This window comes from Theropithecus gelada, chromosome 13 (genome assembly GCF_003255815.1).
Source record: "Theropithecus gelada isolate Dixy chromosome 13, Tgel_1.0, whole genome shotgun sequence".
Classification (NCBI taxonomy): Eukaryota; Metazoa; Chordata; class Mammalia; order Primates; family Cercopithecidae; genus Theropithecus; species Theropithecus gelada.
The window spans coordinates 85,609,970-85,673,156 of NC_037681.1; the positions used below are offsets into that span (position 1 = coordinate 85,609,970).

The following is a 63,187-nucleotide window of genomic DNA, read 5'->3' on the forward strand; positions in this document are numbered from 1 at the left end:
GCCCAGTAACATGCCAAGAGTTGTCTCTCAAAGCAAAAGTAGTTATCTGCAGAAGATGGCAGGGCCTTGCTCCAAAATCCTAGAGGCCTCTATTATGATTCACCTACAGGGGCCTGCCCAAGGCTCCAAACAGCATTTTTATCTGCCACTGACACCTCAAGCACCATTGGATCTGCTGGGTCATACGGCCCAAGTGGCAGAGCAGTTTGTACAGCAGCCTGGACCTGTTGCAGAGCTTTCTCCTGTTCTGGACCCCACTCAGGAAGTATAATACACACCAAGAGAATTACATAATATTATTAATTCACATCAACAGAAACTTGGGATATATGGAAATGGATCTTAAAGGTGTGGGGATCAGGGTGGAAGGAGTATAAAATTGGATCAGATTAAATTTATTGATATGAGTTCAGTAAACAGAGATTCCAGAGTCAATGTTAGTTTGAGGGGCTTGGTAGGAACGGCTTTAACCATTCACTTGGTTGGCTGACCTGTGGATCAAAGTATGGCCTACATGATGTGAAATTGAAATGCCAGAACTTCCATGATATCATGTAAAGCAGGAGTAGGTAAACTTTTTTTTTATAAAGGACCAGATAGCAAATAATTTAGGCTTTAGGGTGAAGAGGCAAAATTGAGGATATTATATAGGTATTCATATGGCAGGTGTATTAGTCAGAGTTCTATAGAGGGACAGAACTAATAGGATAGATATATATAAAGGGGAGTTTATTCAGTGGAATATAGAAACCTATTAGCTAGGCCAGGCATGGTGGCTCACACCTACATGATCACAAGGTCCCCACAATAGGCCATCTGCAAGCTGAGGAGCAAGGAAGCCAGTCTGAGTCCCAAAGCTGAAGAACTTGGAATCCGATGTTTGAGGGCAGGAAGCATCCAGTGTGGGAGAAAGATATAGGCTGCGAGGCTAAGCCAGTCTAGCCTTTTCATGTTTATATCCTGGCCACACTGGCAGCTGTAGATGGCACCCACCAAGATTGAAGGTGGATCTGCCTTTCCCAGTCCACTGACTCAAATGCTAATCTCCTTTGGCAACACCCTCACAGACACACCCGGGAACAATACTTTGCATCCTTTAATCCAATCAAGTTGACATTCGGTATTAGCCATCACAACAGGACAGAAATTTCTTGCTTCACCACTCCTGGTTTGCTTGGGATGGGCAATTTTGTGTTCATTTGCCAGTTCAACATAGACATTCCTAGGAGGAAGAGTTGCTGACTCAAGGGGTAAGGGTCTGGCAGTAGGAAGGGCATGCATGCAGCTACCCCATCAGTTTTACTCTGCCCTAGTGACACCCAGGTTCCTGCCTCTCAGAAAGCCTGGTCTTGTGACCCAGGGGACTTTGCTGGAGGTAAGGCGACTTGCTGAGTCACCAGCTCCTGGACTGAGATGCTACAGCTCAGTTCCCGGCAATTATCAACAGTTGAGTCCCCAAGATGCAGGTGGTGATCAGCAGGCCCTAGGCAGCAGCCACTGGCCAGGGAAGCAGACGCAGAGCGGAAGAGGGAACAGAGGCAGAGGGAAACACAATTCTGTCGGGCTCTAGGAGCCTCCACTAGATGGTGGTAGAAATGGATTTGCCCCATCCACTTTAGTTTGCAGGTGTTCATAAGCTCCCAGATAAGTTTCTGCACATTAGCAGGAGTGGTTAAGAGTTTGTATCTGGAGTCAGATGGGCTAGATTTAAATCCTGGCTCTGACATCTACTAGCTTTGTGATTTTCACAAGCTGATGATTCTCTCCAAGACTCAGTTTCCTTCTCACATATAGAACGATCGTAAAGGTGTCTATCCCATAAAATTGCTGGGGAAATTAAGCCATATAAAACATGGTGCCTTGCACATGGTAGGCACCAGTGTAAGGTCCCAGTGTAAGGTAGTCATTATTATTATTAGCTTTGATATGTGGGACATATTTAAAAAGTGGTTAAGAGTTTGCTGTTTTAGGGAACTCTAGATGTTGACATGCAATAAGGAATGGGATAAGATAATTAAGTAACAAAAAATAGGTTAAGATGGACCTTTATCCAAATCATCTTATATTATTACTGATAATAAGGGGATAATAGTTGAAACAATTTAAAAGATGTTTCACAGAGATTCCTCAGAGGAGCTAAGAACCAAAACATCAACAATGGAATATAGAAACCTATTAGCTAGGCCGGGCATGGTGGCTCACACCTGTAATCCTAGCACTTTGGGAGGCTGAGGCAGGCGGATCACTTCAGGTCAGAAGTTTGAGACCAACCTGGCCAACATGGTGAAACCCCATCTCTACCAAAAAATACAAAAATTAACCAGGCATGATGGTGTGTGCCTGTAGTCTCAGCTACTCAGGGAGGCTGAGATGCGAGGATTGCTTGAACCTGGGAGCGGAGGTGGCAGTGAACCAAGGTCTCACCACTGCACTTCAGCCTGGGTGACAGAGTGAGATCCTGTCTCAAACAAACAAACAAACCTATCAGCTAAAAATCCCATTGACATTTACAACTGCTAAGTAAAGAAATATAAGGCCTGGTCAACATAACGCTCTGCTTGGAATTACATCCCATTACCAGAAAAGTCTAAATTACTAATGGTAACACATTAGATGACAGGAACAAAACCTGAGGCTTTCTCTCTCTTCCTGCACTAAGTCCCCCACCACTGGACAGACTCCATTGACCTGGGCCAGGCAGCCACACAAGTGTCTGGAAGGCCCACAGAGCACAGAACACAGGGACGGAAGCCAGAACTTGACTAAGCCTCAACCCCAAACTAGACTGAACCCACTGATGTGTGGGATCACAAACCCAACCCTAGCAAGCAAGCCTCCTTTGTCTCTTACTTGGAGGGGGGATATGATGTGAGATGTAATTTGGAAAACTGAGGTTTGCTTCTTTTAAAGCCCTAAGGCTTAAAAATAAACTTAAATCAAGGAATGTCTTGCCTATTCTCCTGCCATCTTAAGTATACCATAAGAAACCCAGCACTTTGGGAGGCTGAGGCGGGCAGATCACCTGAGATCAGAAGTTCGAGACCAGCCTGGCCAACATGGTGAAACTCTGTCACTACTAAAAATACCAAAAATTAGCCAGGCGTAGTAGCAAGCACCTGTAATCCCAGCTACTCAGGAGACTGAGACAGGAGAATCGCTTGAACCGGGGAGGCAGAGGTTGCAGTGAGCTGAGATCGCGCCACTGCACTCCAGCCTGGGCAACAAGAGCGAAATTCCATCTCAAATTAAAAAAAAAAAAAACCAAGAAGAAGAAAAGAGAAAAGAAAAGAAAAGAAAACAAACCTATTCAGCTCCTTTTTGATGTGGATGCATCATCACTTTGAATGTCCATGCCATAAATACAGCAGGCGAGAATGTAAGCCTATTTTCCCTGAAACTAAATGTCTCCAAAATACCATTTGTTCAGACATTCTTTCCTTTGTTTTTGCATACCATTTTACTGTTTCCTCCTTTGCTGATATGCACCAGTTAATATTTTCTGCTTCTTTTAAGCAAACTGGCCAATATCCGTGGCTTTTACCCCATCATGTGGCCATATTTCAATAAAATCATGACATCCTATTTATGCCTTTTCATTGTAGATGTATTTTCAGGACCACAACAGACCCTGCATCCTGATGCAGAAGGGAAGTTTGATTCCAGTCGCACCCCCATAATCACAGCAGTGTGACAAGTGTTTCAGCTGTTCAGTATTTGCCTTTTTGTTTGGCAAGGTTTGACACAAAAAGGTATTTGGGGTTCTTAAATGTCATTTTTGACTGAGTTGAAATTACATTGTTCCCTACATTCGTTTTCTATTGCTGCTGTAAAAAACTAACACTAAACTTACAGACTTAAAACAACACAAATTTATTATCTTACAGTTTTAGAGGTCAGAAGTCCAAAACAGGTCTCATTGAGCTAAAATCAAAGTGTGGGCAGGGCTGTGTTCCCTCTGGAGGCTCTAGGAAAGAATCCATCTGCTTATCTTTTGCAGCTTCTGGAGGCGCCCACATTTCTTGGCCTGTGGCCCCTTTCCAGCTTCAAAGTCAGCAATGACCAGTCAAGTCTTCCTCCCGTCACATCGCTCCGACACTCACTCTTCTGCCTCCTTCTTCCTCATTTAAGGCCCTTGTGATTGCACTGACCTCACCTGGATGACCCAGGCTATGCTCCCCCTTTTAAGGTGAGCTGTCTAGCAACCTAGTTTCATCTCCAGCCTTCATTCCCGTTTGTCATATGAGTTAACATATTCACAGGTTCTTGGGATTAGGACTCAAACATATTTGGGGGACTACTATGCAGCCTACCATAGTCCCCTTTTTATGATAAGCATCTTTTTTTTTTTTTTTTTGAGGCGGAGTCTCGCTCTGTCGCCCAGGCTGGAGTGCAGTGGCCGGATCTCGGCTCACTGCAAGCTCCGCCTCCCGGATTTACGCCATTCTCCTGCCTCAGCCTCCCGAGTAGCTGGGACTATAGGCGCCCGCCACCTCGCCCGGCTAGTTTTTTGTATTTTTTAGTAGAGACGGGGTTTCACCGTGTTAGCCAGGATGGTCTCGATCTCCTGACCTCGTGATCCGCCCGTCTTGGCCTCCCAAAGTGCTGGGATTACAGGCTTGAGCCACTGCGCCCAGCCTATGATAAGCATCTTAAAGTGTATTTAAAAAAAAAACAAAACTAGAAAATACTGTGAAGCAGGCCAGGCATGGTGGGTCATGCCTGTAATCCCAGGACTCGGGGAAGCCAAGGCAGGAAGATCACTTGAACCCAGGGGTTCAAGACCATCCTGGGCAACATAGGGAGGCCTTGTCTCTACAAATAATTTTCTTTTTAAAGGAAGTGAAGCAAAGTGGAAGGGAACAGTAATTTGACCTGTGTTAGAGCCCAGCTGCACTCATTCTGTGAAATAGTTTTGATTTCCATGAGGTGTATTTGCCAGCCATCTTTCAGAATGAACTTTATAACGAGATACCTGTAAACCATTATACAGTAATTTGCTATTTTTATCAGAATGGTGCAGGTTAGGAAACCAGATCGCTTATTTCGAAGTTGTATCAAAAATTCACATAACAGGCCGGGCACGGTGGCTCAAGCCTGTAATCCCAGCACTTTGGGAGGCCGAGACGGGCGGATCACGAGGTCGGGAGATCGAGACCATCCTGGCTAACACGGTGAAACCCCGTCTCTACTAAAAAAATACAAAAAACTAGCCGGGCGAGGTGGCGGGCGCCTGTAGTCCCAGCTACTCGGGAGGCTGAGGCAGGAGAATGGCGTGAACCTGGGAGGCGGAGCTTGCAGTGAGCTGAGATCCGGCCACTGCACTCCAGCCTGGGCGACAGAGCGAGACTCCGTCTCAAAAAAAAAAAAAATTCACATAACAAATATTTACATGATGCTCACCAAGTGTCAGGAACTGTCCTAAGAGTTTTGTGTATCATTCCAGTCCTCTCAGAACCTTCAGAGTAAAGGTTTGCTAAGCTCCTTTTATAGATAAGGAAACCAAGGCTTGGACGGCTGCTGCCGCTGCTAATTAGTGTGGTTTTCCTTTAAAGAATCAACAATCAAGGCAAAATAATTTTTTTTAAAAACCCTCCTAGTTATCCCATTTAAATGAAGACCATAAGTCATAATATAACTGAAACACGACTTGAGAGAGTTTGCAATTACATAACCCGGTAAAGTTCGGGGAGCTGTCCCATTGGCAAAAACTATTGGTTGCTTGTCCAACAGCCCATCCTCACTCTCACCTGGCACTTCCCTCCCGGCCACTGGTGGTGTTCTCCTCCTCCTCCCAGGCGCCATGTTCTGATGCTCCTCAAGGGAAGCAGAGGGTGGTTCTTGATTGACTTGAGCCTATCACAGCTATCTCATTCCTGGATTTCTGAGTGATTGTTTGGACAAAGACTTGAATGTGAGTGGAGCAAATAAGATATGAGGGAAGTCTGCAAGAGGGTTTTGGGGAAGAGTTTCCTCACTTTCAAAAGGGAACATGATAGGCACAATTCCTTTTTCTGTGTGGGGATGCCATTCTATGAGTATGTGATGCTGCAGCCATCTTACAACCAAGAGCCAATCACTGAACATGGCAGAGCAGAAAGATCGGGAGAACCAAGGTCCTTGATAGTATCACTGAACTGCTGAGCTAAGCCCAGGACTACCTTTACCCCCAGACTTCTTGTAATGAGAGACAGTAAAAATTCTTATCTTAAGCCAACCTGCAATGGGTTTTCTATTTCTCATGGTAAAAATGATCCTATCTGATACATTATTCAACTTGCCAAAACAAAGTTGTCTCTCAAGCATAATTCTGAAAATTTTCTGACACAGAACAAAATGTTCTAGAACCAATCATTACTCAGAAAATCGGTCTGTTCTGATACCTGATGCTTCAAAATTAGTTAATACCTAGATCCCAGCAAATTTATTTCAAGTTTAAAAGACTGAAAGCATTCATCATTTGGAGGGAGATGCAGGACTGGATACCCTGTATCCAATGTGGCATCGGCCAATTCTTCCTTCAAACCCAAAGTCCCTGAGGATAGGACAAATGAAAGAGAAAGTGATAGCCGGAACTAAGGTGGAGGGAAGGCACAGAACAGCTCTGCTAAGTGAGGCTGAGGAGGACACTGCATGTTAAAACACTAAACAGAGCCTCTGAGGGTTTTGTTCATTCTATGTATTCTTTTGCCTACTCAAAGATCACTTTATTATAAAATATTGAATACAAAGGGAAAAAAGAGTTGAGATCTGAGTGCTTATACTAACTCTTCTTTTAAAACCAACAGGGAACAATATTGCTGACAAAAAGAATAGGTTAGCTTAATTTAAAAGTGTATCAATGAGGTGGGGCACGGTGGCTCAGGCCTGTAATCCCAGCACTTTGGGAGGCTGAGGCAGGTGGATCACCTGAGGTCAGGAGTTAGAGACCAGCCTGACCAATATAATGAAACCCTGTCTCTACTGAAAATACAAAAATTAGCCAGATGTGGTGGTGGGCACCTGTAGTCCCAGCTACTCAGGAGGCTAAGACAGGAGAATTGCTTAAACCCGGGAGGTGGAGGTTGCAGTGAGCCGAGATCACACCACTGCACTCCAGGCTGGGCGACAGAGTAAGACTCCATCTCAAAATATATATATATATATATTAGTGAAATGATCCATCCAAAGGAATTCTATAAAGCCCCAAAGTAACAATGTGGGTCTTTACATATTAATATGGAAAAACATGCAAGATATATTAAGTGAAATAAAAGTTGCAGAAGTATCTATAATGTAGGGGCAATAAATGGTTCAGGTTTTCTAGGGACTAACAAGGTTCCTGGGATATGGGACTCTCAGTTTTGAGACCTGAAAAGCCCCATGCAAACAGGGACAAACTGCTAGACAATGACATTTCACTTCTATAATGGTGACAAATATAGTCTATCAATTAAGATTTTTTTCAGGTGCAAAACACAGAAAACCATGGCTTATTTAACTTAAACAATGAGGATGTTTGCCATCATGCCCTTATAGAAGTCCACATTCAACATGTCAGCTTGGTTCTCTGGCTCACTCCCTCATAGATACAGATGGCTGTCATGGTTCTAAGTGTCCAGTTCAAATAAGGTGACATCCAGCAGAGGAAGAAAGGTCAGAATTGCATTGTGGGCCCTCTGTTAAACCAGCCTTTGGCATAGGAATTAGCTTGGATTTCCTGAACAAGATGGGGTTGTTTCGAAAAGAACAAAGGTAGGTGTTATATAGACAGCCAACAGTGTCCTTTATGTATACATTTTTACATATCACATATATATGCATTGAAAAATTCTGCAAGAATATAAATAATGTTAGTAATTACTATGAGAAGGAACTTGTGCTAGTTGAGACATAAATGTTTGTGATTTTTTTTTTTACAATAAGCTTGTATTATCTTGGTAAGTAACAGGCATTATTTTTTACATTTAAAAATGAAGCCAACTGGGCATGGTGGCTCATGCCTATAATCCCAGCACTTTGGGAAGCTGAGGCAGGAGGATTGCGTGAGGCCAGGAGTTCAAGACCAGCCTGGGCAATATAGCAAGACCCCTGTCTTACAAAAAAAAATTTTTTTTTAATTAGCCAGGCATTGTGCTGGTTGCTTATAGCCCTAGCTACTTGGGAGGCTGAGGTTGGGGGAGAGATTGCTTGAGCCCAGGTTCAAGGCTGCAGTGAGCTATGATCTCACCACTGCACTCCAGCCTGGCCTGTGCACAGGAAGATACTTTCTCCTAAAAAAAAAAAAAAAAAAAAAATCATTTAGAATTGAGTGCAGGAAAGAGGATTAATTTCACTCCAGATGTGGATGAGCGTAGATAGATAGAATAAAAACTGACGGTGGCAGGAAGAGGCCTCCATCTGTAAACCTAAGTCAGTACTGAGGTAAACAAAAACACTCCAAGATGTCATTTTTGTTCTCAGGTCAAATCACACACTGTTGAAACCATATGAGAATGCCAAAACAGTGAAGCGGATACTAAAAAGATTCAGGTGAACAAATTATCATTTTTGTTTTCAGAAGAGTTATCCAGAAAATGTACAATTTTTTACTACTTATCCATTTGGAATTTGGAAATGAAAATTAGTAGCCCTAAGTAGGATACAACAGGTTTGGTACCGAGATATATAAATAGGTTTTTCTTTTCTTTTCTTTTCTTTTTTTTTTTTTTTTGAGATGGAGACTCGCTCTGACACCCAGGCTGGAGTGCAGTGACGCAATCTCGGCTCACTGCGACCTCTGTCTCCTGGGATCAAGTGATTCTCCTGCCTCAGACTCCTGAGTAGCTGGGTCTATAGGCGTGCACCACCACGCCTGGCTAATTTTTGTATTTTTAGTAGAGACGGGGTTTCACCATGTTGGCCAGGCATCTCAAACTCCTCACCTCAAGTGATCCACCTGCCTTGGCCTCCCAAAGTTCTGGGATTACAGGCATTGAGCCACTGCATACAGCCTATAAATAGATTTTAAAATTTAAAGTTAAATTAGATTTTTAAATTTAAGAGACTTATTTAAAGAAATCTTTAAGTAAGTTTTGGGTTTTTTTTTTTTGTTTTTTTTTTTTTTTTCTGAGACGGAGTCTTGCTCTGTCGCCCAGGCTGGAGTGCAGTGGTGCAATCTCGGCTCACTGCAAGCTGCGCCTCCTGGGTTCACGCCATTCTCCTGCCTCAGCCTGCCAAGTAGGTGGGACTACAGACGCCCGCTCACCAAGCCCAGCTAATTTTTTTTTAGTTTTTAGTAGAGACGGGGTTTCACCGTGTTAGCCAGGATGGTCTCAACCTCCTGAGCTCGTGATCCACCCGCCTCAGCCTCCCAAAGTGCTGGGATTACAGGCTTGAGCCACCGCGCCCGGCCAGTTTTGGGTTTTCTTAATATAAAATACAGCTGTCATTTGGAATAAGTTATTTCTGTGACTTAGGCTGGAGTTTCCTAATCTGTACTCTGAAGAAATTTAATACATGTTCCATGAAAATAACAGATGCCAATGCTAGTTTTTCCTACCAAAATTTATTCTAGAAAAGCACATATATGAAAAATATTGTTATTTTAATTACGTAGTAGTCTGCCTTTACCAGAAAGAGCTGGAACAATCCCTGCAGGACGTTTGCTCTGTACTCCAAGGAAGGAGCAGTGTTTACCAAATGCCTTGTAAGCTGACGGCGGCCGGCCCTGAGAGACACCTACACAGCATTCACTCTCTCTGCCTTCCTTTACAATAGAACCACGATTTTGTTCAAGGCGCCCATGGGACCAGCTACAGGACTTGTTTTTTCTCAGCTCCTTTGCAGCTAGTAGTGGTCACGTAACAGCATTTAGGTCAGTGAGATGTAGGGGGACATCTACCAAGTTGGCTTTCAGAGAAATGTTGTTTTTCTGGTGGATAAGAAGGCACGTTTCGCCTCTTACCCTTGTCCTCCTTCCTCCTGCCTGAGATGCAGACTTGACACTTGGATGTGCAGTAGACAACTAGTGACCATGAGGACAAAAGCCACATGTTAAGGATAGTCACCCAGGGATCCAGATGAAGCTGGGGTCATTGATGACATCATAGAGTTACTGCATCTGCCCTGGATTGCTCACCTCCAAATTTTTTATCATAGGAAAACAAACACCCCTATTTAGGTAAACCATTGGTGTCAGATCCTTGTTACATGCAGCCAAATGCAATTCTAATGTATATGTACCGTGTCACATAATTTTAGCATCTGTTTTAATATCTGTGATACTGAGCAATGCATGTTGAACACTAAACAAATATATGGCACTAACTTGCTCTCCTTAGATCTATGGCTAAAATAAGAAAGCTTTAAATGAAAAGAAGGGTCTTCAGGTGCTAGATGACATTTGAACCAAATGCAAATACAGAATACTTTAAAGTGGAGATGAGCAGTTGAGCTTGAACTTTCTAAAAGGAAAAAAAAAAAATCTAGTTGTAAATTGCCCAAAATGAAACAATGAACAGCATTCGAAGTAGCCTAATTTAAGAGGGCACAAATATCACACAGCATACAGCTCGCATCCTTGGTCCCTTGGCTGCAGTGTATCTGGGCAAAGTGGACTTTTCCCAACACACTGCACTGAAAGCATAGATCCAAAGCTGTGCCTCATACACCTCTTGGTCACAATGATGCTGTTTCCAACATGGAGATAAGTGATTTCTAAAAGAAAATATTCAAGAAATATATAAAAGACACAAAGTAGATTAAAAACTCATTTTAAAAGTTTTATAAGAACATGTGAAATAGCAGATGTTCTGATTGAACTTTTTTCCTTAAGGAAATTTATCTAGGTGGCCCTTTTCCTGGCCTTCTTTAATACAAGTTTGCATTATAGCATATGCATATCTGCTGTTCTGTCAATATTGTATTATTTTTAATGTATTCTATGGTCAAGATTAAGTAAGTTTGGGAAACATCATTCTAAACTGATAGAACTCTAGTCTAGACCTAAAAAGAAATTTAAAAACCATAGTCGAAGAATAGGTAGCAGCGTGTCCAAGGAAATCTGATAATTTTTTTTTAATTTTAATTTTTTGGGGCCCTGTGCTTCCCTCCCCTCCCCTCCCTTTCCTTTACCTTTCCTTTCCTTCCGTTTCCTTCTAATAGTCTCACTCTGTCACCCAGGCTGTAGTACAGTGGCTTGATCGTGGCTCACTGCAGCCTCAAACTTCTGGGCTCAAGCCATCTTCCCACCTCGACCTACTGAGTAGCTGGGACTACAGGCATGTGCCACCATGCCTGGCTAATTTTTTATTTGTGTAGAGATGAGGTCTCCCTAAGTTGCCCAGGCTGGTCTCAAACTCCTGGGGTGAAACAATCCTCCCACCTCAGCCTCCTAAAGTGCTGGGATTACAGGTGTAAGCCACCACATCCAATCCATGTTAACATTTATAAGGAGACTCTGCTCTTTCTCACTTTTATTTGGCTTTATGTTGTACTTTTTTTTTCATAAAAAAAATCAGATTTTGAAAGTAGGTCATGTCCATGGGAGAAAAATTCAAATAATATAGAAGTATCAAAAGCCCTTCCTTGCTGGACTCTAAATACTGTGAGAGCAAGCGTGTGCCTTTCATTCTCCTCAATCTCTCCAGCCCCTAACCCTGCACACAGTAGGGGCTCAAAGTGGCAGCTCCCCACCCGCAGCCCTTTCCGCTTCCTGGAGACAACCTGGGTTAACAGGCTAAGGTGTATTGCAGACCTGTGTTATGCAAAGTTTTAAAAATAAACATTTTAATTTTAGATTCGTCTTAGACTTACATAAAATTTATGGCAATAATACAAAGAGCTCTCACATTCCCACACCCACTTTTCCCTATTATTAACATCTTATGTTAGTATGGTACATTTGTCACAATTAATGAACCAATACATTATTATTATTAACTAAAGTCCACACTTTATTCAGACTCCCTTAGTTTTTGCCTAATGTCCTTTTCTGTTCTAGGATCCCCTCCAGGAAGCCGCGCTACATTCGCCATCGTGTCTTCTTAGGCTCCTCTTGGCTGTGACAGTTTCTCAGACTTCCCTTGCTTTTGATGGCCCTGAGAGTTTTGAGGAGTGCTGGTCGTATATTTTGTAGGACGTCCCTCTATGGGGATTTGTCTGCTGTTTTTCTCATGAATAGACAGGGTGATGGGTTTTGAGGAGAAAAACCGCAGAAGGAAAGTGCCATTCTCATCACATCATTATCATGGTACATATTATCAACATGGTGTCACTGTTGATGCTGATCTTGCCTCCTATGCAGATTTCGCCATTCCTCATTCCTCCTGAATGAAGTCCTTTGCCTTTCATATCAAGGTGGGGATCTTGTTCCAGTTCTGACAGTCAGTCTCCCTAGTTAGCTTGGACACAGGCAGCCTAAACACGGGGATGACTCAAAAGAAAGACATGTGACCTTCACACTGGCCCTGGGCATGGGAGGAGGGTGTGGGGTGGAGAAGAGTCAGGATGACCCGCCCACTTCTGCCACTTGCCAAACTCACAATGGATGCTTGCCAAGGGCCAAGATTGGCTGCCAAGCAGGGACGAATGCCCATTCCTTTTCCTGTTAACTAGCAATGACCTTTCATAGTGCCACTTGGATTTTTATTCCATCTCATCTACACGTGCCTTCTTGCAGATGGTGACTTACTCCCCTGCACTCAGCAACAGCAGCAAGAATCCAGGAAAGCTGCACCAGAGTACAAGAGAAAGGAAAAAAGAAAACAAGAATTTGATCTGAAAAATTCACCAGAAAATGCCTAACCTTCCCCCGTGACACAGCAAGGTTTTGCTTGGATTCTTCTTTGTATTATTCAAACATATAGTAAACAAGAATTCAAATTCTTTTTCCTTAGATGGAAGTAGAGCTTGGAGTGTGTTTTTCTTTATTCTGACACATTAACTAGTTAAAGTAACAAACTAAACCATGCACAACAATAACAAATTTTGTTATATAATTGTTGTTTCAGTTAATGTTCATGAAGCATTTTATAATGTATCAGGAACTGTGCTAATTATTTTGTGCACAACATTCATTTGGTTCTCAGCAACACTATGATGTCGTTACCTCCATTTTACAGAATATAAAGTGAGGCACAGAAAGGTTAAGTAACTTGCCCAAGATCACAAGGCTCCTAAGTGGCAAAAAAGAGATATACACACGTCAGACTTCCCACTTCACACTGCAGAGCCATTCGAAAAACTGCCATGCCATACTGCTACACCATTCAATAAACCTGTACATCAGACTGATGTATCATTCAACAAACCACAACACCATTCTGCTGCACCATTCAACAAACTTGGCCATACCGCTAAGCCATTCAAAAAACCCCTATATCATACTGCTGTACCATTCGGCAAACCTCTGCACCATACTGTTACATCGTTCAACAAAACACTAAACCATACTGCTATGCCAATCACACTACTCCATACTGCTGTCTCATTCAGCAAACCACTACTCTATACTGCCACACCATTCAAAAAACAACTTCACCACTGCTCCACTGTTCAACAGACTTCTATATCATACAGCAGTGTCTACAATGCCCCAGCAAATTGCAAGGTGCTGAGGATAGGAGGGTAAGTGAAACAGCGTCCGGGCAAAAAGGATCTCATTGTTGGTTCAGTTATCCCCAGAAGGGCCAGGGATCCAGAAGTTCTGGCACAACCATGAGCAGACTCAGGGGTGTGGGAGAGTTGGCTGTCTAGAGGAGTCTTCAAGTCAGGATAAAGAACTTCAGCATGTGTTGACTTTGAGACCAAAGGAAATGGCACAGAACATGACCACAATCCGAAATAACCAGTGATATTTAAAGTGTCTAGTAATGAGTTTGGTTCCAACCAATCAGAAAAGACATCCATCCACCAGGATGAAGGACCAGACAATCTTTCAGTGACAGCTATGGACAACGGGGAGGGGCTGAACATTAGTCCTGAGGCAGCCCCCAGAGATGAAGCAGTCAGAGCCCAAGAGGCCTGCATCACCACAGGATTACCTAGGTGCCTTCCCCAGCCCATCATGAGGAGGATGGTTGGGTGGGTTTTCAGCACCCATGGAGTGCTATTGTGTATGGAGAATGCTAGATGTTACTAATGTTTTCATTAATATCAAATTATTGTAAATCTATAAACCTAATTCCTCCCTTCCTCCCTCCCTTCCTTCCTTTCTTTCCCGTTCCCCTCTCCTCCCCTCCCCTTCCCTCCCCTCCCCTCCCCTTCCCTGCCCTCCCCTTCCCTCTCCTCCCCTCCCCTTCCCTCCCCTTCTGACATGGTCTCACTCTGCCACCCAGATTGTAGTGCAGTGGCTTGATCGTGACTCACTGCAGCCTCAAACTCCTGGGCTCAAGCCATCTTCCCCCTGCACTCTAGCCTGGGTGACAGAGCAAGACTGTCTCAAATAAACAAAGAAACAAACAAACAAAACAACCCAAAAGCAAAGAGCTCTTGCTCCTTTTAGTAGAAAATAGAGCCTGAAATCTAATTGCTATTGGGATCCATACCAGATTCTGCCCTATGAGTACAGGTAGAGGCAACATCACTACCGCACCACTTTGCTGACAAAGAAATGTGTATTTTTAAGAGGTTTCTTTGGTCAGTGTCCAGTCAGGAAAACAGAAATCACACTAGGAATTTCCAACAGAAGAGATATAATATAGGTAATTGATTACAATGGTGTTAGGGTATTGGGGAAAAAAAGCAAAAAGAGAATGCTGAGGCAAACCAGAGATTAATTACCGAAGGGAGAAGCTACCACCTCTAGGACTGGGGAGCAAAAGGGAAGTGGTGGTGTTACTAGAAACCAGGACTTCAGAGGACAGGCTCTGCAGGGCTGATGTTCGGACACCTCTCCATACATCTGGTGCTCAGTTTTCCAACGAAGGGTGAAGCTTAGTGTGATCTTGGGCTGCTGAGGAAGGAGTGTGTATAGATTGTTTTGTTTATCCATTCATCTGTCAGCAGACACCTGGATTGCCTCCACTTTTTGGCTATTGTGACTAATGCTGCTATGAACATGTGTGTACATTTCTCTTCTCTTTTATAATCTTTATATAGCTTTTTAACCCCCATTCTACAAGAGTAGTTCTGTGCTATGGGAGACCTAGCATCTTCTTTCATCCTAAAATGAAGTACTTAAGTAAAACAGCCTACCAACCACATAATTTCAAGAAAATCAATATAATAAAATTTGTTTCATCATCAGTGCCCAGGAATGATCATAGAGGGCAATTTAACAAAAGAGCCAGGCCAGGCGTGGTGGCTCATGCTTGTAATCCCATCACTTTGGGAGGCTGAGGCAGGTGGATCACCTGAGGTCAGGAGTTCAAGACCAGCCTGACCAACATGACGAAGCTCCGTCTCTACTAAAAAAATATAAAAATTAGCCGGGTATGGTGGTGAGTGCCTGTAATCCCAGCTACTTGGGAGGCTGAAGCAGGAGAATTGCTTGAACCAGGGAGGCAGAGGTTGCAGTGAGCCAAGATCATGCCACTGCACTCCAGCCTGAGCGAGACTCTGTCTCAAAAAACAAACAAATAAACAAAAACAGAGCCAGATGCTCCACATTGCACATGGCGGCCACTGTCACAAATGCAGACTGTCCCGGAAGCACTGCATTGGTGACTCATACACCACAAGTAGTGATGCTTTCTGGCATGATTTCCTAAAATAGGTAACTAACACTTAATAAAGTTTCAAACAAAGCATTTTTCAATATGCACAGCAATTGCAATCTTAGAAATTCAGTGCATATTCATATTAAGCAAGAAATATTTGATGTTTCTATATAAAACAGAATCAGATTATTGTCTCGGATAATTTTCAACAGATTATTTCCCTTGTGGATTTCATACAGGACATTGGAAACCCGCGAAGGACACAGAAAGATTTGCTGTGCAGGATGGTCCACTGCATTGCAGGACATCTAACATCCCTGGCCTTCAAACGTTATGACAGCTAAGAGACTCCCCCAGACACTTCCAAAATGTCCTTTAGGAGGCAGTACTGTTCATATTAAGAATCTTCTACAGTAAGTAGTCTCTGCCTATATCAGTTGTCTTCCCATAATAATGCAGTGCAACTGTGGCAGCCATGAGAAAGACCCTGCAGACTAATTAGCCTAATTCACCAATTAGTGTGCTCTGAAATCCACTGCAATCTTTGTGTCAAGGCCATGCCTCCCACAAGCAGCTCCCAGCCAATGGCTGAATGCAGTGGGGATTCAGCTGTTCCTAGGAGGCTCAAAACTCCTCTGACAGCTGGCTTTCACTTGAGGTTCCCCAATAGCTTTGCTACACCTTCCTGCTATTGCAGGACAGTCTAGGACATTTCCATTCAACCTTCCTTCCCTGTTTCCTTCACCCAGGGTCAGACTTGCATTGCCTTCTGACAGCATTCCTAGCCCACAGCTCCCTCTCTATTTTCTTACATAAGAAAGTCCCTAATAAAATCCCTTGTACATTTTATTCTATCTTTTTTTTTTTTTTTTTTTTTGGGAGAGACAAGGTCTCCCTGTGTTGCCCAGGCTGGTCTCGAACTCCTGAGCTCAAGTGATCCTCCAGCCTCAGCCCATCAAAGTGCTGAAATTATAGGCAGGCATGAACCACTGCACCCAGCTGGCATCTGCTTCTTGGAGAACTTGGACCAATACAATTAAAAAAAACAACAAAAAACCATGAAACCTCTGTGGCATATAATAAGTGTCTCTTGCTCATGTTTCAGGAGGTGGGGTGGGGGGCAGGAACTAGACAGCTCTCCTGATCCTGGCTGGGCTTGCTCCCATATCCACGGGCTAACTGGTTGGTCATTGGTCTGGAATGACCTCTACTATGATAGCTGGAGGACTCAGTCATGCTCCAGGTGACTCTCATCCTCTATCAGGCTAGTCCAGGCATGGTCTTATGGCAGTGGCACAGGCACAAGAGAAAAGCTCAATGTGTAAGCCCATTTCAAATCTCTGCTTGTCTCAGTCAGCCATATCCACTGGCCAAAGGGAAGCATATAACTGAGCCCAGATTCAGAATTGGAGGGCCCTGAAAAGCAACATGACAAAGGGTCAGGACACAGGGAGAGGTGAAAAATGGGACTATTTTCATAATCTATCACAATATCCACGCATTTGTCTTACAAGTGAAGCACTCTTCTTTCTCAATTTTTAAAAAATTGTAACTGTCCTTACAACTTTCTATAATCACATCATTGTAGAGTCACTTGATAGAGAGGAAGTCTAAACCACTGTGTATTTACCAAAAGACTCAGAATTATTCACATGAGGCTCTCTAAGCAGGAAAAGACTTCCTCTTAGCATTGCACTTAGTTGGAAGGACTTGATTGGCAGGCTTTAAAGACCTAGCTCTAGATCTTATTTTGTTCTTTTCTAAAGCTGAACTCTGTTAATTCAATGCCCTTAAAAATTCTTCTTGATTGAATAATACAGTGGGGAAGGGATTGGCTTGTTGAAATGCAGGTTCCAAGGCCCTGCTCCAGGCTCAGGAATATGCATTTTATCAGCTGCTCTAGTAATTCTTACTCCCCAGTTTTGTATTCATTCTATGAGCCTTGCAGAGTGATTTATTCTTAGTAGGAAACTACATAAACATCTGGTTGTGTTGTTGAATTAAATCCCTAGCCTTAGAACTGCCACCCACAAAACCCAGACACCAACCTAACTGGTGTTCCCATCTTCTAACTTGTCTTCTTTGGTGCTCTTATTTCACCAGACCCTTCCACAAAGAAAGTGTCAGTTATTATATCTTTAGCTAGTCTCTAAAACCATAGAGACAGACACCTTACTTCAGTTTCATTCTGACTTTTACTCCCATTCTGACCAAATTCCTTTTTTAGTATTGACTCAAATTGTTTATCTGAGTCTGCGCCTGACCTTTTGGTTCTAGGGTCATTTCTATGGCCCCTTTTTTCTCTCTCTCTCTCTCTTTTTTTTTTTTTTTCTTTTTGGTTGGTAGGGATTATACTGAGGGGAGCCTAGAAAAAGGATTACTGATTACAAAGTCATCAGTACTTTGATGCCAGTATGCCACTGTATACTAAGTTGTTCACCACAGGAGAAAAAGAATTTATTTATTACTTTGGATTTTTTCTTTGCTTGCTCTGTTTGCTAAGTACTCAGATCTATTTGGAGAGCAAATATTCTTTTAAAAAAATCACATTGTACTTCCTACAAAGTTGTGTTTTGCTGATATGGAAAGAACCAAACTGGCATTTAACCTTTTTAATATAATTGTTACTTAAACTCTCTGGTATCTCTTAGGAAAAGTAAAAAGCACTCCAGAATCCAAATTTGCCTGTGATGAAGGATACAATTTTCTTTTTTCAGTCCATTCATGGCAGAAAAATAACTCCTGCTTTATGATTTTAATGATGTTCCTGATGACTCTAGTGAAATAGTGTGAAAAATATGTAATGGTCATCAGATGTGAGGATAGAGCTGAGACAACCTTTTTGCTAGCAGAAGCCGGTGTGTGAGTACAATACACTATTTGTGGATACATAAGTATATTGGGAGTGGCAGTCACTTTGACAAGAAAGGAATAAAACTATTGTTATCACTCTGTAAGTAAAAAATCTATAGCCATTCTTTAATGAGGGAAATTGAGTCTCCTTCATGATGGATGATGCAGTCATGGTTTTAAGAACATGACTAAACCATGCCAAAAGAACTTTCTTTTCTTTTATAAATTGTATGTATTTATGGTGTAAGACATGATGTTTTGATATATGTATACATTGTGGAATGGCTAAACTATTTAACACATACATTGCTGCAAAGACTTATTTTTTGCGGTGAGAACTCTTTAAAACTACTCTCTTAGCAACTTTCAAGTATACAATATATTGTTACTATCTACAGTCACCATCATGTACAATAGATCTCATGAACTTATTCCTCCTATCTAATTGAAATTTTATTTCCTTTGACCAACATATCTCCAATCCCCCCAATCACCAGCCTCTAGTAACTACCTTTCTACTTTCTGTTTCAATGAGTTCTACTTTGTACAATAAATTCCACGTACGAATTAGATTATATGGTTTGTCTTTCTGTGCCTGCCTTAACAAAATATCCTTCAGATTGATCCATGTGGTTGTAAATGACAGGATTTCCTTCTTTTAAAGGCTGAATAGTATTCCATTGTGTTTATGTACCACATTTTCTTTATCCATTCATCCTGTGATAGACAGTTAGGTTGTTTCCATATCTCAGCTATTGTGAATAGTGCAGCAACGAACATGGGAGTGCAGATATCTCTTCAACATACTGATTTCATATTCTTTGGATATACATCCAGGGATTGCTGTTTTCATTTCTAAGTTTTTGAGGAACTTCCACACTGTTGTCCATAATGGCTATACTAATTTACATTTCCACCAACAGTGTGCAAGTGTTCTCCTTTCTCCACATCCTCTCCAACATTTGTTATCTTTCTTCTTTTTGTTAATGGCCACTCTGATAGGTGTCAGGTGATATCTCATTGTGGTTTTAATTTGCATTTCCCTGATAATTAGTGATGCTGAACATTTTTTATATACTTATTGGCCATTTGTATGCTTTCTTTGGAGATATGTCTATTCAAGTCCTTTGCCCATTTTTTAACCGGGTTATTTGTTTTCTTTCTGTTGAATTGTTTGAGTTCCTCGTATATTTTGGATATTAACCCCTTCCTTATCAGATGTCTGGTTTGCAAATATACTCTCCCACTCTGTTGGTTGTCTCTTCTGTTGATTGTTTGCTCTGCAGAGCTTTTTAGTGTGACATAATCCCATTTGTCTGTTTTTCCTTTTGTTGCCTGTGCTTCGGGGTCGTATTTTTAAAAAATCATTTCCCATACCAATGCCATGATGCTTTTCTCATATTTCTCATATTTTCTTCTAGTAGTTTAACAGTTTCAGGTCTTAAATTTAAGTTTTTCATCCATTTTGAGTTGATTTTTGTATATGGTGTGAGATGAGGGTTTTATCCAGTTTTCCCAGCACCATTTATTGAGAGACTGTACAAAGCAAATTTCTAATAGAGTTGTCTAAAGAGACACCAGAGCTAGGGCAAGTAGTGACTTATGTGTGCTGCTCTGGCCCACAAAACATGAGTATTTAAGCAGGAATGTTACTGTGGATTGAAGATGGCTGCAAATTCTTGGTTATTCCCACCATTAAGTGGTGGGGTCTAATTCTCCTCCTTTGAATTTGGGCTGGCCTTAATGATTTGCTTGACTGACAGAATGAGAAAGAAGTAATGTTCTGGGACTTCTGAGGCTAGGTCAGAAGAAGTCTTGCAGCTTCTACCTACGTTTCTTAGACACTCACTTTGGGGGAAGTCAATCACTACATAAGAGATTTGACTTCACCAAGATTGCCATACTGTGAGGAAACCCAAGCTACCCACACTGAGAGAACAAGAGATGGCCAGCTAGCCTCAGCAGATCCAAACCCACTAGCCAAGGTGCCAGTCGCGTGAATGAATGAGACATCTTGGACATTCCAGACTCAATAGTTGCAATGTGGGAAAGAACTGATGATCCTAATAGATAGCCACAACCTAGGCCACAAGCAGACGACCCCAAGTGAGCTGTCCCAGCCATCTCTAGCCATTAAGCCACCCCAGCTTGGGATTTCAGTCATTGTGAAACAGAAATGAGACCTCCTGTTATGCCCCATCTGAATTTCTGGCCTATAAAATCATGAGCATAAAAAATTGGTGGTTGTTTTATGCCACTTCTTTTTGAGTGGTTGTTGTTTTATGCCAGCATGGTTTAGGCTGGTTTGTTATGCAGCAATAGATAACTGGAACAGATGCTGAAGTTATCATTTATACTCAGTTATTGCTAAAATAATGCAGTATAACACATGACTCCGGAACTCAGTGGGTTTCAATAAGCTTTTATTTTTCTCACACATGGGTCTGTGGGTTGACTGGGGTGTTCTTCTTTAGGCTGTGAGGCAGTTGGGTTTGGTCAGGGCTGCTGGCTAAATTCAGGCACACTCCTGTCTTTGTTCTGGTGCCAGGCTGAAGGGGCAGCATCTACCCAAGGCATGCTGGGTCACATGTATGCAGGAGTCCACATGCATTTGTGTGAAAACATTTTGATGCCTCTGCTTGCAGCAGATCCACTTAGTCCACTAGCCAAGGAGCTAAATGGCAAAGCTCAAAGGCAATGGGGAATGCAAACTCTTATCTAAGTGGGAGAGACAAGGGAAGAAATTTTGGCTGAACAATACGTTAGCCTATCACGGGATCAGATGATGGTAGTAGTAATGCTGTCAGGCTGGATCACTTGTAAGGCGTTGCTATAATTCAGTACTTATGCATCTAGAAACCAGGGAAAACACATATAAGTACTGTGGGGGAAAGGGTCTAACACAGGAATCAACTTTGTTTTTTTTGTTTTTTGCACAAAATACCTACAAACATGAGGCATGTAACATTATCAAAAGACCAAAAAATGCAAAAGGAGAGGAAGAAAGAGGGAAAAAGGTGGCACAAAGTGAAACCCTTTCATAGAGAGATATAATAATACCACCAAATGTTGCTGAGGCCAGAAGAGGACACCTATTTCTTGGTTTGCCTCACAAGTAGGCAGAGTGGCTACAGGGCAGCCCTCTGGAGATAAAATGCCCCAAGAGACCAACTCTTTCCTAAGGAGAGTTTTTGCTAATTCAATGACAGATATATGTGGCATAGTATAAGGCACCCCCAAACAGTGCTCTCACACTCAGCACCACACGATAGTTCAGGGAGTTCCCCACTCCTAGTTGAGGGTTAACTGACTATTATTGCAGCTTTGGAGTGCACAGGTACAGCACAAAAAGCTGCAGGCAGCAAGCAGAGTTGGTGCAAAGGGGATTCAGAAAGGCTATGGGAGGAATGTGGTATCTGAACTGGGACTGGATGGAGAGGCAAAACAATGTGGAAGCAGCACACAGTGCCACTTTTGCAGGAGGCATAGAGGGCACAAGGCTAGAGAGCAGGCTGAGGCGAGATCATGGCAGGCCTCGAATGCCAGGATGAGGAACACATTCTTAATTCAGTGGGAGCCACTGAAAGCTTTTGAACAAGAAGTGATATGAAGGAGTTGTCCTCCAATATCATTTTTCTGTGTTTCTTTAGTAACAGAAACTCCAATTTTTTAACTGGTTGCATGCCTGTGTAAAACAAAAATTACATTCCCTAACTTTTCTTGCAACAGGTATGGTCATTTGACTCAATTCTTATCGATGAAATACAAGAGAAATAATGTGTGTGACTTTCAGGAAGTGTTTTTAAAGGGAGAAGGCATGCACTCATTTCTCCTTTTTTTCTGCTGGGTGAAAGCTGAACTTTATCCTAACATGTATGTTACTCATTAGGAAGATTAGCCTGGGGCAAGGCAAAATAAGGATGGTTGGAACAAGAGGAGCATTGGAGGTGGGAAGACTAATTAGGAGAACATTTCAATAGCCCTGATAAGAAGTGAGGAAATAAGGGCCTGGGGCTGGAGAGCCTGAGGCAGGAGAATGGCGTGAACCCGGGTGGTGGAGCTTGCAGTGAGCCCAGATCGCACCACTGCATTCCAGCTTGGGCGGCAGAGCGAGACTCCGTCTCAAAAAATAAAAAATAAAAAAAATAAAAAGAAGTGAGGAAATAAGAACTGAGCCAGGGTGGTAGCAGTGGGAATAGATGGGATGGGCAGATGTGATAAATATTGTGAAAGGAGTCTCTGTGGGACTTGGCAATTGATTAGATGAGAGAAGGCGCCACAGAGGGAAGAATCAAAGTTCACTTTGAAGTTTCACACAGAGGTGACTGGGTCGTCAATTATGTTTTAACAGAAAGGATGAGCAGACTTGAGAAAGGCAACCATGAGTCTAGTTTTCAACATTTCGAGTTGGGATGACTGCTGGATATTCAGGTGGAGATGTAAAACAGGCAGCTGGAGACTCATTTCTGATGCATTATTTGAGAGTCTTTTGCATAAACGTGGTAGTCAAAACAAAGGGAAGGGCTGATTGGCAAAACACAGTGTGTGTCTGCAGGAATTACTCTTTCTTCAGTGCACATAGAGAAATGAACTGCATTCTGGAAAGCCAGATACAAATATATGCAGCTCTTCATCTGACATTCCCTCCTCCCCGCCACCACACACACACACACACACACACAAAATCCCTACAAGTTCTAGCCAATAGCTGGCTGGCTCCAAGCAATAAAATACTCACTGTCTCAAAATTTGGACAGCTCCTTAAAGTTCCTTATGAAGGCATTTTGATTTGCACAAATATGTCACGACATGTTTTAAGATGACTCCTTTTTAGCAAGAAATCTATAGTAAATTGCCTTCCTCCTTAATTGAGGTTAGCCACAATTAAGTCTTCCCTTGCCTGGCACAGTGGGTGGTGCCAGCTACCAAGGAGGATCCCATAAGCCCAGGAATTGGAAAACCAGCCTAGGCAACACAGCGAGACCTTGTCCCAGAAAGAGGAAAGAAAGGAAAGAAAGGAAAGAAAGGGAAGAAAGGGAAGGAAGGAAGGACGGAAGGAAGGAAGGAAGGAAGAAAAATAAAAAGACTTCACTCACGGAAGTCTTTAAAGAACAATTCACAAGCAGAATAAGAAAATATAAAAATACAATAACTGTGACACAGTAAAAAGACTCAGCAGAAGTTTCCCTTGTAACTCGCGTGGCCAAAGCAGATATCAAATAAAAGACGAAATAAACAGGAAATCCATAGAACATGAACAATGAGGAACCACTCAGGATGGCCAAACCGCCGTCTGGCTGTTTTCGCGCCAGGACTCAGGCCTGGTAATGGAAGAGGTTAAAATCCAGTGGCTTGTGTTTCAGCTTGGGTTACGTGGCAGAAACCAACTGGAAGAGGTGGCGTGAGAGCTCTGTTTCTTCTAGAAGAGTTTTGCGTCTTAAACGCCCATACTGCAGACAGCTGCCAGGCGGGCAACCCAGCCCCAGGCCACACGCCCAGGAGCGCCCCAGTGCGCGGGGTGGCGCGGCCCAGGCGCGCTGGGTTTGGTGGCACCTCGAGCCCCCTTTCTGTCGCGGTACGGCTGCGTTACAGCCCTAATGAACGCGTGCGAAGGCTCCCCTCATTCATCCATCCTCCGGTCAATCCTTTGTCTCAGAGCCGGGCCTTGCTGGACACCATGGCGTACTTTACCGCACGAGCCCCTGAGGACCCCTGGAAGAAGGGATTTCCGCAGGAGGGGACGCGGCGGCAGGACTGCCCTGGGCCCCCCCACCGCGCGCGGCCCCCTGGCGGGAGAGGCCGCGAGCTCTGGAGAGGAGCGCGGGCGGCGCGGAGGCGAAAGCACCACCTGGGAGGGAGAAACCCTCCCCTCCCCTCCCACAGTCCTCAGGAGGAGGAACGCCGCTGCGTTCCAAGTTCTCCCGGGCCCTCTAGGCCCCGAGGACTCAGATCCCGGCCGCGGGAGAGGGCCCGGCAGGTGCCAACGAGCCCGGGCGGGCCTTCAGCCCGCACTTCCCCGCGGTCGCCCGGAGCCGACCTCCGTTAGCCGGGTGAGGAGGCGGCTTTTGGCGCCAGGATTGCCCGGCGCCGCCCGCGCCCCCGGGTGGAGCCTCCTGCCCGGCCGCCCCCCCGCGGCACCCCGGACCCGGGTGGGGACCAGAGGCTCCCGGCGGCGGCTCCCGGGCTGTGATTGGCCAGCGCCGCAGGGGGCGGGACGGCGGGCGTGAAGTGGGCGGGCTGGGGCCGCTCACGCTCCCGCTCCCGCTCACGCTCCCTCCTCCTTCCCTGTCTGCGTCCTCGCTTGCGGCTTCCGCTTGCATCATCTCCAGCCGGCCGCTGCACCGGGGAGGCTGGGCGCGGCGCGATCCTCTCCGTCCGCGGCTCCAACCCACACTCCGAGCTTCTCCTCGCCTTTCTCGCACCTGTTCCTGCGCCAGGCCGGGAGACCCCCAGGGCGGCTTCCCAGAACCTGCGAAGCACAGCTGGCCGACCTCACCATCGCTCACTCACCATTCATTGGGAGCCCCGTCTTTTGCCAGAGCCCACGTCCCCTGCCACCTCTAGCTCGGAGCGGCGTGCAGCGCCATGGAGAAGAGCAACGAGACCAACGGCTACCTTGACAGCGCCCAGGCGGGGCCTGCGGCCGGGCCCGGAGCTCCGGGGACCGCGGCGGGACGCGCGCGGCGTTGCGCGGGCTTCCTGCGGCGCCAAGCGCTGGTGCTGCTCACCGTGTCCGGGGTGCTGGCGGGCGCGGGCCTGGGCGCGGCGTTGCGCGGGCTCAGCCTGAGCCGCACGCAGGTCACCTACCTGGCCTTCCCCGGCGAGATGCTGCTCCGCATGCTGCGCATGATCATCCTGCCGCTGGTGGTCTGCAGCCTGGTGTCGGGCGCCGCCTCCCTCGATGCCAGCTCCCTCGGGCGTCTGGGCGGCATCGCTGTCGCCTACTTTGGCCTCACCACGCTCAGTGCCTCGGCGCTCGCCGTGGCCTTGGCGTTCATCATCAAACCGGGATCCGGTGCGCAGACCCTTCAGTCCAGCGACTTGGGGCTGGAGGACTCGGGGCCTCCTCCTGTCCCCAAAGAGACGGTGGACTCTTTCCTCGACCTGGCCAGGTAACACTCTCCACCTCGCCCAGGGCCCAGTGGGAGACGCCAGCTCTCGGATGCCCTCCGGTTCATACACACATATGCACATACACTCCTAAGAGTTAATTCTTAGTTGGCTGCTGGTGGCGTTTAACGTTTTAAAAATATCAAAATGACGTCTGGAGTCTTTGCGTGCTGACCACACCTTTGCAAACAGCTGGGGCGCGCCGCACAATCGAAAGAGCAGGGCCGCATCTTTGAGCAAGAACCAGTCCCCACCGTTAAGTGGGCGTGTGTTAGGGAAGAGCCCCACCTGTTCTTTACTCATACTCTCGCGCTGCTCTCCCCGGTAAAAATGTTCCGACCACGCCCCAGTGGCTTCCCCTCATTTTCTCCCACATGGTGCCTAAAAGCTTCTGGGAGCATTGGTTTAAGTTTTGCCTGTTGGGTCATCCGGCTTGCAATCTTTGGCCTTCTCTGTTACAGTCCTTGGCTGCGAAGGAAGCTGACAATTTTCTGCAGTTATCAGTGGACCCACAGATAGTAGGACTGAGGTTAGTTGAGTGAGGCGTATTGCCCAGAAATATGCCTCTCCTGAGGGCTTGGGGCTTGGGACAGGTTGCTGTCCACCGCAGTAAAGACCACTGCAGAGTGTTGTGTTTCAAAGGCCTTTCTTTGTGCCAAAGTGTGAGTTCTAGAGGGGAGGGAGAGAAGCATCTTCACTTAGCTTTGTCTACTTTTTGTAATTCTTAGAAGTTGCATTTTGTCCTTTGAGATGATGTAGTATCCTTTCTGTGACTTATCCAAAACCTTGGTCTCTCCTGGTTTCTCCATTAGCCCGAAGTTCACAAATGGGAAAACTGCAGCCTGGAGGCATTTACTGATCTAACCAGGTTCAGTTGAGTGAGGAGTCCAGCTGGCTCCCTCTCCAGGTTTCTGATGATTTTGGATTCTGAGCCTTGGAGTTATTAATATATTTTGTCTTGAGTTATTGAGGCAAAGCTCCTCATTGCTGAGGTTGTGAAAAACAGCAAACCCTGGGCAAAGTGACTTGCCTTTCCACTGTTTCCATTTCTCCTTCTGGAAAATGTGATGGCTGTCTGCACTTAAGAGAGAGATTGTTCATTTAAATCAACAACAAAAATTTAGGACATCTGTATTAAAAAAAGAAAGAAAGAAAAAGAAAAAAGAAAGAAAGAAAGAAGACAAAAAAACACTCTCATGAGGGAAACCAAAAGTTCTTGACAAAAGGGCAGATAGTGGTGGCCTCTTAGGACTTTAAGTGGATCACAGCTTTTTTTTCTTTTTAGAGTCTGGATCTTGCTCTGTTGCCCAGACTGGAGTGCAGTGTTGGGATCCTAGCTCACTGCATCCCCGAACTCCTAGGCTTCAGCGATCCTCCTGCCGCAGTCTCCAGAGTAGCTGAGATTACAGGTGCATACCACCACACCCAGCTAGTTTAGAGATGGGGTTTCACTATGCTGCCCAGGCTGGTCTAGATCACAGCCTTTGTTCTGTGACTGGCGGCTTGATATTGCAGTCCAGACACTTTAAGTTTGGGAACTAACTTTTAGGTGAGTGCTGAAAGGAAGTCTCCTGAGGTTGAGAGCACCTTTAGCTTATTACCTGCAGGATGTCGGTCAGCTCTCTCAGGGAGGGAAGGCAATTCTGGGGTTAAAGGATTATTCTTTGCAGGGATCTGTGACCCAGGGAGGGAGAATGGATGTTCAGCCCTGCCCTGCTAGTGGTCCCGCACTGGGAGCCTCAATAGGATCTTTTATCTCCAGAAGAGGGGGCAGTGGTGGTAGGGGGGTACCTCATTACCTCCAGCTCCAGAAGGGACTTCTTGTTTCCTGATCATCGTTTTCTAGTTTTAGACCCAAGCCCCTTCAGCTCCTGCTTCTGACATGAATGGTGTACCCAGCATCATAGCTTAGTAGTGTGGGTGCAACTTTTCAATGACTTGGGCCGCACCTGCTTGGAGGGCTAAGAGAGGCTTTGTTGTGGCTTGTTGGGGATAGGTAGTGTTTCACAATTCTTCCAACAGCCAACTGCATCTAATCCAGCAGCTCACGCATAAAGGTAGGACAGGTGGTATATCCTATTTTGTGACTGAGGAAACTGAGACAGAGATTAAGCGATTTGCTCAAGGTCATGGAGTGGCTTACAAAGAAGAGATTAGAAGGACTGTGGGTCTCCTACCCCACAGTGCAGGATTCTCTCTATTTCTCCTAATCCCTCTTCCTCCAAGTCAACATGCCTTAGTAATGTCACCTGCGTAGTCTAGTGCGGCTATCTCGGAAATGCTTTCTCTGGGTCCAGAGAGGAACCTGGTAGGCATATGACTGGGTCAAGACAAATGCCCCTTTCCTCCAGCCAGCATGGAGGCTGAGCTCCTCGGGCGAAGGAAAGTATGTGTGCACCTGCTGAGGTTTGGTCTTAGGCTGAGCAGCTTGTGAAAGGAAACTAAGTCCCAAGCCACCCGGAAATGCTTCCTGAGTCTGGAGAGTCTCTGATGTCAAATCTTAAAAATTGCTTCCTTCAAGGAAACCTCATGGATGTGGATTTCATGTGACTCTGGGCATCTTCTTTGGAAATGCAGTGCCCATTCCTTTCTTCCTAGGGGCACATGAATGAAATGAGACTCTGCCAGTAAAACACCTGGAAGAGTGGGAAAGGCCTCTGATGAGTCAGCATAGCTGCTGCCAAGGCTTTGTGCTAAAGTCCATACCCTTTCCTGATGGTAAAGTGCCCCAAAATTCCCCAGGGTCTCTCTGTCATGATTTCTAATTTGGTTTTTAAAGCTGGAACTACAAGTCAGAAAGAGATGAAGCTAGTAGGTGTTCATTACATGTGTATACATATTTTTTAATTCAGAATGTCATTGCTGAGTGGTTTGATCTCCCAGCACACAATGGATTATAAAGAACAATGTAGAATAGAGAATTGGGATGAGAAGGCTGGCGCTAGAAGCACTGAGAAGGGATGGCCAACAGTAGCTGGCAGGTGGAAGAATCATAGTCTCTTCCTGAGCAGCCCGGAGTTCTGTGCCTGGGAATCCAGAACAGTATAGGACTTTCAGAACCATGTGTGACCTAAGTGGTTGACTTGTGGCTTTTCATCCAAAATGAAATAGTTGGGCACCAAAGAGACAGAAACAGGAAACTAGCCATTGTGGAACTTCTTGGTCCCTAACAATGCTTACTGGTTGTGGGATATGTCCATAACTTTTCCATTCCTTGGTTTCCTCATCTTTATCATGGGAATCATGATGGTACCTACCTCGCAGGATTGTTCTGAGGGTTAGCTGGGTTGTGTCTAAGAGCTCTAAAGCTCCTCTGGGTTCTGAAGCTGTTAGAATAGTGCTGGCCCAATACACCTGTGCTCTTGTTATAACTAGAGTGATTGGGTTTTCCAGTTCACCTGAGCTAATGGGGATGGCCCTCTTTCTATAACCTGAAATAAAGGAGGCTAGATGGGAAGAAAAGGAATGTTTAGGGGAACTCAAGATGACTTGAAGCTAATGTAGTCTTTTTTTTTTTTTTTTTTGAGGTGGAGTCTCGCTCTGTCGCCCAGGTTGGAGTGCAGTGGCCGGATCTCAGCTCACTGCAAGCTCCACCTCCCGGGTTCATGCCATTCTCCTGCCTCAGCCTCCCGAGTAGCTGGGAATACAGGTGCCCGCCACCTCGCCCGGCTAGTTTTTTTGTATTTTTTAGTAGAGACGGGGTTTCACCGTGTTAGCCAGGATGGTTTCGATCTCCTGACCTCGTGATCCTCCCGTCTCGGCCTCCCAAAGAGCTGGGATTACAGGCTTGAGCCACCGCGCCCGGCCGCTAATGTAGTCTTTAGGTATATTGGGAACCACATGGCATCTGGAGGAGAAGTGAACAGTAACTGACTATGTTTTAGACTACTAATTAATAGATTCACACTATGGAAAATTTGGAAAGTGGAGAAAAGTCAAAACTAAACATGGAAGAGCATTCCGTTCTGAAATGGGACAGAAGTCCCCACAGATCCTCACTGACATTCCGGTTTCTTTTTCCCCTGCCTTACATCCTTATGATCTCCAGTTCACCTCTGCTGTAAATTGAAGGGATTGAGGCAACTGGTTTCTAACATTCCTTTGGGCTCTAAAGTTTGTAGTTTTCGAATGGAGAACCAGGGCGTAACTGCCAAGGAGGCAGGTAGGGACAGAGCCTAGGCCCAGGGCTCTGGTCTGTGCTGGCAGCCAGAAGAATGGCCGAGGGCCACCATCTTGCAGTAGCATAGTAGGCTGTGGTCGTGTATATAGTAAATACGATTAGGATTTTATCTGTTGCCCAGTTTTCTAGGGTTTTTTTTTCTCCGCTCGTGCTAATTTTCTTAATAGCAAACCATGCTCTGAGCCTTTCCCTTCACAGAGGGAGGTGTGCTGGACTTACATCCTTCTCAAGGATGGGTGTGAATAGGTATGGTGCTTCTCAAGCTGCAAAGAACACATTTCTTGAATAGGTGCAAAAAAAAAAAAAAAAAACTATCAGAGACTGAGATTTAATATTAGCCCCCTGTGCTTGCCTTGGCAGCACATATACTAAAACTGGAACAATACAGAGAAGACAAGCATGGCCTCTGTGCAAGGATGACACACAACGAGATGTTCCAACGTGAAGCATTCCATATTTTTTTAATTAAAAAAATGGTAATATTAGCCAGCAAAGTTGAGGAGTGAGTTGTGAACAATTTCTTTTCATTATTGACTGTGGTGGGTTGTTGTAACTATGCCCATGTCTCTCTCTTCTATAGGCAAGATGAAGACTTAGCACATCTAACAAGGATCCAAATTAATTGAGTATGTGAGAGTCGGGGGGCGGGTATAGTGTGGATGCCATAATGTAAAATGTATTTCTTATGGTAGGTCAAAATTAAAAACATGTGTGAAACCTCTAAGATCTACTACTTAAATCTAGAGGCCCAAGTCAGTCCAAACTAGGAGATAATGAATGAACAAGCTTTTCCAGCGCTATCTAGTGACGAAAGGAAAATAATAGCAGCTTGTAATTTTTTTAAAAGAAAGATTTTAACTCTTGACCATTTCTTTTACCACCCAGGAGGACACCTGAATAGTTTAGAGACAGAAAAAAGCATCAGTCTAGGGAGGTGGGTAGTGCTGAAGAGCAGACACTAAAGCCAAACACCTGGATTTGAAGCCCAGCTCGATGACGTACTTGCTGTACATGCACAAGTTGTTTGTCCTCTCTGTGCCTGAGTGTCCTTATCTGTAAAATGAGGCTAATGAGATCTACTATCTAGAATGGTTGTGAGGATTAAATGAGTTAATATATGAGTGCTTTGCTAATATTCTAGTGTGTCCCAGCTTCTCAGGAACAGCTGAGGGCTATTTGATACTGAGCATGAGTGCTGCTCTTAATCTAATTTCCCCCAAAAGTTCCCCACTCCAGGGGTTCAGCCCTACCCTTTCCAGCTGGAATCTAAAACTGGATGGAGGCCTTAAAGAGAGGATAGATTCACACCCCCATCATCAGAGTGCAAGTCCACCAGTCCCAGCCCTTCCTCAGCTCAGCCTTGTAGGGGGTACCAAGATCTGAAGGGGCACATCCCTGTTAACTGGCTCTGTAACAATAAATACTAGGGATAATAAATATTCATCAGGTGTACATACTGTGCCATATCCTGTTCTGAAGAGTCTTTGAAATTTTAATAGATTTGGTAAAGAATTTTTGAACTTAAATAAAAGGAAATAATTCTGGAACAAAATATGCCCAAGCAAAAGTAAATTGTTTTGCATTCTTTTCATATAGAACAGAGAAATGTATACCACCCTTGACAATAGGATCAGAAGAACAAACAGTATCAGATGTTACAGAAAGAATGTCTTTGAAGTTTTTCACTGTGTGAATTGCATGGGTCTACATAGCACCTCCCACCGTGGTTCTACACTGGCCAGTTCAACCTCATTTCATACTAGTTTTTCTGTTTGTTTTAAGTAATGTATTCAAAGATAGCACTGGAAAAGCTTGTTCATTCATTATCTCCTAGTTTGGACTGACTTGGGCCTCTAGATTTTAGATTTAAGTAGTGTATCTTAGAGGTTTCACACATGTTTTTAATTTTGACCTACCATAAGAAATACATTTTATATTATGGCATCCACACTATATCCTCCCCCCAACTCTCACATACTCAAACCAAAACACAGGCTCCACTAAACAATATTTTAAGTGTGATACATGCTGATATTTTTGTCTAATGTATTTCATCTTTTATAAAATACTGGTTAAAGCCAATACATTGTTTTAATGGTCTACTGATATTTGAGAAACTTTGGCCTAATACATATGTAATTCAAGTAGATCTCTCAGGATCAAACAATGGAAAAAGGAAATATTTGCAAACTTGAATAAGATGAGGAGCTCAGTGCTTAGAAGCATCCTAAACCCAGTGAAAGTGGGTGATGTGCGGAGGTGAACACAGGATGACCATTTGGTCCTCCTGACTTCTGGACTCTGGATTTCAGTACTGTACATCTGGGCTATCTAATACAATAGACACTAGCCACATGTGGCTACTTAAAATTACGTCAAGTGTAAATAAAACTTAAAAATCAGTGCCTTGGTAGCACTGGCCACATTTCAAGTGCTCTATAGCCGCAAGGCTGCCATATTGGACTGCACAAATGCAGACATTTCAGTTGGATGGTGCTGGCCTAGATGGAGCAGAAATGGGAGATGCTCAGTGACTGGGCATTGGTGTCTCTATGTGCTAAATGAGGGGATAGAACTGGATCACCTCTAAAATCCCTTCCAGCTCCATGTCTCTGATTTCAAAAGCCCATGAAGCTACTGTGTGAATGTGAGGAGTTGGGAAAGTGCCTGAAGACAGAGCTCTGGGAAGAAAAATTGTTTGCAGGAGAGGCAACTGATCCTGGATTAGAAGAGAGCTCAAGAGTAAGAACCAGAGTTTACTGCAGCATCCATGTCTGAAAGCCAAAGGAGAGAGGGAAAGCAGAGGACAGAGAAACATGTTGCTTTACTCTGGCAGCCTCGTCTCCTTGCCCTTGGTGACAGCAGGAGGGCACTGCTCCTGCTCCTGGTCTGTGGCAAGCAGATGATGAAAGTGAAGGAAGATGCTTTCTATCGTGCTTCAGCTCACTGCCACCAGAAGAGTCCTTCCCAGAGACTGTTATCTGAGAAATGAGCTGTATAATCTAAAAAAAAAGTTCAGCCCACCCATTGAATGTATGTATTTTTTAGTTGGAAAATCTCTATCAGTTATTACCATATTTTTATGTTAAGTTTTTAAACAGTTTCAAGGTATGATTTATATACAATAAATGCACTCACTTTAAATGTACAGTTCCATGAGTTTTAACAAATGGATAACTCATGTGACCACCACCACTATCAAGATACTGAACTTTTCCATCACCTATAACTCTTCTCAGCAATCCCCATTCTCCACCCCTGGCCTCGGGCAACTGACCTGCTTTTTATCACTATAAATTAGTTTGGCTTTTTCTAGAGTTTTATATCAACAGAATTATTCAGTATGTACTCTTCTTTATCAGTCTTGTTTTGCTCAGCACAGAGTTGCTGAGATTATCCATGTTGTTGCATATATCACTTGGATTCCTTTTATTGCCAAGTGGTATTTCGTTGTATGGATATTTCATAATCTGTGTATCCCTTCATCTGTTGATGGACATTTGGGTTTTTGACTATTATGAATAATGCTGTTATGCATACAGGTCCTTTTTGCAGGCATATGTTTTTATATTTCTTGGGTAAATATCTAGCAGTGGGCCAGGCATGGTGGCTCGCGCCTGTAATCCTAGCACTTTGGGAGGCCAAGGCGGGCAGATCACTTCAGGTCAGGAGTTTGAGACCAGCCTGGTCAACATGGTGAAACCCTGTCTGCATTAAAAATACAAAAATTCACTGGGCGCAGTGGCTCATGCCTGTAATCCCAGCACTTTGGGAGGCCAAGGAGGGCAGATCACGAGATTAGGAGATCGAGACCATCCTGGCTAACACAGTGAAACCCTATCTCTACTAAAAATACAAAAACAAAATTAGCCAGGCATGGTGGCGGGCGCCTTTAGTCCCAGCTACTCAGGAGGCTGAGGCACGAGAATGGTGTGAACCCGGGAGGCAGAGCTTGCAGTGAGCCAAGATCACGCCACTGCACTCTAGCCTGGGAAACAGAGCGAGACTCCATCTCAGAAAAAAAAAAAAAAAGATTAGCCAGGCGTGGTGGTGCACACCTGTAGTCCCAACTACTCGGGAGGCTGAGGCCAGAGAATCATTTGAACCCGGGAGGCAGAGGCTGCAGTGAGCTGAGATCTGCCACTGCACTCCAGCCTGGGCAACAGAGTGAGACTCTGTTTCCAAAAAATAAAAAGCAAAAAAAAAAAACTAGGAATGGAATTGGTGAGTCCTATGATAAGTGTCTGTTTAACTTTATCAGAAACTGTCAAAACACATCACATTCTTCTGAGGAACTTGATTTTTGGGGGATAGAAGTTGCTCTTTTGCTTCTGGACCCCTCTGTTCCCATTGGATTTTGTAGACTAGATACTGTAGACAGTCTGAAAACAGGTGGGTGTGCTAGTGGCTGTTAAGTGTAGATGTTCTGGGTTAAGGACAGGGCCCGTTCTGGGTAAGACGGTACTGGGTTATTGCTTGTAAGAAGAGATTGGGCAGGACAGATAGACGGAATTAAACAAACAGTGTTGTGCTCTTTAGAAGAGAATGCATTTCAAGGCTGTGGGAAAGGCTGTGCTTGCACCAATTGAGGAAACAGCTAATCCCTGAATGATGTGAGGTATTTGCCGGGGAAATTGTTTCCCATGAGGAAAGTGGAGGGCTTCTAACCCAACTCTTTTCTGAACTTCCTGGTCCTCATGGAGAGAGAACCTTAGAGCAGCTCAGTCTGTCAACAACTGAGGATTGTTGTGTGGTGGATACAGAACAGAGAGACGTTGGCACAGGGCCCCTTGCTGCTTCTGACTAGGGCAGAAAATGGAAATGAGATGCCAAACGTAGCCCCCAAGACTGAAATATGTAAGAAAGTTGCTTTGTAATGGAAATAATAACAAATGTAAGTTGTTATTCATCTATACTCTGAAAACTAGCCAATATAAGTTGCCAGTCTGTTTCTACTTTTTAAAAAGTAAATCTAGCTGTGATAAGAATCAAACTTCTGGTCACAGTTTTGCAACAACTTAATTCAGCTAAAGATTAATTTTTTCTGCTTAAATGCAAGCATGTACTCTGGTATTCTCTAAATATACTAAAAGCAATTCAGGTTCTGTGGACAAGTTTGGGAAATGCTGTGTTGCAGGCTATATATGCTGGCCGTCCTGCGAGAGCACCCTAAGCGTTCTAATGCAGTGATTTTTGCATCTTATTAACTTTATTGGCTGCTTTATTGCTGCATAACAAACTACTACACATTTAACAGCTTAAACAGCTTAAAATCTCACATATTTACTATCCTACAGTCTCTCTGGGGTCAGGAATCTTGGCACAGTTTAGTTGGGTCCTCTGCTTCAGAGTCTCTTACAAGGCTGCAATTAAGGTGTTGGTCAGGGCTAGGTTCTTATCCACAGGTCCACCTGGGGAGAGATTCACCTCTGTGGTCATGTTGTTGTTGGCAGAATTCAGTTCCTTGAAGTTTGGACTGGGAGCCTCATTTGGCTCTTGGCTGCAGACCACCTGCAGTTTCTAGTCTCATGGGCCTTTCCAACATAGCAGCTTGTTTCATCAAAGCATGCAAGCAGAAGACAATAAGAAGAGTCAGCTAGCACAATGGAAGCTACAACCTTATGTAACCAAATCATGGATGGGACATCCCATCACCTTTGCTGCATTTGTTCATTAGAAGCAAGTCATAGGTCCACCCACACTAAAGGGATTACCCAAAGGTGTGAATACCAGGAGGCCATCTTAGACTCTGCCTGCCACAGCTGGGTTGCAGCCAGACCTGCCTACCTCTGAAACCCAATGCACTGCAAATAGTTACCTGGAGATCCGGGTGAGCAACCCAGCTTCTTATAGAAGTAAGAATTAGTGGATAAGTTTGACACAAATTGTTAAGAATGATCCAGAGTCTTTTGCTCTTCTAGACTTACTCTTCTTGCAGGAAGTGAGAACAAATGGACTGTCAGCTGGAATAGAATTTCTTGTATATCAAGACCAGCATCCTACACAGAGCCCTCAGTAAAACTATTTGCATGAACAGATTTTGGGCTCCATCAGGTCGATTGCCCTCCTTTTATAACAAATGTTTATAATATCCTTAATTCTAAAATGAAATCCATAAATAAAATGTCCCTGCCCACATAATTTCAAAATATCAATATGATGTAATTGTAATATACAAAACAAAAGGAAAATAATTATAATAAAACAATGTGTTTCAATATATGCATGCTCTAAGATAAAGTGGTTGAATGCTTGCTCCTGAACGCAGAATCATTGCTAATGAGATAATTCTAAATGCAGACTGTTACTTGACACTGGGTGTGAAATTAAGGACTCAGATTCTACAATTTGCCCTGGTGGTGTGATTTTCCAGGAAGACGAATAACATTTGGAAACATTCTGAACAAAACAAAACAAAAATCATCCCATAATTTGCAAGTCATTACATTTCTGGAAAATTCAGTGTATGTTCAAATTGTGAAAAAAGGAACCTTGTTTTGGAATTAGTTTAGTCTTCAGTAATTATAGATAAGGTTCTTATCTACAGGTATGTCATGAAGGACATGGGAAGGCCTTGAGACAATTCATTATACAGGACTCTACTGCACTGAACAGGACAAATGTGTGGGACCTGGCATTTGTCCCCACACACTCCCCCCAATTCAGGAATGCCTCAATTTTGTAACAACAAAAACGCCCTTGGATTTCACTAGTGGGCAGCACCACTCGACACTGCACACCACTGCAATGGTACCTAACCTCTAGGTGAGAGGAAAGCAATGCAGTTATAGACTTGGTTGGACACAGTTAAGCTCAGATATCAAGGAGTACCATGAGAGAGACGAAAACGAAAATCAGTGGCTTCAAAGTATCTACTGTGGCCCAGCACCTCAGGCACAGTTAGGGTGCTTAAATCAAGCAAAAGATGCAGTGTCAGCTGGGGGTGGAGAGAGAACACCGTGTTAGGGTTTTAGAAGTGGACATCTCAAAGCAGATACTTTGTACACTGAATTTTAAGAATACTGATGAAGCCAGGTACCATGGCTCATGCCTGTAGTCCCAACACTTTGGGGAGGATCACTTGAGCCCAAAAGTTCAAGTCTGCAGTGAGCTGCAATCACACCACTGCACTCCAGCCTGGGCAACAGGGACCTCATCTCTAAAAAGTTGTTTTAAAAGAATACTGACAGAATGCTTTCTTTTCCAACAGAAACCTGTTTCCCTCAAATCTTGTGGTTGCAGCTTTCCGTACGGTAAGGCTTGATACTTTGCTAAAAATATGAAACCTTGTTGGAAGAAATATATAAATTACTGCTATGGAGTTAGGTAAGGTAGAACAGGGAGAGACGGTGGTGTTAACAAAACTTGGTAAGATTGGCCTAAACTTTAATAAATGGGTACCTAGAGTTAAAAAACAACAACAACAAAATAAATAAAGACTGAACAAAAAAACTTTCCAAAATGTCCCACTGGTTCCAAAATTTTTTTACATCACCTAAGAAATACCCTCAAATCACATTTTGGGGATGTCTTAAATATTATAGACTTAAAAAAAATACACTTTTATCTTTTTTTCTGATTATAAAGGTAATATGTGCTCATTGCAAAAAAAAATTAAAATACCAAGAAGTGTAAGAAAACAAAAATTGGCCGGGTGCGGTGGCTCAAGCCTGTAATCCCAGCACTTTGGGAGGCCGAGATGGGCGGATCACGAGGTCAGGAGATCGAGACCATCCTGGCTAACACGGTGAAAGCCCGTCTCTACTAAAAAATACAAAAAAAAACTAGCCGGGCGAGGTGGCAGGCGCCTGTAGTCCCAGCTACTCGGGAGGCTGAGGCAGGAGAATGGCGTGAACCCGGGAGGCGGAGCTTGCAGTGAGCTGAGATCCGGCCACTGCACTCCAGCCTGGGCTACAGAGCGAGACTCCGTCTCAAAAAAAGAAAAAAAAGAAAACAAAAATTATCCACAGACACTGTCTAGAGCTACCCATTCTTTTGGTATACCTCTTTCAGATGTGTATTTTCTATGACTGTATACACATACATTTTAAAAATAAGCATATCGTCTGGGTGTGGTGGCTCATGCCTGTAATCCCAGCACTTTGGGAGGCCAAGGCGGGCAGATCACTTGAGGTCAGCAGTTCGAGACCAGCCTGGCCAACATGGTGAAACACCATCTCCATGAAAGACACAAAACTCAGCCAGGTGTGGTGGCATGCGCCTGTAATCTCAGCCACCCAGGAAGCTGAGACAGGAGAATTGCTTGAACCTGGGAGGTGGAGGTTGCAGTGAGCTGAGATCACACCACTGTACTCCAGCCTGGGCAACAGCTAAACGATGCCATCTTGCCTCACGTCCCTGGCTTTCAAGAGTGGAGGCTCAAACCAGATTAGAAACAGAGTGAGACTCTATCTCTAAATTAATTAATTAATTAATTAATTAATTAAAAGCATACATAGTATATACACACACTACACGTGTCACTTCATAGCCTGCTGTTTTTTTAAGGCAGTATATTGTGAATATTTTCTCATGTCGGTAGCTACCCTTCTGCATGACGCCATGGCTGTAGAGTATTCCGCTATAAGAGCATAACATAATTCTCCTCTACTAGTCCCCCACTGATGGATGTTCAGGTTGTTTCTGGTTTTCCCCTATTTTTTGGCAATGCTGCAAGTAACATCCCTTTGACAATTCTTTATACAGACAAGGAATATAAAGGCCTAGATTATATGGTCTAATCTTACAAGCAAACACTTTTCTGTTTCGACTTAAACTTCTCATTTTTGTTTTGTTTTGTTTTTTGATCTGCATATAAGCACAGGAGTGACTTGTATATATAATGTGAGGTAGGAAAAAAATATAGGTGTATGGGACTTTTTTTTAGTACCTGTCACAGAGGAGGTGGGTGGGTTTGTTTGAACACCTCTGCCTTTCTGTAACACTGATAAAGCTGAGAGAAACCAGAGCCCAGCAAAAGCAGGCAGAAAGCAGGCCTTTGAGTCTATACTTCCTAATTGCCTCCTCCTGACAGTTCAGGGACCAGGTGCCCTTCAAAGGGGCCAGGAAGGACTGTCCTAACAGATTCCACTTGTTAGTACATACTGCCACAGGGAGACACCTATGTGCACCATGCAGAAGCATGTGAAATCAACCAGGGGACCAAAGCTAGAGAGACACCTCACTTCTGTTAACTGAGTCCCCCTGAAGACTCAGCTAAACGATGCCATCTTGCCTCACGTCCCTGACTTTCAAGAGTGGAGGCTCAAACCAGATTAGAAACAGACAGTAGAAGCAGTCATGCTCAAATACATTCTAGAACAAAGTGGGGTGTAAATAAATGAATGAAAATAAAATGATACAATGAAAAATGAACTTTGGCATTATGGAGTTAATGCCAAGGTTATTCAAATAATATGACATATAAGGCTAAGGAAATATCAAACTATCAGCATAAAATTGTGCAGCCTTTCTTCTCCAAACCATTGCCCAAAGAACATAAGCAAATTCTCCCTGTTTCCGTGGGACACTAAGCAACCCAGAGATGTTTTGAAGTATCTGCTGGCTTGGTCCTAATGTAGCTTTTGTACAGTTCTCAGAGGCTCTTGTCAGGCCAGCCAAGTGAGGAATGCCCAGGACACTCAGTGTGATTAGTGACAGAAGTAGCGAGAGCACAGCAGTGCCCTTGGTTCCTCTAGGTCAGTCTTCACCTGTGCACTAACAGTGGATTTTTTTTTTTCCTCTTGATCACAGTATGCAACCGATTATAAAGTCGTGACCCACAACAGCAGCTCTGGAAATGTAACCCATGAAAAGGTAAAGCTTTTTATAAGGTCACTTGTAAAAATATGTCTAAAGCAAATCTTATTTCTTAATTGAAGGAGCATACAGGATGTGTCTTTTTCCCAGCTGGGCCGAAAACTTTGGGGTTTGAATGGGCTATTTGGAGCGAACAGGTTAGGTTTGCTCCTTTGGTTATTTACCAACACGGCCAAACACTGTGTTGCTCTCAAAGCACTGCAATCCTCAGAGGATCCGTAAAACATTTTGTTTGTTGATTTATTCATTGTTTGTTTGTTTGAAACAGGGTCTCACTCTGTTGCCCAGGCTGGAGTGCAGTGGTGTGATCATGGCTCACTGCACTGAACTCCTGGCCTCAACTCATTCTTCTGCCTCAGCCTCCCGAGTAGCTGGGACTACAGGCGTGTGCCACCATGCTCAGCTAATTTTTTTTTTTTTTAATGTTTTGTAGAGATGGAGTTTCACCATGCTGTCAAGTCTGGCCTTGAACTCTCCTGGCTTCACATAATCCTCCCACCTTTGCCTCCCAAAGTGCTGGGATTATAAGTGTGAGCCTGTGCCTGGCCCCAGAAAACATTTTATAAAACCTTTTCTACCATTTGGAAATGTAATTAATGAGTGATTTAAACTACCCCTACACCTATTACATTTTTAAAAAATCAACATAATATAAGGCAGAAATAAAAATAATTTCTAATAAAATGATCCATATTTTACCATGTAAATATACAACTATACTAGAAGACATAATGAAGTTTTCAGATGCTTGCATTACTTAGAATAAATAAATTGAGATTTAAAAGCAGTGAGATAGAAGTCAACTCAATATTGTTGGCACATTTTTTGCTATTTTTCCACATATTTTGAAATACATGCTAAATAAATATTTTTGTATATGTATACAGAATTACCCCAAAAGCAACAGCTACAAGTGCAGACCAACATTATGTCTCACACTAGTGACTTGGATATTATTCTAAAATGGCAAATAACACTTGTTGAAGTTCAGAACAAAATGAAGTCTTCCTTCAGTTTACATCCACTTGATATTCTTGGAAAATCCAGTGAATACTAAAACTATGCAGAAAAAATATTTATGGGTAAAATGGAGTTAATTCTAGCTCAGTGTATTTTTTTTTTTTTTTTTTTTGAGACGGAGTCTCGCTCTGTTGGCTGGAGTGCAGTGGCGCTATCTCAGCTCACTGTAGGCTCCGCCTCCCGGGTTTACGCCATTCTCCTGCCTCAGCCTCCCGAGCAGCTGGGACTACAGGCGCCTGCCACCTCGCCCGGCTAGTTTTTTGTATTTTTTAGTAGAGACGGGCTTTCACCGTGTTAGCCAGGATGGTCTCGATCTCCTGACCTCGTGATCAGCCTCCCAAAGTGGCTCAGTGCATTTTAAACAGCTTTTTCTCCCTATATGACTGTCTGATAGGATGCTCTGAGGCCTGGGGGATGTAGGAAAGTCTGCATTTTGTTGCCTGAACATTTCAGAACAGTTGGCATTCTTAGTACCCTGCCTACTATTTCCCACTAAGACACCACAATCATTATGACAACCAAAGTGCCCACACACATTCCAAAAGTCCCCTAGTGAATGATATCCCCCTGTTCATAAATGTGCATCCAATCAGTGGTTCTTGATTTTAAAAAATGGAGGTCACTTCCCTCTGTCTGGCCAGAGGACGTGGCTGGAAGTCCAGCTGGGCCCGTTCTGACAGGCCCTGGATTCCACAGGTGGGCTCATTGGGATGTGGGTATCAGCTAGGCCTGCTTTCCAGATAAGTGGCTCACTTCTGCATGCCACCTTCTTGGCACAGACACTTTCCGACGTTATTTCATTTGAGCCTTAGGACAACCTGATCAGGTAGGATTTCATATCCCCACTACAAATTACTTGAAATTATGGTCTTCCAAGGTTGATCAAGGCCATTTTGGCCAGTTTTTTAAAAAAAAAAAACTAATTATTGGCCGAGTGCAGTGGCTTATGCCTATAATCCCAGCACTTTGGGAGGCCAAGAAAGGAGGACTGCTTGAGCCCAGGAGTTCATGACCAGTCTGGGCAACATAGTGAGACCCCATCTCTACAAAAACTAAAAAATAAATAAAAATTAGCCAGGCATGGTGGCACATGTCCATAGTCTCAGCTACTTGGGAGGCCAAGGTAGGAGGATCACTTGACCCTGGGAGGTCGATGCTGCAGTCAGTCACGATTGTGCCACTGCACTCCAGCCTGGGCAACAGAGCAAAACCATGTCTAAATAAATAAATAGAAAGAAACCAAGAGTGATGAGTAAATGCTAGAACACTAATTGTCTCTGCAATAACTTTAAGTTTTGGCAAATATGGCTGCTGTGACTTCTCCAGTGGAAATGCTGGTTACCTGTGAGCATCCACCTCAGCTGACATACACTTGCCTCCACTGTAAATTTCACCCAGGCATTTAAGGAGTCAGGCTTTAAGAAAGAGGCTGGGTGCACTTCGGGAGGCCAAGGCAGGCAGATCACCTGAAGTCAGGAGTTCCAGACCAGCCTGGCCAACATGGTGAAACCCCATCTCTACTAAGAATATAAAAATTAGCCAGGCATGGTGGTGGGCACCTGTAATCTCAGCTACTTGGGAGGCTGAGGCAGGAGAATCATTTGAACCCAGGAGGCAGAGTTTGCAGTGAGCTGAGATCGTGCCACTGCACTCCAGCCTGGACGACAGAGCAAGACTCCGTCTCAAAAAAATAAATAAAAGAAAAAAAGAACGAAAGAAGGAGGAGCAGTGTGTCCTCGCTGGTTCCAGGCTTTCCTAAACCCTGTGGCAAGAACACTGTATAAAGGCATAGCAGGTGTGGGCCTTGTCCCCAAGGATGGGATGTTGGTGACAGAATGAAAAGTCAAGGACCTAGCCAGGCATGATGACTCACGCTTGTAATGTCAATGACTCAGAAGGCTGAGATGGGAGGATTGCATGAAGCCAGAAATTTGAGACCAGCTTGGGCAACATAGTGGGACCCCGTATCTAAAAATATATATTTTCTATACTAGCCAGATATGGTGGTGTGTGCCTGTAGTACCAGCTACTTGGGAGGCTGAAGTAGGAGGATCCCTTGAGCCAAGGAGTTTAAGATTACTGTACTCTAGACAGCAACAGAGGGAGACTTTGTCTCTAAAAAGAACTAAATCAATCAAGGACCCAGAGGCTCAAGGACACTTGGAAGGGTGCCTCTGACCCGTGGCTCTATCTTCCCTGCCCACTTTGATCCCATGTAATAACTTGCCACAGACACACTCCTCCTAGGCTTTAGTTGAATCATTAATTCATTAAACAGTGATTTACTGGCAACAGCCAGGTGCCCTTCCCAGGTGCTGGACTCCGGTAGTGCTCAATACAATCAAAACCCTGCTCTTACAAAGCTCATGTTCTAGTGGAGGGAATCATGTAATAAATAAGTATATGTCAGCCAGTGATAGGCACCAAGAAGAACATTAAAGCAGGGCAAATAGACAGGAAATGTGTATGTGTGTGTGTGGTGATGGGTACTATTTTAGCAGAGTGGTCAGGGAGGTCTTCTGATCGGGTGAGGGAGGAGCTATGGGGTAGATGTGGGGGAAGAGTGATGTAGGCAGCAGGAACAGAATCTGCAAAGGTGCACCAGCGAGACTGCCCGGGATGCAACTCTGGTTGTTTGTAGTCCCCTCGCCCCACCCAATGCTAAGTTTGCCCAGGTGTGTTACAGCCAGCATACCTTGCTCCAAACCCACCTGCCACCAGCCTCCTCTACAGAAAGGGAGTCATTTCATTGGAAAAATTATTGTAATTGTCCTCAAATCTGAGAGTTGGTTCGAAATCTGGAACTGCCTGACCTCAAATGCCACAACTTAGAATTGCAGACCTGCTAAAACCAGCTCTCTTTTTTAATTGTTAAAACAATTTTCTTACTGATGTAAGAAATTAAATAATAAATGTGCATAGTTTGGGGGTACATGTGATAATGTAATACATTCATATAATTTGTAAAGGTCAAATCAGCGTACTTGTGATGTCCATCACCTTAAACATTTGTCCTTTCTTTGTGATAGAAATATTATAATTATTCTAGCTATTTTGAAATGTACAGTAAATTATTGTAAAATATAGTCACCCTACTGAACTATCAAACACTAGGTCTATTTCTTCTATCGACCTGTACATTTGTATCCATTAATCAACTTCTCTTTGTCCCCTTTCCCCCCTACCCTTCCTGGCCTCTAGTAACCACCAATCTACTCTTTGTCTTCATGAGATCCACATTTTTAGCTCCCACATATGAGAACATGTGATATTAAAACTAACTTTCAAATAATAATTGAATTCTCTGGTTTCATTGAATCTTGACCAATTCCAATTAGGACTTGGGACATTATCAAAAAGCGTGAGTTGACAGCCCCAAGGTCAACACCAGGTGTTAGCCATCCAGCTCATAGAATCCTAGTAGGTCAGTAGCAGAGCCAGCACTAAATTCCCCAAATCGTCTCTCTCCCCCAGCTTTCAGCTGTACCCACTGCACCCAGCTTCAATAAATCAAGTCCCAGGAGACAGTAGTGATATTCAGAAGTCTTGGCCAGGTGCAGTGGCTCACACCTGTAATAATAACACTTTGGGAGACTGAGTTGGGAGAATCACTTGAGCCCAGAAGTTCGAGACTGGTTTGGGCAATACAGGGAGATCCCATCTCTACAAAATCAATAAATAAACCTAGCCTGGCATGGTGGCGCATGCCGTGGTTCCAGCTACTCAGGAGGCTGAGGGAAGAGGATTGCTTAGACCCTGGAGATCAAGGCTGCAGTGAGCCGCGTTTGTGCCACTGCACTTCAGCCTGGATGACCCTGTCTCCAAAAAAATAAATAAAAACAGTTGTCTTATTGTCTGTGGAATTAAAATAACATTTTAAGAGGAAGACACTCCAGATAGTGAGCCTAGAATGATCTCCAAGATATTCCATTAATATAATAATAGTTATTGTTGGTTTTCATTTGCCAGACACAGCCTAAGTACTTTACATACATTAACGTATTTATTCTTCATAGCAGTTTTACATATTAGCTACTGTTACTATCTCCGTTTTATAAATGAGGAACTGAGTCACGAAGAGGTTAAGTAATTTACCTAGGTTAAGTAACTTACCTAGACTCCCACAACTAGGAAGTAGTGAAAGTCAGGCTCCAAAGCCAGTGCTCCCTAATTACTATTACTGCTGCTCCTCTATAAGTGATATCTATCAACATAAACAAAAGCGCCCTATACAGTGAACATTGTCCTCACAATGAAAAGTTGGAAGAAAGGCTGGGCGTGGTGACTCACACCTGTAAACCCAGCACTTTGGAAGGCTGAGGCAGGTGGATCACCTGAGGTCGGGAGTTCGAGACCAGCCTGACCAACATGGAGAAACCCCTTCTCTACTAAAAATACAAAATTAGCTGGGCGTGGTGGCGCATGCCTGTAATCCCAGCTACTGGGGAGGCTGAGGCAGGAGAATCGCTTGAACCCAGGAGGTGGAGGTTGTGGTGAGTCGAGATCGCCCCATTGCACTCCAGCCTGGGAAACAAGACCAAAACTCTGTCAAAAAAGAAAGAAAGAAAGAAAAGTTGGAAGAAAATGAAAAGCTACCCCATCACAATTTTTATGATATATATGAATCCATGGCTTTTGGTACATTTCATGTGAATCACACCAGCCACCTAGGTGTCTCCAGTTATGGAAATTAGAAAAGTATTTAGAAAGAAATTTGTGATGATTTTGAGTACCCATCATTTGCCAGACACTTGGGCTAGGGCCCAGCCTTTGCGCTCAAGCTATAAGAGCTAGGGAACACCAACGATTATTTCATAATGTGTGTTGGTGGGATAAAATGTTTGTCTAATATATGCTTGCAGTAAGGAGATTCAGCATTGCCTGAAAAAATTAAGAATACAGTATGTCTATGCATTTTAAGTCAGTGATTTAGGAAAGAGTATCCTGAAAAAGTTCATGTTGATCATGAAAACCTTCTGTGAAGTTTATCGGTTATAAGGTCACTGTAAGAACCTCACAACAAAACTCTGGACATTTAGGAGTCAAAGTTACAGTCACTGATTTGTTATCTGAAGGAATTTTTTTTTGCAGGGGCGCCAGTGTCTCGCTCTGTCGCCCAGGCTGGAGTACAATGGCATGATCTCGGCTCACTGCAACCTCTGCCTCCTGGGTTCAAGTGATTCTCCTGCCTCAGCCTCCCAAGTAGCTGGGATTACAGGCACCTGCCACCATGCCCAGCTAATTTTTGTGTTTTTAGCAGAGACAGGGTTTCACCATGTTGGCCAGGCTGGTCTCAAACTCCTGACTTCAGGTGATCCACTGGCCTTGGCCTCCCAAAGTGCTGGGATTACACGTGTGAGCCGCCGTGCCCAGCCTGAAGGAAGTTTTGACTAACCAGCTCTTCTTTTAAAAGCAGCCCTGTGAGGTGGCTGTCCAACCCCTACTTGAATATATCCCCATGACAGGAAACCCACTACCTTCCACTTTAACCTGTGCCATTTTTGAGCAGCTTTCAGAGTTAACAGCTAGATGAAATTTTTGCTTCTTGGCTTTCTGTGTCCTCAGACTACATCTCCCCTTAAGTTTCCTACCCCTTTATTTGCAGAGTTGCTAACAGTTAAATAAAATATGAGCCTTTTCTCATTCTGGGCACAGTGTTTCAGTCTGGTGGGGACACCAAGCAAATACATCTTTAATTCTCACTCATCTGTTGTAAACTTGTTCTATCCTCTTTGATCCTGCAGATCCCCATAGGCACTGAGATCGAAGGGATGAACATTTTAGGATTGGTCCTGTTTGCTCTGGTGTTAGGAGTGGCCTTAAAGAAACTAGGCTCCGAAGGAGAAGACCTCATCCGTTTCTTCAATTCCCTCAATGAGGCGACGATGGTGCTGGTGTCCTGGATTATGTGGTGAGTGCTGCCCTGCCGTCTACTCTCTCTCTCCTTCCTCCTGCCATCCAGAGAAGAGTCCACCTTGCTGTTCTAGGTGCCTATGTGGGGCCACCTGGCACAATGCTGTGTATGTGGTTGATGCACCACAGGCCAGGTTTGGTACAGGGGATGATAGAAGTGGAGACAGTTTCTCCTCTTGTCCAGGACCTCAGAGAGCCAGGCATGCACCACAGTTACCAGTCATTTCCTCAGTGTCCACACTGACCCCTTGGTGTTTCCATCACCGGGATCTGTTTATAGGTTCCTACCACCAGCCAGTTCATGTGGGTTGCCCATGTCATCTTGTGGGGCAGTGAATTCCATTAGTTTGCTATCTGTTGCGTGAAATAAGGTTCACTTATCTGAAAATGATAGACTTCAAGCTTCAAAGGGACCCTTTACTATGGTAGTTCACAGCATGGAGGACGAGGACAAGTCCATCTTCACCCCATGCATATATAAGTTGGAATGCTCTTCTTTTATGCAGGCTTTTTTTTGAAACAGAGTTTTGCTCTTGTTGCCCAGGCTGGAGTGCAGTGGCACGATCTCAGCTCCCTGCAACCTCCTCCTTCTGGGTTCAGGCGATTCTCCTGCCTCAGCCTCCCGAAAAGCTGGGATTACAGGCATCTGCCACCACACCCAGCTAATTTTTTTTATTTTTAGTAGAGACGGGGTTTCACCACGTTGGCCAAGCTGGTCTCAAACTCCTGACCTCAGGTGATCCACCCGCCTTGGCCTCCCAAAGTGCTGGGATTACAGGTGTGAGCCACTGCGCCTGGCCCTTTTATGTAGGCTTTTAATTTGTAAGTGTTTTTTTGTGTGATATCAATGAAAGCATGATTGTTAAGTAACAATTCTTAGATTGATTCTTGGCTAAAAGGTAAAAATTTGACCAGCTCCCTCAAAGCAACTTCTCAGAAATCACACCAATTCCAGTATCAATCTCTCATAAGCTTTATCCTGCTGTTTTACCCAAACTAGACCTCTGTGGCTTCTATTTAATTTTTTTTTTTTTTTTGAGACAGAGCCTCTCTCTGTTGCCTAGACTGGAGTGCAGTGATGTGATCTCGGTTCACTGCAACCTCTGCCTCCTGGGTTCAAGTGATTCTCCTGCCTCAGCCTCCCAAGTAGCTGGGATTACAGGCACCCGCCACCAAGCCCGGCTAATTTTTGTATTTTTGGTAGAGACAGGGTTTCACCATGTTGGCCAGGCTGGTCTCTAACTCCTGACCTCAGGCGATCTGCCTGCCTTGGCCTCCCAAAGTGCTAGGATTACAGGCGTGAGCCACCGCACCCGGCCGGACATTTGCTTTTAATCTGGAAACCAATGTAGTCTTTCCTTCAATTTGATGTACCAGTCACATAAGCAGGTATTCAGTAAGGCAGATCCTGCTGAATGTCTAACTGCAGCAAGAGAGCGAGAGACCTGTTGCTCAGAAATGTATATTACACAGAATTGAAGTTTAAAATGCCTTAACTAGTTAAGGGATCTCAACCAAGTGTGGGAGACATTGTCAGTATTACCACTTTCTTCATGAAGTCTTTCCTTTACTAATTACCCACTCCAAAACCCTAGTACCTGTCTACCCTACACTATTCACAGAAATAACTTTCAGATGTATTAAATCCAGAGTCAGCCAACTTTGCAAGCCACATGTTCTCTATTGCAACTACCCAACTCTGCCACTGTAGGAGAGAAGTACCTATTCACAATTCGTAAATGAAAGAGCATGACTATGTTCCAATAAAACTTTATTTACAAAAACTCACACTGCTAACTCCTGGATTAAACTAACCAGGGAGGAAGGAAGAAAAGAACGAAAGAAAGAGAGGAGTCTTCTGAAAATATTAGAAGAAAATATAGAGGCAGGAAAAGTCTTCCTAAACAAGATATAAAAAGTAAAAGCCATAAAAAGCTGCTAAACTTAACCACATCAAAATATAAAAAGTCTGGCCGGGCGCGGTGGCTCAAGCCTGTAATCCCAGCACTTTGGGAGGCCGAGACGGGCGGATCACGAGGTCAGGAGATCGAGACCATCCTGGCTAACACGGTGAAACCCCGTCTCTACTAAAAAACACAAAAAACTAGCCGGGCGAGGTGGTGGGCGCCTGTAGTCCCAGCTACTCGGGAGGCTGAGGCAGGAGAATGGCGGGAACCCGGGAGGCGGAGCTTGCAGTGAGCTGAGATCCGGCCACAGCACTCCAGCCTGGGCGACAGAGCAAGACTCCGTCTCAAAAAAAAAAAAAAAAAAAAATATAAAAAGTCTGCATGCAAAAGATAATTCGAACAAAGTTAAAAGTCAAGACATTCATTTCTAAAAACTGATATATATATTTGCATACTGTATATATAGAAAAAAAGAGTTCTGATTACTGAAAAAGAAAAATCACTGAATGAACTATCAGAAAATGGACAAAGTATATGAAATATCAGAAAATGGACAAAGTATGTGAAACCTGATGACCAGTAAACGTTTTAAGGGATGCTCAACCTCATTAGAAACAGGGAAATGAAAAATTTGGTTTTATCGGGCATTGATAACAGTGAGGGTGAGGTTTCTCAACCATGACACTATCGACATTTTGGGCTGATCAGTCTTTGTGGGAGGCTGTCTCGTGACTGTAGGATGTTTAGCACCATCCTGGCCCCCACCTGCTTGATGCCACTAGCACCATGCCCCGAAAGTTGTGACAACCAAACTGTCTTCCAAACAAAATCATCCCTGCATAAGAACCACTGTTGCAGAGGAAAGATTATTCTCCTGGACTGCTGGTGGGAATGTGATATGGAATAACCACTTTGGAGAACAATAGGGCAGTATCTACTGAAATTTAAAATGTACACATCCCATAACTCAGCAGTTCACTTCTTAGCATCTCTACCTAGAGAACAAAGGCATGTGGGCACCACGAAGCATGTTTGCAGTGTTGTTTGTAATGGCAAACCTGGGAACAACTTAAACGTCCACCAACAGGATGATGATGAAGTAACCTATGGTATTTCCATTCTGAAGACAATATTTAAAGACAATGAGGTAAAGGTGGAAACAACCCAAGTGTCCATTAGTGGATGAATGGACAAACAAAGTGAGATATAGACATACAATAGAATATTATTCAGCCTTAGAAAGAAGTACAATTCTAACTCATGCTCCAATGTGGATGAAGTCCGAAGACATCATACTAAGTGGAATAACCCAGACACAAAAGGACAAATACTGTATGATTCTACCTTTGTGTACCTAGAATAGTCAAATTCAGAGAGATAGGAAGTAGAATGGTGATTCTCAGGAGCTGAGAGGAGGGGAAAATAGGCCATTATGTTTAATGATTTCAAAGTTTGGGATGATGGAAAAGTTCTGGATTTGGATAGTGATGATAGTTGCACAAGAATGTGAATGAGCTTCATGCCACTGAACTCTACACTTAAAAATGGTTAAGATGGTAAATTTTATGTTATGTATATTTTACCACAATAAAAAATGAATGGGGTAGATTTCCATGTATTGATATGAAGAGATTTCAAAGATATAATATAGGGTGAAAAAGAAATAAACACACAGATTTAAATACATACCTATGTATCTAATTGCATAGGAGGTAGGAGTGGTTATTTGAGGTGGGTCCTGATTGAGGATGGTACTTAAAGAGGATTTTGGTGTCATCTATGTTTTAATTTTTTTGAAAGGAGAATGTATTCATGTATTACTATCGGTTTTTTAATTAATAATTACTGCTTAGAATCTCTCTAGAAAGAAAACTCAAGAAACCAGTGACATTGTCTCCAGGGAGGGGAAATCTGGGTGCTTGGGAGACAGATGAGACGGAGATTTCACTCTATTCACTCTTTTGTATCCCTTGAAATTTGAACTATGTGAAATTATTACCTACACAATTAAAATTTACAAATAAAGTCAGCAGTTAGAAAGTTCTTCCTGAATTTATATTAATTCAAAACAACTGACTTTTGTTCTTTGTAGCTCCCACAGTCCATTCCTTCCCATCCTGCCTTTAAAAAACTCTCACGCTCCAGGCGTGTTCCCAGAGTGTCATTGTTAATGACTTTTTCCCACGGAATCATGTTGTCTAAGCCACAAAGACTTTAAAACTTCACAGAAGTCCTAGCTTTGGCTCAATTTTGTATCACAGCCACTCTGTGAAATAGGTGTTAGTCTTTTGTGTTTCTAAGTTCTCAGAACAAGCCTGAGCAAAGCCAAAAGTCAGGCTCACAATCCTGGAGGCTTTGATCTCGATTTCCTTGCCTTTCCTCCTGGGAATCCCTGTGACTGGTAGCATCCTACTGTATCCAAGGGGAAAGACGTCTGGGTTCTGGTCCTGACTCCGTTACCCTTGGTAAGTGGTCATCCTCATTTTACCCAGTCTCACGGCCTGTAAAATGGGGATGGTATAACCCTGACCATTTCGGTTCCTCAGGGTTATCCCAGGGAGAGATGAAGATGGCCTGGTTGAAAGTCCCTGCTTCTGCATCAGGAAGGGCCTGCATCTCTCACCCCGGCCTTATCCCCTACTGATGAGTACCCTGTGCTTGTGCCCTAGGTACGTACCTGTGGGCATCATGTTCCTTGTTGGAAGCAAGATTGTGGAAATGAAAGACATCATCGTGCTGGTGACCAGCCTGGGGAAATACATCTTCGCATCTATATTGGGCCATGTTATTCACGGAGGAATTGTTCTGCCACTTATTTATTTTGTTTTCACACGAAAAAACCCATTCAGATTCCTCCTGGGCCTCCTCGCCCCATTTGCGACAGCATTTGCTACCTGCTCCAGGTGAGTGGGTTTTGGGTCTCTTCACTGCTCTGAGCCATATCAACATGGAAGCAGGCGAGCCCAGTGGTAGATGCACAGCCAGTGTCTTGATATACTTCAATTCCTGGAAAACTCTAAATCGGTCTTCTGTTATTTATTTATTTATTTTCTTTTTTAAGAGACAATATCTTCCCATGATTGCCCAGGCTGGTCTCAAACTCCTGGGCTCAAGTGATCCTCTCACCTCGGCCTCCCGAGTAGCTGGGATTACAGGCATGCACAGTCACAGCAAGCCTCACGTGATTTCTTAAAATGACCAGCCCCACAGCTTTTCTGTATTCCCCTGGGGTGGGTTTTTGTTTCATTTACTATTCTACTGAAGTGACCTCATTCTCTTCTCCCTCTTATGCCTTAGAGGTCAGCAGATCATTAGTTAGCCCAGCTGCCGGTCCCTCACCCTAATTAGGAAGACCTTTGCCTCAGTAAAAGAAGGCAGCCCACCTAACTCAAAATGCATTGCAGGAAAGTTTCTAGAATGGTTCCTGCCCAATTCTCCCTTTCTGGATGTATGAATTAGAAAACGAGTCTTGAGGCACTGTGGTGAGGGATGCATGCTCAGCCCTCTAGGAGACCACAATAGTGTGGGATTATCTAATTTAGCACAAGAGATGCATCCTGTCATTCACTGGAAAACCTTCAAAAAAAACCCCCCTGGGTTTTCTACATATGTAAAAATTTTCAAAGGATGGCAGCACGTCGTTTCATACACACATTTAGTTTTGCCTCTACTGCTCATTTCCTCCCAATCTGGATGGCTATTTATATAACAAGGAAGTGGGAGTAAAAAAAAAAAAAAAAAAATTAGGGAAGGAAGTTCCTCTGGCCTAGACAAAAAACCTCTTTCTCAGCTGCACCAACTAACCTCTGCAGAGCCTGCAGAGCCAGCTAGAGGGAGCAGGTGCTGTTCTTATGGTTATCTACTTAGTTATTCTTTCCAAACTCGCCGAGCCATTTCTGGTTTCTGGCCTAAAAGAAAAAAAAAAATGATAGTTTACCATTTACTTTTGGGAGGGGAGCACTCAAGAGAGGAGGTGCACATGTAAATAGTTGTTTGTTCTCTTGGGAACATTTTACACCAGGAAGCAATATGCACTTAAGAAACTTGGAACACGTGAATCCAAGTAAATAATAGAACAGGTAAATGAAGGCAGTCATATTTTAAGTATTTCGGGAGTTGCCAAAGCCTCGTGTTGTGACAGAAGTTTTAAAGTGATTCTGTTTTTTCCCTTATTTCATGAGAAGAAAGCCAGAAACGAAGATGGTGCTAATTGTTCTGTTCTGGGGCCTGAGACAAGACACATGTTAGCCTGCCTGGGACTGTTGTCATGTCTGGTGGTTTGTTTTTCCCATTTCTAGCTCAGCGACCCTTCCCTCGATGATGAAGTGCATTGAAGAGAACAATGGTGTGGACAAGAGGATCAGCCGGTTTATTCTCCCCATCGGGGCCACCGTCAACATGGACGGAGCAGCCATCTTCCAGTGTGTGGCCGCGGTGTTCATTGCGCAACTCAACAACGTAGAGCTCAACGCAGGACAGATTTTCACCATTCTGTAAGCTCCTCATTCTTTCCCTGGTCCAAAACTGAAGGTTTTTCTTGTGATTTCCTTTGAAAAACCAATCTCACCACGACTTGGTGTCTCGCTAGTAAAATGAGGACAGTGGGGATTCGTTACTTGAAGAGCGTATGTTGACTCTTAAGGGCATAGCCAGCAGCGCCTATGGAGGGATGGTTTTTAGTTTCCAGTCACATTGCAGCTGCATGGTCTGCATTTCTCTGTGTCCACTCCATGCTCTATGTTAATGGCTGGCCCTGCTCTGCTGTCCCTTAGAGTGACCGCCACAGCATCCAGTGTTGGAGCAGCAGGTGTGCCAGCTGGAGGGGTCCTCACCATTGCCATTATCCTGGAGGCCATTGGGCTGCCTACTCATGACCTGTCTCTGATCCTGGCTGTGGACTGGATTGTGTAAGTAACAAGTCCCAAGAACACCAAAACGAGTCTGCACTGAGTTCCCTGGGAGCTTGACACTGCTGGGCCTGGGGCATGCAGAGAAACTTCAGATACACTCCAGCCTTCTGAAGGAGCCTGCAGTGGAGCTGGCACAGCAAGATTTAGAGCTAGGAAAAATTAAACAATATGAGAGTCACATGCCCGTGAACATCCAGGAATGACCATGAGATGTCATTACCAAGAACTTGCTTATAGCATCCAGTAAAGTAGGGGTCCACAGCTGAGGCCCTCAGTACAGGCCCAGGGGACACGAGGGTCTACGGAGTTGTTGACTGCATAGGAGTAATAAGTCGATGGAGCAGTGATCCTTTGGGAATGATTGTCCCTGGCCAGGAAAATTCCAAGGAGCTATTTCTGTGAGGGGAGAGAGGATGAACCATGCCGATGTGAGTGACCTGGGCTCGGGCTCGGGCTCAGCAGAGGAGGAGGCAGGGACGAAGGTGTGATCCAGACCACATCTCTGGGGCCGCTGTGAAGACACAAAACAGTTTCTGTGCATGGATTCTTTGAGTCACGTGATACCATTTGCAGGCATGAACAATATCTGTTTTATAGGGAAGGCTGGCTGAGGTACTAAAGTTGAGACAGAAGAGCCTGTGGGTAAGAAAAAGAGCCCTGGAGCCCAGGTGCCTGGATTGAAATCCCAGCTTTGCTATCTATAGTTGTGTAATGTCCACTGTGTATGCTTTGGTCTGCTCATCTGTAAAATGGGAATGATCATAGCAGCCACACCAGGGTTGTGGGGAAGATTGAGCGAGTTAGCACAGGAACAGCACACAGAATAATGAGCATGTGGTAAAACATTCAATTCATGTCAGCAAGGAGAGACACTCCAGAGGTTCGTCACAGGCAGGGCCTGGCACTGGGCTCGTGGACTGGCCTGCTGTAGCGGGGAATGGTAGTTCTTCCAACTTGAAGGAGCTTCTCAGGGCAATGAGGGTGAAATCTGCAAAAGAGACCTGCACTGCCCAGACACCTCATCAGAGGGAACTTTGTGCCTGAGCTGGCCAGCTGGACAGGACCAGAGCTGACAGAAGCCCCCTCTCCTTCCTCACCCAGCCACCTCCTGTGCATGGAGAAGAGGCATCCAAGAGGTGCTTGGCCAGGAACAGGGAAATAGGGCACCAGGCCAGCTGCCCAGCAGAGACCTGAAGTCACACAGCCCGCCAGCCACCCCATCCCCTCTGATTCTGCAGACAGCAGGACCACACTCTGCGGGGAGTCAGCTCCCCAGTGCCCTCAGGGAAGATCACATTTTCCCCTCTCTTCAAAATGTGCACAATACTTCCTCTGAGCTCCAGGGACAGGGGAATGGTATTAGCTAATCTATAGCACAACAAGCTAGCTTCTGAAAAGGACAGTGATATTTTCTCTGAGGTAGTATTTATATTTGCCGACGGGAGCGGAACACATATGAAGATTAACATCCACAGTAAAGCAGCGTTGACATGAGAAAAAGAAGGGAAGCTCCCACAGTGTATTATTCAGTGGAAGAAAAGCTAGACACATAACTGTATCTACACTATTATCCCAATATGTTTGTTTATTTGTTTACTTATTAGAGACACGGTCTTACTGTGTAGTCCAGGCTGAGTGCGATGGTGTCATCATAGCTCACTGAAGCTTTGAACTCCTGGACTCAAGCAATCCCCCCACCTCAGCCTCCTGAGTAGCTAGGATTACAGGCACACACTACCATGCCCAGCTAATTTGTTTATTTTTTGTAGAGACAGGATCTCACTATGTTGCCCAGGCTGGTCTCAAACTCCTGGCCTTAAACAGTCCTCCCACCTCAGCCTCCCAAATTGCTGGGATTACAGGCATGAGCCACTGTATCTGGCTTATGTGTGATTTTTAATGATGGTATCTAATACATATAAAATACGTGTATAGAAAGGTGACCGGAAGGAAATAGATTAAAATGTGCACACAGATTCACTCAGTTGTGGACTAGGGGTGAGTGGCTTGTTTGCTTCTTTATGCTCTTTTTTATTCTTTCTATAAAAATAAAAAGTGTTTAAAGAAAATCAGTTTAGAACAAGGTAAAGCGTATGCCTTAGAAGCATGCTCTCCAGGAAGCAACAGGGCCGCTCACAATCATGACTTTCCCTCGGCATCCAGGCTGCCTGTGACAGGACCCGATCCCCCAGCAGTAGATGTAATAGCTGCCTCTTCTTTTCCCGCCAGGGACCGGACCACCACGGTGGTGAATGTGGAAGGGGATGCCCTGGGTGCGGGCATTCTCCACCACCTGAATCAGAAGGCCACGAAGAAAGGCGAGCAGGAACTGACTGAGGTGAAAGTGGAAGCCATCCCCAACTGCAAGTCTGAGGAGGAGACGTCGCCCCTGGTGACACACCAGAACCCCCCTGGCCCCGTGGCCAATGCCCCAGAACTGGAATCCAAGGAGTCGGTTCTGTGATGGGGCTGGGCTTTGGGCTTGCCTGCCAGCAGTGATGTCCCACCCTGTTCACCCAGCCGCCAGTCATGGACATAGGGCACTGCCCTTGCCAACTTTTACTCTCCCAAGCAATGCTTTGGCCCAGTTGCTGGCCTGAGGCTTACCTCTCGGCACTGGCATTGGGCTCCCCAGCCGGAACTGGTTACCAAGGACAAGGACACTCTGACATTCGGCTTGATCCACGTCCAGGTGCAACTGTGTGTACACCAGGGATCTGTTTGGAAACAACCCCTTGAGCTGCCAGGCTCAAGAAATCATGGACTCACAGGGTCCTGTGGTTATGCCTGGGAAAAATGTAGATGTATTTCACTGTCCCCGGTCAGCTCTGCATCAGATGTTTTCTGAGCAAACCAAGGGAGTTTATGGTCATCTGTTGCATTGCCTCGAGTTGTAGTCATTGAAAAAATGCTCAAATTCTTAGCCATGGCTGGACTTTGCTGAGCTGGGACTCAGGTGTTTAAAGAGTCTGTGCTATAGCGAGGTGTGGGTAGCTTCTGATCCCTGGGTTCTGGGAGACTGCAGGTGCTCCACAATGTCAAGTTAGAAATACTCCAGGTGGGTGTCAGCACTGTGGGCGTCTCTGGTCCACAGCCTTAGGTAAACAACTTAGATTCTGAGGTCAAAGGAAAAAGGAGAGGGGGCGAAGAGGGGCACAGCTTTCTCTAATCTAATGAGGACAGGACAGGTTTCACACACAATTGTCCCAGTTCTCATCCCAGCCCTGGGGCACTTTTCTGCTTCCTTCTGGAGGCCTGGGCCTCTGACAACACTGTAGCTTTTTCTCCATTCACTCTGATTTGGCAACAGGCCAGAGAGGGGCCTCCTTCACTGGGGAGGTGTGATGTAGTCATCACATTCAGGATGCTTGTTGATTTCTCATCTATTATTTGAATTCAACTGGACACTCTGTAAAATGCTGCACTGCATAGTACACCACCACCCCAGAGAAAACCATGTACTAATTGGAGTGGGGTACCCCCATTTGCAGGTTCCCAGGTCCCCTGGCTTTGGCTGACTTCAAAATATAGATCCCTTTCTTGCCAGTACATCCAAGTTTAAAATTATCAGCAAAATGGTCCATGTTTTTCCAATTATCTGCTGACGCGGTTCTAAGCTAAGTGAGGGGGAAGATCTGAGAGCCTGCTGTTTGTGGCTGTTGACGCATAGTCGTGATGTAACAGGTCCTGGGGCCTCACTTTACCCCATTTGTAAAATGGGGCTAATGTCACCTGCCTCTTACCTACCTCAGAGGGATTTGGTGAGGCAAACTGTTAATCTGTGAAGACGACCATTTCACGTCTTGGATATCAAGTGCTAACCCAGTATGCTCTTCTTTTTTATGTAAGGGACAGCTTTCTCCATGGAGTCCTTCTGCTGGTCAGGATAGCGTTTCTGAGCAGGGCTTTGTTCTCTATGTGCGTTAGGACTTTTATCATGCCCTCATTCTATGTGTAGTTACTTGATAGCATCAGACACAGCCTCTTCCTAATGTCCTTCAAGTTTTCATGAACTAGCGACCCCACCTTCCACCATGGTTCTGGGCACCTGATTTTTGCTGTGAACCCCAGACCCAGGCACTGTTTCTGCCACCCTGTAACAGGCCATTAACGCTCCCCAGTGTTCAGCCTCCTTCATTCCCTTGTTTTCCCTGTTGCTATGTGTCACCTGGGCCCTACAGCAGGGGCACACGCTTATGGATGTGTGTACCATTGAGATGAGAATGGGCAGATGGAATGGAGACCATCGAGCCACACCCCCTTCTTAAAATTGGGGACATGAGCCTGAGCAGAAGGGGTGAAGAAGAGCCATGGGACACAGAGTTGACCCAGCCAGGGGGAAAACCCAGCTCTCTTTAAACCAGCTAAGCCCTTCCAGTCTCCTGTGAAGCCAGGAGGGACCAGGAACCATGCAGAGGAAACTGGAAACTTTTCTCCGCTGCGTAGAGCATGTTGCTGATACTCTTCTGTTTTCAAGGGAAACACATTGTTTGATTCCAAATGGCAAATGAACACTCACTATTTTTCAGGCTTCAGTAAATCTTTTTTCTTCTTTCATATATATATATACACACACATATATCTATACACACATATGTGTGTTATGTGTATGTGTTGTATATATGTGTATGTGTATATATAGTTTTAGCTCCAAGCCAAGCAAGTTTGTGTTTGGATAGAGGTGAACTTAACTATTAACTACAAGTTGAACGTCTTTGGTATCTTGATTTTCCCATTTCTAAAGATGAATTTCACAAAGCCATAAAGCGTGAAATTAGAGCTGGACTTCAGACTCACTGGCTGACCATCCTGTGTCGTGGCCTGGCCCTGCAGTAAGAAGCGTGTCTCAGTCTGGAGAAGGGTGCTTTCGAGGAGTGTGCAGGTGGCCCTTCCCTTGGAGGCGAGAAGAGAGAATGTGCCTTGTATCGTCCTGGTTTTCAGTCCACAGAGTCGGTAGACCAAGGGTTACCTGACTGGGGAAAATCTCACATCTCCTTGTCCGAAAACTTTTCCCCTGCTGTTCTCTTTCTAACATGTTGTCATAAATCTGTTCAGATACTGTTTATCTGACTGTTTTGTATGTGTGACAATTGCCTTAAAACATAGCACAGTCCTCAGAAATGAATACAGTGTTTCCACCGGAATCTGCAGTTCCTTTATTCCCTTCTCGTGTGTTGAAGCGGCACTTGCTGATGGAGGAGCTGTTGCTCTTCTAGGAGATGGGCTTTGGGTGACTAAAGGGATTTGTTTTCCTTGCTCCTTTCATCAGGCACGAGCCCCTGAGGCAGGGCAGGCATGCTCAGGGGGCAGCGCTACTGCTGGAGCTGCTGTCGCTGATCCTTCTGCGGCCACCAGATTGCAACTGGGAAGTGTCAAGCTGCTCAGGGGCTTCCCAGACCACACCAGCAGGGCTCTTGCAAAAAGTGTGTGGTTTTGCTACATACTTCCATAAAGTTATGTCTTGTCAGAACAACTAGGTCAACAAGCCTTAACTGAGCATCTGCCGTAAGGCAAGCATCAAGTAGGAACAACAGGAAGAATTTGCCCCAGGCCCTAGGATTCTGGGAAAGTCCTTGAAAGAGAGCAGTTGCCCATGCCTCTACTATGGCACCACCACACCTAGCCCATGCTTTTATATAATCTTGTTTTCAATGACACCACATTCCAGCAACATTAGGGAATCTAGACACCTCTTATAATAGGATTATCCTGCAAACAGAGTGGAAGCCTCTGAAGAAACAGATCCCCTCTCTGACCTGAACATTTCCAGCTCTTCATATAATACAGGAACCAGTTTTCATTTCTGGGCAAGCCCCAAAGTATGAGGAGTTCACACCAATCAGGGGCCTGATGGGGCCTGTTAGGAGTAACAATTTGGATTCTTACCCTGAAGTGTGGTTGCCTTGATTCTCTGTTGTGGAGAGTGTTTGGAGGTTGGGATTAGTACTTGGTGAGTCAGTTTTCTGATGTAACCAAACCAAGATGAGCAAATCTACACTCTCAAACCATCTCTTCCCTGGGGATCAGAAGGAGTGCTGATCTGATGAGCCACTTGAACCTGCTCACAGGAACTGTAAATCGTGTCTGAATAGCACAGACAATGTAGCAGGCAGGACCACAGGCTGTCTGGGTTCCACTCCCAGCTCTGCTGTTTGCTTGCTGCACGACCCTGGGCATGATAACCTCTCCATGCCACAGTCTCATATTTAAAATGGGGAGACCGAGTGCAGTGGCTCACACCTGTCATCCCAGCACTTTGGGAGGCCAAGGCAGGAGGACTGATTGAGGCCAAGAGTTTGAGACCAGCCTGGGAAGCAAAACAAGACCCTGTCACTATAAAAATTTTAAAAATTAGCTGCATGCCTATAGTCCCAGCTACTCCACAGGTTGGGGTAGGAGGATCACTTGAACCTGGAGGTCAAAGCTGCAGCGAGCCCATGATCATGCCACTGCAGTCTAGACTGGGTGACAGAGTGAGAGTCTGTTTCAAAAAATACATATTCTTTTTAAAAAGTGTTTTCTTAAAAAAAGAAGAGCCTTAGCTGGGCACATTGGCTCACATCTATAATCCCAGCACTTTGGGAGGCCGAGGTGGGAGGATCACTTGAGGTCAAGAGTTTGAGAGCAGCCTGGCCAACATGATTAAACCCCATCTTTACTAAAAATACAAACATTTAGCCGGGTGGGGTGGCGCGTGCCTGTAATCCCAGCTACTTGGGAGGAGAATCGCTGGAACCCGGGAGGCAGAGGTCTCAAAAAAAAAAAAGCCTTTTACCCAAACATGTGTAACTGATGAAGTTCAACATTGTAAGTTAAAGTGTGGTCTGGATCTAGGAAACTGATTCTGTTTACATTGGTGGGGCTGCCTCAGCATGCAGTTCCACCACCATTCATCTATTCTGTGCGAATGGAGCTTGCAGGAGTTGTGCAGTAGGTAGCCTTCATGGCTATAATGTGACAGCCCTGAACTGTGCGGGTGAGTTGCAGTTAAAAGCTTTGACTCTCAACTCAAACATAAAGCATGTTGAATCTGTCTTCCCTATAAATTGTTTCCCTTTTAATAGTTATGGGCTAATCAGTTTCAAAGCAATAGGGCTGCAGTCTAGAGGAACTTCCTTAATCAGCTTCATTAGTCATGATTTTTCCATTTGTGGTGTTCCTCTAACAAAGCATCTGTTTGTGGCTACGCGCTTTGTAGTATTAATGAACCCTTTCTCTCTCTGGTCCTCAGAGCACCCTGGGTTGGCTAGCTGGATTGCTCACAGACCTTCCTCACCTCCAACCAAGCACCTTTAAGAGGACCAATCTCGTGACAAAAGCATGGCCCTGAGATCTTGTGAGTGGTAGCCCACTCCATTCAGTCCTTCCAGAAACGCAGTACAACAATGGTCAGGCCTGAAAGAGCCCAGATGCCAAAAAGCACAGTGTTATAAACCCAACAAACTGATGTACAGGGGAGAAGTCAGTTTCGTAGTTTCCTTCAGGTGCGGGGAGAGGGGCCTGTGAAGTGCTAGGAATGCTCTATTTCTTGATCTGGATGGATGTTTGCTTTGTGATAATTCATTAGGTTATACACTTATGTGGTTTGTTTGTCTTTTTGGGGATGGAGTCTTGCTCTCTCACCCAGGCTGGTGTACAAAGGTGCCACCTCGGTTCAATGCAACCTCCGCCTCTCGGGTTCAAGTAATTCTCCCTGCTCAGCCTCCCAAGGAGCTGGGATTACAGGCTTGCTCCACCACACTCGGCTAATTTTTTGTATTTTTTTAGTATAGACGGGGTTTCACCATGTTGGCCAGGGCTGGTCTTGAACTCCTAACCTCAAGTGATCTGCCTGCCTCGGCCTCCCAAAGTGCTAGGATTACAGGCCATTTATGTTTAATAAGTGTACGCTTTTACTTTTCACAAAGTGAGAAGAAAACACCAGGGGTGTAGGAGGTGGGTGGTAATTAGGGCCCAATGGAAGACCCGGTAGCAGTTACCAGTCACTTTGGATGACCATGTTTTTTCTCAGCTGTCCTGTGACCCATCAGAAATCCCCTCAGCTAACTGCACCTTGGTCATCTAGAGCAATGGTCGGCAAACTATGGCTCACAGGCCAAAGCCAGCCCATTGCCTGTTTCTGTATGGCCCATGGGCAGTGCCCCAGCATATGAGCAGCATGAGCCACAGAGGCCAAGCCTGGGTGTTTCCCTCCACCCCTGTCAGGGCCGACTTGCCCATAAGGCACAGGACTCACAGGGCCTGAGGCCCACAATGCTTTTAGGGGTCCACAAAATTTTCTTTATTATTATTATTATTTTTTTTTTGAAACAAGGTGTCGCTCTGTCGCCCAGGCTGGAGTGCAGTAGCATGATCACAGCTCACTGTAGCCTCCACCTTCTGGGCTTAAGCGATTGTCCCGCCTCAGCCTCCCAAAGTGCTGGGATTACAGGCGTGAGCCACTGCTCCAGCCCCACAAAAATATTTTCATTTACTTTTAAATCAGAAAAATGTCCCCAGGATATTGGGATGATGTGAACAGGTGGCTTGACGTTCATAGCAGGGACGCATGGGTGATTTTCCTATTATCAATTTTTGGTCTGCAACAAAATGAGGTACTGAAACTCTGGCAAGTCTTTGCTGAGCCCTAGGATAAGCTGGGCTTGTAGGGCTCCCCAGGGGAGCAGCCCCCATTAGCAGAACCTACCCCCACCCCCCACGCCCCTACACACAGAGAAAGTGGGCATAGCAGGGCCTCTTCCTCAATAAAGTGCTAGCTGAGGAGACACTTGTCCAGGAATCCCTGATCTCACCCATTTCCACTTCACTAAAGCACACTGAAAAGCATTAGCCTGATACATACAAGATACCTGATGTATACATATCCATGGAGATTTAAGAAAGAAAGCAACCATCAACTGCTAAAATACTTCCCTGGAAGCTCGACCCTTCTATCAAAACCCAAATCCAGTCTGTCCCTAAGCGTGAGAGTCAAGGACAAGAGCACACCCATTTTTAGTAAATCTATGGCCTGCTGGGAACATGAGTCATTGCCCCTGGGTACCCAGCACCACTTTATAAATATAGAAGATAGTATGAAGTGACAAATGGATGGAGAAGTTTAAAAATCTTTAGAGGACTGAATCGTTATCATTCCTTATTTCTAATGTTTTGTAGTGTTTTCCTTCAGACAAAATTCCCTGTGTTCCCCAGCAGGCCGCATGATGGGAACAGGACCATGAGAGAGTGAGCCAGCTGTGCTCCGGGGCTGACTCGGTAGTAGCCGTGTGTCCTTGGGCCGGCCACTTCCCCTTCCTGGCCTCATTTTCCTCATCTGTGAACTGCGGGGTTGGACTAGATGGTCCCTGAGTTCTAAGTCTTTTCTGCTCCACTGCCTATAGAACGTTAAGGAAAATTGAAAAGGAAGACTTTCCAAGAGGGACAGCAGAACAGGACTAACAGTCCACCATGGTATTTTTCTTGCCTGTGGTTCCCAACCTGGATGCATATTAGACTACTCTGGGAACCCTGAAAAATCCCATGCCCAGGCCATACCCCAAAGCAAATAATCAAAATTTCTGAGGCCGGGCGCGGTGGCTCACGCCTATAATCCCAGCACTTTGGGAGGCCGAGGCGGGCGGATCACAAGGTCAGGAGATCGAGACCATGGTGAAACCCCGTCTCTACTAAAAATAGAAAAAATGAGCCGGGCGCAGTGGCGGGCGCCTGTAGTCCCAGCTACTCGGGAGGCTGAGGCAGGAGAATGGCGTGAACCCGGGAGGCGGAGCTTGCAGTGAGCCGAGATTGCGCCACTGCACTCCAGCCTGGGCTACAGAGCGAGACTCCGTCTCCAAAAAAAAAAAAAAAAAAAAAAAAAAA

General features: G+C 44.6%; 1 protein-coding gene and 1 pseudogene across 5 annotated transcripts; both read left to right on the forward strand.

Annotated features, from left to right (window-relative positions):
• Nucleotides 1-23,883: 23,883 nt before the first annotated feature.
• SLC1A4 (solute carrier family 1 member 4) lies at nt 23,884-58,473 on the forward strand. 5 transcript variants are annotated; one of them, XM_025353717.1, is made up of 9 exons: nt 24,410-25,582; nt 36,971-37,013; nt 39,514-39,576; nt 46,344-46,510; nt 51,089-51,322; nt 52,718-52,912; nt 53,192-53,326; nt 55,559-55,721; nt 56,043-58,473. In XM_025353717.1, the coding sequence occupies exons 1-9, from the start codon at nt 25,056-25,058 to the stop codon at nt 56,175-56,177; spliced, it is 1,662 nt and encodes a 553-aa protein (XP_025209502.1). In that variant the 5' UTR covers nt 24,410-25,055; the 3' UTR covers nt 56,178-58,473. The 5 variants fall into 5 exon arrangements, with proteins under 5 accessions (XP_025209504.1, XP_025209505.1, XP_025209506.1 ...); XM_025353719.1 differs by lacking the exon at nt 24,410-25,582 and adding an exon at nt 23,884-24,045 and having other exon boundaries at nt 55,559-58,473; XM_025353720.1 differs by lacking the exon at nt 24,410-25,582 and adding an exon at nt 23,884-23,979 and having other exon boundaries at nt 55,559-58,473.
• Nucleotides 30,105-30,221, forward strand: LOC112605419 (annotated as a pseudogene).
• Nucleotides 58,474-63,187: the final 4,714 nt, after the last annotated feature.

What these genes read in the sequence shown, in the direction of transcription:
- SLC1A4 (XM_025353717.1), top strand. Translation starts at nt 25,056, where the DNA reads ATGGAGAAGAGCAACGAGACCAACGGCTACCTTGACAGCGCCCAGGCG. An exon ending in TCTTTCCTCGACCTGGCCAG is followed by an intron (nt 25,583 to 36,970) that starts GTAACACTCTCC and finishes CTTTTCCAACAG; the next exon opens with AAACCTGTTTCCCTCAAATC. An exon ending in CTGGCTGTGGACTGGATTGT is followed by an intron (nt 53,327 to 55,558) that starts GTAAGTAACAAG and finishes TTTTCCCGCCAG; the next exon opens with GGACCGGACCACCACGGTGG.